Genomic DNA, 52,616 nt, shown 5'->3' on the forward strand with positions numbered 1-52,616 from the left:
AAGCAAATCAAACTAATAATGTGATACGCAATAATGATGCAAGAAAGATATCAAACCTGGAATAGGTTAGTGTAAGAAATGAACAAGGGGGTGAAGCGAATGGAATGAATCACAAGCAATGATGAGGATGATAGTGAAACAATTAATATACGAATAAAAGTGATAATCAACTCAAATCAAACATGGAGTGAAGTCACATAAAAAATGAATGTAATGATGGAAATGACAATGACCTGAAGTCCCTAGGAGAAGGTCACTCATCTCACTCTCAAATAAATATGACAAAGTGAATACAAAGAAAATAGGATCTCGGAAAGCTCACATACGAACTCTCAACAACAAACATACTCAATAAAATGACCATCAGATATCAATATACACGCTCAATGATGGAGAATACTATGCACATACACACATGTGCTTATTTTTCTTTTCTTTTCTTTTCTTTTCAGTTTTTTTTTCATTTTTTTTACATATATACAAATGCACATACCCTGAGCATAAACAAATGAACCCCAAAGATGATATCAATAATGGACAGACACACTCTCAAGTGCTAAGCTAACAAAAACTCTCTCTAATGAGATGACATTCTCAAACTAAGAATCTCTGAATTAGTATTCGTGGGATAGATAGTGAAAATGATGTGACTATCCTCCATGTAATGAACCGAGGAGGATCACCACTCAGGGTGAAGAGAATATGAAGCAAAACAAGTAGTAGATAAAATAAAGAAGAAGAGATGAAGAACACAACCAATGAGATATGATGGAATGCAGTAATGTGGTGGTAGGAAAAATAATGAGAGAAAGATGTGCTCATAGGCCCAAGGCTCGTGAAACTCCTAAATGAAGCATGCATACACTAAAAGGCCCCTATCTCGGTGTAGAAGTGTAATCAAAAGCAAGGCAATAAGAAAGAAAGACTCTGATGCACATGCGAGGCTTAATGGGCTAGTAACGGTCTATATGTCAAGAGGTGATAACAAGGTATATGGCTAACCGAAATGATGGCCACCCATCCTGCGACCATGGTCTCAAACATAATACTTCTTTAGTTGATCTACGTTAGTTGGCTCCGATAATCGGCTTCCATCTAGATCCATCAACCATGTGGCGTCCTCTAGAGTTAACTCCCTAATGAAATAAGGTCCGCTCCAATTGGGTTTGAACTTCCCTCTAGGATCTCTAATAAATCCCCTGATGACCTTCAGAACCAAGTCACCTCGCTGTAGCAGTCTAGGCTTGACCCGCTTGTTGAAAGTGCGGGTCATCTTCATCTGGTATGCATAAACATGGAATGCTGCTCTCAATCTCCTCTCATCTAGAAGATTGAGCTGATCTAATCGAGCCTAGGCTCAATCTGCCTCCAAAATCTGCTGCTCCAATGCTACCCTCAACAAACCCATCTCTATCTCAACTAGTAGCACTACTTCCATACCATACACCAAGGAGTAAGGTGTAACCCCTGTAGAGGTGCGAAAAGAAGTCCGATAAGCCCACAATGCAAATGTAAGCTTCTCTGACCAATCCCGAGAAGTCTCAATCATCCTCCATAAGATTCTATTAATATTCTAATTCGCAGCCTCTACTGCTCTGTTCGTCTATGGCCTGTACGCAGACGACCTATGATGCTGAATACCTTATCTCTGCAATAAGGTGTCAACATCTGCCCTGAAATGTACTTCTCTATCTGAAATCAACTCACGAGGGACTCCATAGCGACAAATAATGTGTGATATGATGAAATTAGCGACCCTAGATGATGTTAATCTCGTATATGAAGCAACCCCCACCCACTTGGTGAAATAATCAATGGCGACCAAGATGAACTCATGACCACTAGAAGACTTCGACGAAATCTTCCCAATAATGTCAATACCCTATACTGAAAATGGTCATGGCAAAGTTAGTGCATGCAACTCTAAAGGTGACACATGAATGAAGTCCCCATGTATCTGACACTCTGAACATCTTTGAACAAACTAGTAACAATATGTCTCCATGGTAAACCAAAAATAGCCAGTCCTCATGATCTTACGAGCTAACATGTCCTCCCATATGTGGTCCATAGACTCCCACATGAACGTCTTTCATCACTTGATCGATAGAAGCGCGGTCCAAGCACAATAATAATATCCCATCAGTTGATCGTCTGTGCAATGTCTCTCCATAAATCACAAATCGGGTGGCCAACTATCTCAATGCTCTCTTATCCTTGGTCGTGGCGACCTTAGGATATGCACCAAATCTTAGAAACTGGTAGATGTCATGGTACCAAGGTAAGCCATCATCAAACTCTGCCTCATCAATCAAGTAACAGTAGTAGGAACAGATCTCGACTCGATCAGTAAAGGGCTAACAATGGCATCAACAGGAATATAAATCATGGAAACTAGAGTAACTAAAACATCAACAAACTGGTTTTATACTCTAGGCAAATGTGTATATCTCAAATCATCAAATCCTCCAACCAATAGCTCCAAGTATGTATGGTAAGGCCTGAGCTTCACATCTCTAGTCTTCCACTCGCCCTGAATCTGTCTCAATACTAGACTGGAGTCATCAAACACCTCCATCGGTCTAATCCTAAGCTCAAGAACTGTCTCTAAGCCCAAGATGAAAGCCTCATACTCAACAATATTGTTTGTGGCAAGATGTCAATCCGAGAATGCCAAACGAATAGATCTAGGAATGTGATCACCACGAGGGACAATAGTAGGTTAAAGGATGTAGGAATCCTTAAAACCTAGAACAAAGTGACAAATGTGGTCGAACCTATCACAAGCTCAATCTTTAAAGTGCCCATGACCTCTCTCCGAGTGCTATCGTATGCTCGGACTGTTTGAGTGGAGGAACCAAAGTCGGAGAGTGCGTAGCCGAGGGCGATGGTAGTAGCCAGATGACAGACGTTCAGGGCTGAGCCATTGTCCAAAAGAACATATGGGACTCGGCGGCCTGAACAACCGATTGAGATATATAGTAGACATGTATGGTCCGAACCCTCTGGTGGCAAGTCATCATCAGAGAATACTATACAAACGGCTCTACCAGTTGTCACTATGTGAATCAACCTCTCCGGAGTTGTGGTAGTCTCGAATTTGATCTGGCTCAAGGCTCGAACCAATGCATCTCTGTGAGTGCTGGAAGATATAAGCAAGCTCCAAATAGAAATACGAGCCTGAGTGCTCTGTAACTGCCTCAGAATCTCGTTATCCTCCCTTTTGACCTTCTCATGGGAGGACATCTCCTTTAAGGGTCTAGCGGCTGTGAGGAGTTGTTGTCGTACCATCCTACCCCCACGAATAACATATTGTATATCAGGAATGTGAACATCATCAACATCTGGAGTCTGAACCTCCTAAACATCCAAAATCAAGACAAATGGCGTCTGAGCACTATAATATGGGAAAGTCAGTGGCACAATAATGGTCGTTTGTACTGACACTGCCTTTGGAACAAGTCTAAATGGTGTGGGCATCTGAGGGTCCAAAGTCACTCGACCTATCTCATAAATCTCGTCTGATGCTATGGGCTCTGGCTCAGAATCATCCCAACTCAGCATGTGGATGTGGTCGTCAAGCTCAGCAAAGTCTAAGAAGTGTATGCCATCGGCCGAAGGGGGAATTGTGTGTGTAGTGTGAGTCGATAATGGGTTTGTGATTACACTCGACTAAACCAAGTGAACCAAACCCTGATCGATCAGATCCTAGATAGCATGTCTTAGAGTAGTACAACGATCTGTCTCATGTCCTAGCCCCTGATGATACGCATAGTGTAAATCCATTCTGAACTGAGACGGGACAGGCTGAGGCAATGATCTAGGTGTGAAAGCCGTCAACAGTCCAGCCTTTGTGAGTTTCTGAAGAGCCTAGATTAATGGCATACCCAGCTGTGAAAATTGTCTCTGCGTTCTCAAATAAAAAAGAGCGGAGGTCTATTGAGCTCTAGGCCTGGGATAAGATGTTGTAGGTTTCGTGGCAAACTGCACCCCATAGCATGGCTGCCCTGTGGCAGAATATGAAACAAGTGGTCTCTTTGTGCCTTACGCGGCATAGTAAAGTAGTGCTAGTGTAGGAGGCATGTAGGTTTTATCATAAGCCTGATGAGGCGCCAGTGGCCTATACTGCTGAGGTGCATAAGAAGGGTGAACCCCAATGAGCTGTGGGACTGGCTCATGACACCTATGAGGCCTCTAACTAGTAGAACTGATAGCACTCACATTAACCGATCTCTACCATCCGGATGGTTTCTTCCCCTTAACATCAGTAGAGGAAAAATCTGCCCATAAACCTCTAGAAATACCATCCTCAACATCATATAGGGCCAAAACCATACCCCGACCATATGTCTAGCAATCCTGGGTTGTAGACTCCTCAGAACCATTTGTATTTGATCCCTCTCTGATGGCCTATCAATAATTTAGGTTATCTTCCCATGCCAACGGGAGATGAATGAAGAAATGGACTCGTCCGATTTCTATCTCAAAGCCTCAAGCTCTCTCCTTGAAACATCTACGACAGTATTAAATGAAAATTGTCGCAAAAACTCCTAAGCCAAGTCATCCCATGTCCTACACCATGAGGACTCCAAAGACACGAACCAACGTTGGGCCACTCCACTAAAAGATAGTGGGAATAAGGTAATCATCTGTTACTCGTCCAATCCGTGGGCCCTCATCATTGTGCTGTAGAGTCGAAGATGGATGCGAGGACAACCAATGCCCATGTACCTCTCAATGTCGGGCATCCTAAACTTGGTCGGTAAACTAGCCACCAGCATACCCTTAAGATCATCCCAAACAACGGAACCATCAGATACTCTCAACTGTCTCATACACTGCTCAATATAGTCCATACGTGCATGAACATCATCAATGACTATGGTCTGAACAACTACAGGTGGGGCAACCTCAGAATGACCATGCAACAAATAAGGTAAGGCCTGAGGCACTGTCGAAATAGGTGGTGGCGATAGAGGTGGTAGTGAGTCATGAGGTGTCTTATCCTAAACTACGAGCAGTCTACTCTGTTGACTGCCTATCTCCTACCTGAGACTGTCCAAGGCCACCTGAATAGAAGTCATGGCGATCGTGAATTGATCAACTGTGACAACCTGCTGATCCATGTCTGATCTCTCTGAAAATCGGACTAATCTCCCCTCTACTTTGACCTAAAATGGTAAATCTAGAATGAGAACAAAGCGTCAATCCTAGAACATGAGAAACAGAATAAGGGTACGGCATACGGAAAACCCATAAGAAATGCTAATATGAACTTAAACAAGCAAGGCATCAAAGTGTAGATGGACTGTCCGATCGTAACTCAAACTCGTATTAATCTTGATGCACTCTCAACTGGAGACTAAAAGAGGAAATATTGAATCCAAACTGTGACCAAAGAGGCTTTAAAGGCCCTCAGATGCTCCCACGTGTAGGGAGGGAGTCCTAATCGAAGGATCTACCACTCAACTTATAAGGTCAAGGTGGCTCTAAAAGGATAAGGGTGGACTTTAAAATATCCCTAGCAAAAGTGATCATACATTCCGACGGTACGCAACCCTTTGCACGCCTCCGAAGAGACAAGGCGCTTCCATGCAAGGTGGTCATCACCTCCACATATGCACTACCTCGACATCCTAGGAGGTTTCCTATGGTGAAACATCTCAAAACTCTCAACACTCAATAGTCAACTAAAGTGCGCAGTAAGCGGTGTGGGTGCATCCGAAAGCCCTATGAACCTAAAACAAGAAGATGAAACATATTGGTCGTACAAATATCCATAAAACCTAGCTCCGAGCTATACAGGTCTTCAATGATCGGACTCCAATCGACATCAATGTGTCGGTCACCTCCAGAATACTCTCAAACATCTATATGACCCGTCACTAGACCCTACTCCTAATCACTAGCTCAGTTAAAGAGCAAACAAAGCAACAAGTCTCATATTAGATACGAGATCAAGGGAAACTAGTTTGACCAAGACTAGGAACTTGGAGATAAGGGGATAGGTGTGTGTCCCACATAGACAATAAACTCATGCAATCAAACAGAATGAGAGAATCATGCAACAAATAATCATGTAAAGCATATGTATATCACTCATATCTACACACAAGTTAGGTAGGAATATGATAATCAAGATGAATATCTAGCAAGGATAGCATGCTCCATGATAATCAAGATAATATACAACCAAGAGAATGAATCATGTTAAAATGAATGAGATAAGAAATAAAAAGAATGTACATGTCAAGGTGAGCAGAATAATCATGGCAATAGCATAATCGATCAATATCATTAGCATGCGAATGTCACAAATGGATATAGCAATCAAGCACAGAAAATCACCACATCAAAATCCTCAATTTACTATGATCACTTAAGCATAAAGAAGCACTAAGGGAAGACATCCATCAATCGACTAATCAAACGCCACATTTGTCTCAACTTGAGTTCAAGTTTGACCCTCTCAACATCCCTAATGGAGTCGCCATTTTGTGGACCTTGCATTTTTGCTCATGCGCTTCCACTCAATGGCGAAACTCGTTTTTTTATGTATTTTGTGAAATTTTGATTTTTTGAAAAAAAGACTTTGCCACTTATTTTTGTTTTATTTTTTAAAGGAAAAACACAACAAGAAAGAAAAACTCTAAATGTGACTCCTGAAGGAAAAACCAGTTTGTGAAAAATCGAGTCAGGTCCGGGGGTCAGGTTACCTATTGGGAAGGTACAGTAAAGACCGAAAGCACCCCCCATAAGTCCCTAAAAACGAGTCTCTACTAAATAAGGTGAGGCAGATGTGACAATTGATTAGGAAATCAATGGATACTAGTGAAATAATCAAATAATAAAGTGAAACATTCATCAAAATAAGCGAAGTGAGAATGAGATTGTACCTTAGCAACAATTAATAATGCGTTATCATGGAAACAAGATTAGCTCAAGTATGAAATCATTACATGCATATCAAAAAGCAAGACAAAGATCAAATAATATTCATTAAGCATAACAACTGACAATCAAAAGAGAAAACTCATATGTAAAGCCCCCACTAAAGCCCAATTTATCTTGTATGAATTAGTCTCAAAAATTCCATTATTTTGGAATTATGAAAAAATTCATTCTTGCTTATTAAAAATAGTGAAAAACGAGAAAATTATTAAAAACCAAAGAAAATCACAAGATGCATGCCTGAAAAAAAAAAAAAAAAAAAAAAAAAAAAAAAAAAAAAAAAGACAACATGTTTATTAAAAATTAGGTTTTGGTGAATCAAGATTTTAATGAAGAAAAGAAAAAGAAAGAAAGAAGAAAACAACAACAACAACAACAACAACAACAACAATAATAATAATAATAATGGAAAATAAATTAAATAAACAAAATAAATAAATAAATTTAAAATATTTAAAACTATGTGAAAGACAAATTTTTGAAAATCAAGTTTTGAAACTAATTTGAAAATTGAAGTTTTAAGAACTAAATTAGAAAATTGCAATTTTAGAAAAATAATTTAAACTGGAAGTCATGATATTGGAACTTGAAAAAATTATTTGGGGATGAGATTTCTTAAATATTAAATCTGAAAATTGGAATTTTGTAAAATTATTTGAAAATGGAAATTTCTAAAAGAATAAATTTGAAATTTTGAATTTTGGAAAATTATTTGAAGATTAAAGTTTGGAAAATTAAATTTGAAAGTTGGAGTTTTGAAAATTAAATTTAAGAATTAGAATGTTGGAAATTAAATTTTTGAAAGAAATTAGAATTTTGAAAATTATTTAAAGATGGAATTTTTAAAATAAAAATAAATAAATAGAACAATAATAATAACGAAAATAATAATGATTAAATAAATAAATTTGAAAATATGAATTTTGGAAATTGGAATTTTGAAGAACTATTTAAAAATGGGAGTTTTTTAAAAAAAAAAATTAAATTTGAATATTAGAATTTCAAAAAATTATTTGAAAATGGAAATTTAAGAAAAGGGAATTTTGAAAAAATAATTGAGAACGAAATTTTTGAAAATTTGATTTGAAAGGAATTGGAGTTTCAAAAATTAAATTCGGAATTGTGGAATTTTGAAAAATTAAATTTAAAATTTTGAATCTTGAAAAATTAAATTTAAAATTAGAATTTTAAAAATTATTTCGAGAATTAAATTTAAAAAATTAGAGTTTTGGAAAATTGAATTTCAAGAATTAAAGTTTTGTAAACTAAATTTAGAATTAAATTTTAGAAGATTATTTCGGAAATGGTATTTTAAAATAAATAAATGAATAGATAAATAAATTTGGAACTTTGGAATTTTAGGGGATTTTAAAGGGTTATTTGAGAATATAAAGAAAGAGAGTAAATAAAATAAATATAGAAATAAAACTTTTGACATTAAGAGTGTGAAGAAAGTGAAAAGGTGGCCATGTGTGGGCCCATCCCAACAACTTTTTCCTTGGAAAACCCCACTTAGAAACCAATTTATAAAATTACATGCTAGATTGCTTGGAAATGAGCCACTGTAGATGGATTTTTATTGCATTGCCATAACCTTAGTTTGCAACATAAAAACCCACAAACCTCCACCATTCCATATCCCACCGAATGTACATTTCATGTGAGTACATGTTGATTCATTAACTTTGAGAGTCCTAGAAGTCGTTTTCTTGCACTTTTCCATGTTTGAGCCACCTGGGGTGAGCTAATGCTTCATAAGTCGCTCCTCCATATATGTGCATGTCCTATGAAAACCATCCAACATGCGCTTGAATTTGGTTTTGTTTACATGAAAAGCTCGAGATCCTTTCCAACATGGACAAGATTCAAGTCGCTGCTGAAGCTGAAAACGTGGACATGACTGTCAGAATTGCCCGCATCGAAGATTACAAAATAAGTCCTTGATTGGGAGTGAGGATAGGAAGGATAGGAGGAGGTACTGGTAGTGCTAAAGAACCGAAGCTGAGTGGTGTCCAGGAAGGAGTCAAAGTGACTAGTTTTTGGTAAGTACAAAGGATGAGCCGGCAGGTAGAACATGAAGGATGTTTGGCATGGGATTTAGGTTTTCGGTGGAGAATGAACTTTATGGGAAGGATTTGGAAGAATGCTAAGGAATCATGCATATGAACTGCATACACGTGAGAGGATAGAAACTGAATGAGTGGGGAATGAATGGAATGAGTGATGGAAGAAATGGGTCTATAGGGATAGGTGTTGAATGGAGCTATGGGTAGTGAGAGAAATGGGTATGATGGGTGGGAGGTGTGAGAAAAACAGGTCTAATGGGTATTTGAAAAAAAAATGAAAATGCATGGGGCTATGGAGGATGGCCATGTATACATGTTTCCTATGCATGTGGGTATGTAAGGATTTAGGACTTTAATGGAGGCTTTGGAGAGAGTTTGAGTGGCCATGCATGGTTTAGGAAATGGGTAGCGAATGAAGCGAGTTTACAATGTATTGAAGGAAATAGGTTTGGCGGTTGAATGGAAGGTGGAGATGTGGGGCGTGGTGACGGATATGATGATGAGGATGATGGAGTGTGAAAGTAAAAGATGGAAATGTGGGTATGAATATCGAAAGATGGAGATGTGGGTATGGTGGGTTTGGGAAGATGTGAAGGGTGATGAGAGATAAATTGTGGACGACAAGTATGAAGAATGGAAAGATGAAGGTGGTTTTAAATGTTGCAAAAATGCAAACCATAACTCTAGATGTCCCATAGTGAATATGATAAAATAAAAAAATAAAAAAAATAAAAAAACCTCACCAGTTTTTCAAACCAAATCAAGAAAACAAATGAAGAACCAGCAACAAAGGTGCATGAATGATGCAGAAATCAACAGAGACACTAAGCAAAATAACACCCAAAATGAGGAAAAACATAGTTCACAGTGAATGTACTTGGAGTGTCTCCTTGATCCAGATTTTCTCCTCATGTCTCTTGCCCTCCAAAAAAATCGACCCAAGAATCTTTGTTCCTCAACTTCAGCTCCCTTTGTTTCTCCCAAGACCAACTCACTTCCTCACAGTTCTCTTTTTTCTTCTTTCCTCAAGCTCTCCAATTTTTCTCCGAACTCCTCTTCAACCTCTCTTGCTCCCTTTTAAGCTTTTCACCCCTCCCCTATTTCTTCCTTCTCTCGCAAGCCACTACCTGATCCACTGCTCCAGTCATCATCCTCTGAAGCTTCAACCACCACCATGGCGAGGTGGTCACGTCTAAGGCTATGCATCTCATGCATGAAGCTTCATGGAAGTCAGTCCCCCACTCGTCCAAGTGCTACCAGCTCCTCCAGGTGGTCAGAAAATATTCCTCTGATGCTATTAATAAAAGCAATAAAAAAAAACTAGCAGCACTTGGTTTGAAAAAAGGGTCTACAAATATATATATATATATATATATATATATATATATATAAATCAAATATAATTAAAATTAGTTAAAATTTGTATTTTAAAATTATTTAATCTTTAAATAATAATAAAAAATAAGTGAAATGATTTTGAACCAGTATTTTAAGATAATTTATTAATTTAAAAAAAAATAATCTTTTTTTCTTTCACTTTTCTTTTTTATTTTCTTTTTTCCTTTTTTATTAACACACATACCCTTAAACTTCGACTTTTAAATGTAAAATCTTAGGAACAAGAATTGATCTTAAAATAACATATCACTTGTCACATCAACTTAAGTAAGGCCCTACTCATTATAACTCAATAAATACAATTTGATTAATACCAAGGTTGCTTTGATAAAGCATCTCACATAAAGACAAAGTAGTCCATCATCTAATAACTCTAAACGAATGACTCTTCCTTATTAATAATATATAGATCATAGACCATCAAGATACTTAAATGATATGTGACCGAAGGTGACCATTATCACCCTCTCTAAGAGGGTGTTTGAAGCAATTTTAGAAATTCTTTGTACTTTTTTTTTTCAAATACTTGAAAGATGAAATGTTTAAAGTATTAAAAAATTAAAAGCATTTCTTAAAATCACTGATAAATGAACTTTAAGTATTAGAAAAATTAGAAACGTTTTTTAGAATCACTACCAAACATACTTTTAATCAACTTTCAAAAACAATTATAAATGTCATCTATTCCCAAAATCCAAAATGATTAAACAAGCTCACACTTTCTCTCTATCTTTTATAATTTCCTTCAAAACCATGACTAACTCAACTCTCAAAGAGAGGTTGATCTAATTGGACTACTCCTTCCCAAACATCATTTGTGCAAATACCTAGATGGAAGAATTTTAGGTTATATTTGGTTTCTGGAAAGTTTAAAGGAAAATGTGAAGGAAAGAAAATGAAGAAGAAAAGTAGAAGGAAAGAAAAAATAAAATAAAATAAAAAATAGATTTAAAATTAATAAATTATTTTTATATATTACTTTAAACTTTTTCACAAATTTAACTCTTCTATATATAGATTAAATCATTTAGAAATCCTTTTTTATATGAAAAGAAAACTCCATTTTGATTGTTTAAGATGTGATGGGGTTACATAAGCCCAATCACGAAAAGAATGGCAAGGTAGAGCATAATCCACTTATCTTTGTTATAAAAAAAAATGGTGTTGAAGCTACTATAGGAATTGGAAAGACTTTAGCATTTTTCATAGTAAAATCAAATATGAGAAAATTATTTTCTTTAATATTTTTTTTATTACTTTCTGGGAACCAAACATAGCCTTAAAGATCATCCAATGTGAAAGGGATCACAACAAAAATCAACAAACCTAGTAATGATCTTGAAAGATGCTTAGGCCTAAATTTATATTATTAGGACTTTTATGAAATGACTATAAATTTTACTAAAAGAATTTTAAATTTGATATAAATTAATTGAATGTTTAACAATCTATGTGTCAAAAGCAATTTGATTGTTAAAAGTAATATATTAAAAGGAATACACATGAGTGTTTATAGTAACTAAAATGGACATATCAAAAATTGAATTTTATTTAATTATAAATTCAAGTAAATGTACTTATAGTAATGTTTTTCTTACACTTTAGAACAAACAATATAAAATGTAAATCTTAAAAAACATTACACGTAGTAAAAAAAAAAGGTTGTTTCAACCAAGCATTCCATGTCATTATATTTATTTGCAGGAAATAAGGTTTTGGATTATCTTTTAAAATGTTTAAAATCTAGATTTCACCAATAAATTTTCTGTCTAAGTTGTGAATTGAACTACGAAAATTTGATAACCATTCTATTTTAGAACACAAATACTTTAACCTTCTTTTGCACAAGAAAGAAAAAATTGGATGAGATTTAAAAGGGAAAACTCTTTTACAAAATTGTGTTATTTTCGGCCTTTTTCGTAGACTATATATATATATATATATATATATATTATAGGGTGGTTTTTGAGTAGTTTCAACTCCCAAAAATTGTTCAACCTATATTTCATTTTGTTGGATTAGGTCAAGTCAATCCACTTGGACACCCAAACCCAACTCAATATTATCATACTCACAATAACATATTTTCTTCAATGACTCATTATATGACATTCATCTTAATGGGTATTTGGTACACTAACTTAATAACTTAAAATGACTTAATAACTTAATTTAAGTTATTAAGCAAATTAAGTATGTTTGGTAAATAACTTAATGATATAACTTAAAGTCAAAACAACTTTAAGTAATAAGTAAAATCAATTAACTTATTCTTAAATTTACATTTTTATTTTATATTTTAACTCTCATTTACTCTAATTACATTCATGTTCTCCTTTGCTACTCCACCATTTCCATTATTACTCAATCTTCTTTTATCCCAATTATGATTTATAAGAATAAATATACCAATTTGATTATTTAAAATATATTTTTAGTTAATTTTATCAAACAACCTTAATACTTAAAGTAAGAATTAAATAATAAATTTTAAGTTAACAATTGAAGTATAATTTAACTTAAAATTAACTTAAATCATTAAGTAATAAGTATTAAATTTTATCAAACACCCCTATATTGTAAAACTAAAATTTTATAAATTACTTAATAATAATTAAAAAAATCTTGACCCTTATAAAATTGCTTTCCTTTTCTTTTCAAAATAAATTGAGAGCAGTTCAAATTATTTGACAATATTTTGATTCATTTATATTTTACTTTTAAAGAGATGAGTTACAAAATATTATAAGAAAAATTGGAAAAAAAAAATCCCAAAACTGGCAAAGCTACAATACAATGCTATTTGACTATTCATGGTTTGACTATTTCAATTCTTCCATATCAATCACCAAAAATCTCAAACTTTGCTGCTATTCAGGAATAATAATAATAATAATAAAGTTGTTGTCTCTGTATATCTTTCATCATATGGGTTGACTTGTGGTTGGCAAGTACAATCCTACCAAAAGTGTTAACTAATCTTCCACGAATTTTCTAGGCTTGTGCTTTGGGATTTTACTTTTATTAGATGTGCTTAATTAATCCTTCCAAAAGTATTACTTAATTCTTTTTGGAAAAGGTGATATGCTTTGGTTGGAGCTCTTTTTCAACTATCCTCAACTCATTCCCAATTCACACATGTTTCTTTGTCATTCTTGTGAGTCACTTAAATTTATTTTATTTTATTTTATTTTATTTTAAAAAAAATAAAATAAAATAAATGATGGTTTCTAATAAAAACATAAATTCGTTTCAAAATAAACTATTCACGCATCAAAAGATTTATCGTTGTATAAAATGTGCATGCACCTTGAAAATATTGTTCCACAACCTAGTCAAAAATATTGAATGTTGATGTGGACTGGTTTAAGAGGAATACAAATAACCTCTGATTTTTTTAGATGTGACAAGCATCTAAAATAATTTTTTTGCTAAAAACTTCTCCGAAATTAGTTTGATTCCAAGATGTAGAATCTATGTTGAATAACTATTTAGTGGGGCTATCAGGATCGGGTCTCTTTTTTGGGTGGGGCATCAAATAAATGTATCTTTACCAATTAACCAATTTCTATAGCATTCAATAGTAGTAGCAAAATAATTTAAATCTTTTATTTTCAAAAAAATACAATATTTTAGTGGAAATTTCAACAAATAAGAATTAATTAAATTTAAATGGATGCATTCTAGGGTAGCTCAATTTTTGGATTGCACCAAATGCTATTTCAAGTTTTACTAATTGAAAAAAATTAAATATTTATTTTTTAAATTTAAATATTAATAAATAAAAAAATGAGCAGAAGAACATAAGATTTCACCCATATACAACGATATAAGATTCAATTTATTAATTAATGTGTAGTAGGTAATGTAAAATAAATAATTAAAAATTGTACTTCTTAATGCAATTTTATTTTATTTTATCTTTCCTTTTCCGAAATGGAATTAAGAAACAATAATATTAAAAAGATGATAAAATAGTCACAAAAATTCTTAACCTAATTATGTAGTACTCATTCACGTAATTTTTTATGACATAGAAAACTAGTATAATTTATGAGATTTATTTTATCCATAAAAAATATGAAAGAGTAACTAAGAGTTCATTTAACCGTGATTTTAGGAAACACTTTTAATTTCAAAAGTGTTTTTGGCAAAAAGTTAAGTGTTTGGCAAATTTTAGAAAATATTTTTAAAAATCTAAAAACTTATTTAGGACCCTTTGATCATATTTTTTAAAAATTATCTTTAAAAATTATTTTTTTATTCTTTAACTTAAATACAATTTTTAAAAATAAGTTTTAAAAACATAATCAAATAGGCTCATATTTTTTTTATGTTTTTTAAAATTAATGAAAACAACTTTTACTTGTTGTCTAAAAATTATTTTCTATTTTACTTTATTTTTAAAAATTATTTCCAAAAAACAATGGTAAACAATGTTAAAAAATTTTAATAAAAGTTTTTTGTTTTTAAAAACAGAAAACCATTTTTAAAAATAAAAAATTGTTTTTAAAACACACAACCAAACAAACTTTTATAGTGTTAAAAAATCACTTGTAATGTTTTTTAGAGAAACACTAATAAGCGATTATCCTAAAAACACTTTCAGATAAAACACCTCAATTTAAAACGCTTCGAATAAAAACACTTACTGTAAATAATTTATTTACCCATTCACTATCCATATTTAATCTACAAGTTGATGTATGAACATTTTAAATTTAAATTTATTTTTAGTTTGATTTTTCTTGATTGTGATGGATTATTAATTATTTGGTTGAATGTGATGGCAGAATTTCTTAATGGATGTTAGTCAGTAAAAAATTTAAATAATTTATATTTTGATTTAGGGTCAAATGTGGAATTCACCATTCAACTATTACAATATTTTATTTGGTAAATTAATTCAATGAATTTGAAATGGTTTGAAAGTTTGGGATGTATGGTAAGCTAATGAATAATAATAATATATGTGCGCCAATTTTGAATTCCCTTTTTAAAATGCCAAGATTGAAAAAGCAGTTGTTTTATAATTCCATTCTTTGTTCCAATGAATAGATTCACACTAAAAAAACCTGTTTAACAGTGATTTTACGAAACATTTCTAATATTTTTAATACTTAAAAAAAATTATTATTCAAAGTGTTAGAATTATTAAAAACAATTTTTATAATCATTGTTAAACACATTCTTAGAGTTTGTTTAATAGTGATTTTAAAAAACGGTTTTAATATTTCTAATATTTAAATTTTTTTATTATCCAAGTGTAAAAATATTAAAAACACTTTATAAAATTACTCTCAAATACATTCTAAAGTCGAGATCCACTCTGTTTCACAACATCAAAATCTTTCACATTTTTTAGAGAACTTTTCTTCTCAAATTCTCATGGTCTTTCTTCTTCTCACAAAGAAAAGTAAATGTGAGAGAAAGAGACCAAAAACTGCTACCCCTAATCTCTTATTTGGTCGGATCATGTTAGATTAGCCCTACTTGAACAACCACAGAAACTCCAACAATATATAAAATAGGTGGGTAAAAAATATCATTTATTTTCTATTCATATTAATATAAAGTTTTAGTCACACTCGTTAACAGCCATTGCATGGATTTATCAACTCGTACAATCAACGTTCTTATCCACCGATTTACGAAAATATTATAAAAAAATTGACTAAAAATAAGAAATTATAACAAAAGAATCAAATAACTAGCAATTAACACAAGTGCCTTCTATCTTAGTTGGCACGTCTCCCTCTCATATTTATATTGGTGTAAATTATAATATTTACTTTGGAAAAAGTGGATTTTAATTTACCATTTTTTATAAAAAAAATAACCTCAATTTTTATAAATTATTTTTATTTTCATTTATTTTAAAATACATGTCCTCTTTCATCAGTCAGATAATTACTTGATAATATTAACTAAAATTATCAAATAATAATAATTTATCATTTTAATTTGATAAAAGTATCTTACAAATAAATATATTATAAATTTTTTATTATGTAATATGATTTACAAATAATTTTGAAAAAAATTCTCCAAGATCCTCAAGTGATAAATAAAATCTTTCTAATTTTCTAATTAATAATCATTTTATGTCCAATATTATATAAATCCACCCACCTATAAAAATTTTGTAAATTGACATCAACAATAAAATAAGAAATTTTAAAATTTTTAAATATAATTAAAAATAAAATAATTAAAAATTAAATACAATTAAAACCAAAAACTTAAAATAAAAATAAAAATATTGACTCTTATTGTATTTCTAATTCTTTCTCAAATCTATATTTTTTATTAGTGTAATTTAGTCAAGTGAAAGTTAATATTTTATTTTTATATTTTTAGCTTTAAAGTTTTTTTAATTATATTTTAAATTTTTAAATTTTTTTATTTTATTGATCTCAAATCAGTTCTCATAGTAAAAAAAATAAATTAAAAAAATTGTCAAATGATGTTATGAACCCCACATGTAAAAGATCATTTTAGAAATAATTATCTTTTTTGTGAAATGCATGTATTTTAAAATATTTTTAAATGAATAAAAATAAAACTAATTTACAAAAGTGGGGGTTACTTTTTCTATAGTTTTTTTAAAAATTAATGAGTCAAAACCCATTGTCCCTATATATTTCAACTTTCTTTGCCCCCATTAACCAAAATCTTTGTGTTCGTCCCTAAGGATGCTTTGCCCCCTTTAACCAAAATCTTTGTCTTTGTCCCTAAGTATGGAATCTGTGTCCAAACCCTTGTAATACCATCAAATTCTCAAAATTAAAGGTTCCTTTCACCATGGTTTTTAAAAATGATTATTTATTCTTTAATTTAAAAACAACTTTGAAGAATAAGTTTCAAAAAATATGGTCAAACGGGTTCATGTTTTCTTGTTTTTAAAAACAGGTGAAAATAATCTCTACTTATTCTCTAAAAATTATTCTTTATTTGACTTTATTTTAAAAAATTATTTTAATAAAATAACAATCAAACGGTATTAAAAAATTTAAAAATAATTTTTTATTTTTAAAAATAAAAAATTATTTTTAAATCACATAGTCAAACTAACTCTAAGTCAAAAGTATCTAATGGGTGTACAAGTTCTATTCTCAAAATTAAGTCTTCCCTCACAATTTTCATTCCCTTATTTTCAAATAAATTACTTCAAGTTTGTTGAGTGTGTAAGGAAACTACTTTATATATTTTTATAATTATTTAAAAAAAATTAATTATTCCTTTTTTTTTTTCCTAGTATTATAAAAAAATCTAAAAAACTCAAACCGACCTTATGAAAGTGGTGGGCGCACTGCTAAAACTTAAAATACGCTTAGTGCACAAGTTAAGCGGCCAACGCTCCCGGACAACAAAGAGGAAAAAAAAGAGTCCCTATAAATACACACAACTGTATCTGGAGGCGGTACGTAGACCGTAAAGGACAGGGACAAAATAGAAAGAAAAAGAAAAAAAGGGAGAAAGTGCACGTGTCTGAAGCAATGCTTTGACTTTCTCTGTCTCAATATCTTTCCCCCTGGTCGACTATTTTCCAAAATTCACCAAATTGTCGATTTGAGCGTTGAGAACCTCCTCACCGGCTGCCCATCCCCCACCCACCTTCTTCCGGTGAACGTTTTTTCTCAACTTTTTCCATCCCATTTCTCCAAATCGTCCCTCCCATTTCCCCTCCTTTACGACGATGCAATCTACTCCAACCCTTTGGACATATCACGCCACTTGATTTTACATTCAATCTCTTTCTTTTCTTTTCTGGGTTGGTTTGGCGTTCCTTTCTGAGATGATGGATGGTTCTGTCTTCTGGGTTCTAACGGTTCTTGTTGTTCTGCAAGTCCAGGTGGTGTGTTCTCAGAACCAGGCTTGCAGTTCCAACGATTTGGCTGTTTTGTTAGAGTTCTTGAAAGGTTTGGAGTCCGGAATTGAAGGGTGGAGCGAGAACTCGTCGTCCGCTTGCTGCGGCTGGACTGGTGTATCTTGCAATTCTTCTGCGTTCCTGGGGTTGAGTGATGAGGAGAACTCCAACAGAGTGGTGGGTTTGGAGCTGGGGGGCATGAGACTGAGTGGGAAAGTGCCGGAAAGTTTGGGGAAGTTGGATCAGCTTCGAACCCTCAATCTCTCCAGCAATTTCTTCAAAGGCTCAATCCCTGCGTCCCTGTTTCATTTCCCTAAGTTGGAGTCTCTCCTCCTGAAGGCCAACTACTTCACCGGCTCCATTGCCGTCTCCATTAATCTTCCTTCCATCAAGTCTCTAGACATCTCTCAGAACTCTCTGTCAGGTTCCCTCCCTGGTGGAATCTGCCAGAATTCGACTCGTATTCAGGAAATCAATTTCGGGCTCAACCATTTCTCAGGTTCAATTCCTGTAGGTTTCGGGAATTGTAGTTGGCTGGAGCATTTGTGCCTGGCTTCCAATCTCCTCACCGGCGCCCTGCCGGAGGATCTGTTCGAGCTGCGAAGACTGGGCCGGTTGGACCTAGAAGATAACAGCCTGTCTGGGGTGCTGGACAGTAGAATTGGTAATCTTTCTAGCCTTGTTGATTTTGATATATCGTTGAATGGATTGGGGGGAGTTGTTCCGGATGTATTTCATAGCTTTGAAAATTTGCAGTCTTTCTCGGCCCATTCCAATAATTTCACGGGCCAGATACCATATTCTTTGGCGAATTCCCCCACCATTAGTTTGCTTAATTTGAGGAACAATTCTTTGAGTGGTAGTATCAATATCAACTGTTCTGTGATGGGTAATTTGAGCTCTCTCTCCTTGGCTTCTAATCAGTTCACCGGCTCCATTCCTAATAATCTTCCCTCTTGTAGGAGGTTGAAAACTGTCAACCTCGCTCGGAACAATTTCAGTGGCCAAATCCCGGAAACTTTCAAGAATTTCCATAGTTTGTCATATCTTTCCTTGTCCAATTCCAGCCTCTATAATCTGTCATCGGCCCTGGGAATTCTGCAGCAATGCAGAAACCTGTCTACTTTGGTTCTCACCTTGAATTTCCATGGCGAGGAGTTGCCTGGTGATTCTTCCCTGCGGTTTGAGATGCTCAAGGTTCTGGTTATTGCAAATTGTCATCTGTCAGGTTCCATTCCCCATTGGCTGAGGAATAGCACCGGGTTGCAGTTGTTGGATTTGTCATGGAACCATTTGAATGGAACAATTCCCGAGTGGTTTGGGGATTTTGTGTTTCTGTTTTACTTGGACTTGTCAAACAACAGTTTTACAGGTGAGATCCCCAAGAACATCACTGGGTTACAGGGCCTCATCTCCAGGGAAATCTCAATGGAAGAGCCTTCATCAGATTTTCCCCTTTTTATAAAGAGAAATGTGAGTGGGAGAGGACTGCAGTATAATCAAGTTGGGAGCCTTCCTCCAACTCTGGACCTGAGTAATAACCATCTCACTGGGACAATCTGGCCGGAGTTTGGGAATCTGAAAAAGCTCAATGTTTTTGAATTGAAATGTAACAATTTGTCAGGAACCATTCCCAGTAGTTTATCAGGGATGACAAGCGTGGAGACTATGGATTTGTCCCATAACAATCTTTCGGGCACAATACCTGACTCACTGGTAGAGCTCAGCTTCCTGTCAAAGTTCAGTGTTGCATACAATCAACTCACTGGGAAAATCCCTTCAGGAGGCCAGTTTCAGACTTTCTCGAATTCAAGCTTTGAGGGAAATGCTGGTCTTTGTGGTGACCATGCTTCCCCTTGTCCATCTGATGATGCTGATGATCAAGTTCCTCTTGGATCCCCCCACGGCTCTAAGAGAAGCAAAGGTGTTATCATTGGAATGTCAGTCGGAATTGGATTTGGGACAACTTTTCTTCTAGCTCTTATGTGCTTGATTGTTTTGCGGACAACTCGCAGAGGAGAGGTTGATCCTGAAAAAGAGGAGGCTGATGCCAATGATAAAGAGTTGGAACAACTTGGATCGAGGTTAGTGGTACTTTTCCAAAACAAGGAGAACAATAAAGAGCTCTGCATTGATGACCTTTTAAAATCTACCAACAATTTTGATCAAGCAAACATCATTGGGTGTGGGGGATTCGGTCTGGTCTACAGAGCCACTCTTCCTGATGGTAGGAAGGTTGCAATCAAAAGGTTATCTGGTGATTGTGGTCAGATGGAGAGAGAATTTCAAGCTGAAGTTGAAGCCCTCTCAAGAGCTCAACATCCGAATCTTGTCCTCCTTCAAGGGTATTGTAAATACAAGAATGACAGGCTTCTAATTTATTCATACATGGAGAACAGCAGCTTGGATTACTGGCTACATGAGAAACTGGATGGACCATCCTCATTAGATTGGGATACAAGGCTTCAAATTGCTCAAGGGGCTGCAATGGGACTTGCATACTTGCATCAGTCATGTGAGCCCCATATCCTTCACCGAGATATTAAGTCCAGTAACATCCTTTTAGATGAGAAGTTTGAAGCCCACTTGGCTGATTTTGGTCTTGCAAGGCTCATTCTCCCCTATGACACCCATGTCACTACTGATCTCGTTGGAACACTAGGCTATATCCCACCTGAGTATGGCCAAGCTTCTGTTGCCACTTATAAGGGAGATGTTTACAGTTTTGGAGTTGTTCTTTTGGAGCTTCTTACTGGAAAGAGGCCAATGGATATGTGCAAACCAAGAGGATGTCGAGATTTGATCTCTTGGGTCATTCAGATGAAGAAGGAGAAGAGGGAAAGTGAGGTTTTCGATCCATTCATATATGACAAGCAGCATGACAAGGAACTGTTGCGGGTTCTTGACATTGCTTGCCTTTGCTTAAGCGAGTGCCCTAAAATCAGACCTTCGACCGAACAGCTAGTTTCTTGGCTCAACAACATTCTTATGTAACTGTGGGGGAAATTTGTTCCATCATAAGAGAATTTTTCTCTCATGCCCATCACTATAGAAAGAAGCTCCATTGCAACTCACCTAAAATGTTGGTTTTTGTGTATCCCATGGGCGGTCCTGATGCGAATATCCACCCACATGCCAGGGTTTCAGAGTTTACTCTTCTCCAGCTAGCATGAAGGACTGAGAAGGATTTAACCAAAGCTACAACACCATTGTAAGTCTTTTACTTTCAAAATTAATTTCTTACTTGTTGAGGGAAAGGATAGCTACCAAACATGTACAAAATAAAGTTTATGAATTTTTCCTAGTTTCATACATGGTACTCCATGGCCGATAAGCGAATAAGGAGCTAGCTTTACTTCTGTTCATATGTTCATATGCTTGTTTTTGTATATTATCTCCATTAAACACTTCATTTGGTCTTCTCAAACTTGGTAGAAGTTGGGTATGACTTTGTATTCACTGATGCCATTTGGGCCGGCCTTTTGGTCTTACCCTTATTAAATTACTCCAGCTAGACCAGTTTTATCCTGCCAACGAACCGGTCTATTCCAAGATGCCATGAAATTCAAACAAAAACCCTAGAAGAATATTGGGTAATGAACACATTTGGTGGGCAGCAGGCCTAGAATTCTCGACTGTTGACAACCTGTTGGTGCAACAGTATGAAACCAAAATAAACTACTATGGACTTTTCTTACCAGTTATAAGGCTTGGCTATCACCTTTGACTAGTAGCCATTTTCCTTGATGGTTCCAAGAAGTTGAAATTTGTACATAGATGGGTGATAGGAGATGTTGAAGGTCCCATTGTGAAATCTGTGACAATGATATCAAGGATTGGATACTTTGATCCACCTTTACACATGCGGGGAGGGAGTCCTTTTAATAGAGTACCATCAATGGAAGCTGACTAGCTCACCACTTGGGGAGCTTTGTTGGATGAACAGTTGGAGAAGGCATGTGAACTCTTTTCTTTTTTTCTACTCACGGGTCATGCCACTTGGTTCGGTTGGGCACTTGAAAGAAAAGGAGACCCAAATTAATGTGGGATAAGAGACAGAAAGAAGGACGTTATCCAGTTTTGCACACAACTTCAAATTCAAGTTTGCTTTTCCGAATGACCTCACTCGTGAGGTTATTCCAAGTGAGTATGCTTGGTAATTGGTATGAGGGTCGGGTCTGACCAACTACTCACTTTTCAGGTCAATCCGAATTTGTACTTGTTTGAATCCTTCTACTAAAATAACTTTGTCAAAATTAGAAGTTCTTTTTCAATGTATATAAGAATCCATTCCGTTAATAAAACGTTTTTGCATAAATAATGAAGTAAAGAGAATTTTAAAAATTATGGTCTAGTCTAATTTCCTCGTCGATTTAAATACAAATATATTTGACTTCTAGTATAATCCAAATTATTTAGTTTCTCTATTAAGCCTTTGGGAGGGAGGACAACCGATGAAAACGACTGCTAATGCCTCGTAAACCGATTAAAAGAGGAATCCGTTTGAGGTGGAACTCTCGTCTAATTAACTAATTGATGAGGTAATAGCTTACCGATTTGAAGTATAAAATATAAATGTTCCTTCATACGATTGGAAAACAAATTCTCATTCTAGGAAGGTTGAATATAGAGGATGCATTCAACGCGGCTTACAGATATCATCCATTGAAATAAATATCATGAACATTTTTATGATTTATTTCCAGAGAAAACACTGTGAGAAAAGAAGAGAAACAAGTGCCCATGCAATTGATGGTCAATGAGGGACTTTGTGGAATATTGACTAACCACACTGCCTTTTATTTTATTTTATTTTTTGGGCATTTAATTTATAAATTTGACCAAGTGGTGGGTCAATTAGGGCATCTCTGTTTAACTATATTGTCGGCAAATTAATGAATAAATAAATCAATGTGACCTTCCATTTTCTTAACATGCATTTTGGTTTTCAAGATGCAGGCCAATTCCTCTCAATTTCTCAAACTCTTCCATCCAAATTATAGACTTCTTCTCACCTTTTCCCTCAAAATCATTGTCCATTCTTCCTCCTTGAAAACGAAGGACCCAAATAAATTAATTAATAAATAAAATAAAATAAATTAAAAACGAGACCGAGAGAAAGAGAAACATTTTCATCATTCGATATGTTGACTATTAAATTGAATTATTCATTTATTTATTTATTTTTGAGAAGTTGAAACAATGTTGCCATCCGTATGTCATGAATATTGTGTTCTTATTGACTTTCAAACTATTAATTTTCAAGATCAATAACTTTTATCATTCTCTATGATTATGAATATCGTGTTCCTATTTGTCAACCTTCACCACCCTCTATGACGTGAATATTATGTTCTTACTCGCTTTCAAATTATTATTTCTCAAGATCGGTGACTTTTACCATCCTCTATGATTATGAAATTGTGCTCCTATTTGTTTTCCATCCATTAATTCTTAAGACTTTAAAACCTATTCACATATTTAAATAAGTCATTAATAAATAAATCCTTACGACTTGTCACCTCTATGTTATTTTAAAGGTTTAAATAATTCCTTGATGAATCCTTATAACTTGATGTGTATATGCTACTTTAGAGGAATAGTCGCCCATGAATATTATAAATTTCTTATTAGTTGGTAAAAATAAAATTAATTTTTATTGAATTTTTTTTTCTTTTTAAAATATAATGAACATGAATTTGAAATTATTAAAGTATTTGTGGTGTGAAAACTTAACAAACACTACTATTTAATTGTTGATGATCATGAAATTGATTAATTTATTGCTATCTATGTGAGTAGTATTAAAGAATTTTCTATTAAAATATAAAAATTTAAATTGAACCTTAGAGCAAGGTTTTAGCCTAATGCATTGAACTCATTATTCTAACCAAATTCTCAAAGGAAAAATAATTTAAAGAAACATCACATCAACTCATCATACTTTTATGAGAAAAACAAAAATATGAAAGGCACCCATTTTTGGAATTTAAAGCCAATATTCTTAAGGTTTTTGTAGAAATTTTTTAATTTATTTGACTTTTTGATTTGAATCAACAACAGCCAACTGCCCATCATATGTGCTTTGGGATGAAAACTAAAATCAAACAAATATTAAACAAGTGAGTAAATTCAATGCATTGTTCCAACTCCCCGATGCTTCTAAATAATTCAAATTTCTATAAAATATATAAAGAAAATATATAAGATTTAGATTGTGTTTGATAATGATTTTAAAAAGCATTTTTAACCTCTTTAATACTTAAAAAATTTTATTTAAAAAAAAATTATAAACGCTTCTTAAAATAACTATCAAACGCACTTTTTTTTATTTAGAATGTGTTTAATATAAATAATTTTAAAAAGAATTGTTTAGTATTTGAAAATAAAGTGAAAAGGTGTTTTTTCAGTAGTTTTAATGATGTAATATATAACAAAAATTAATTCTTTTTTATATTACTTATTAAATGATTATTCAAAAATAACTTCCAACTACATTTAAAATTTTTTAAATGGTTTTAAAAAACCTATCAAACACGTTATTTTTATAAGAAAGTGCTTTCAAATCTCTTTTTAAACTCTCTCAAACACACTCTTACCATTATTTAAGGTATTCCTTTCCCTGATTTTTTATTAGTTGGGTTAAGTTTGGAAGCATTATAGATACTCGTTTGGATACTAGGAAAATGAAGGAAAGTTTGAGGTGGAGAAGGGATCCACCTCCAATATCATTTCCACAAAAGCAATGATGGTGAGAAAGAGGGGAATCCAAAGGAAACAGCGGCTCATCCCAAATAAGGCATGTTACCAGAAGTCCATTTCAGGTGAATCAAAAATCAGCGTCACAAAACACCATCTTTCACCACTACTCAAAACAACCCAATCATATTATATCCAAACACTCCTGCATTTCACATAATGGCCAACATATGTGGGGCTTTTCAAGCCTCATGAAGTCCTCTTCTTCATCATGAAATGCAGAATTAAGCCTTTCATATGTATCCTCATACACAATTCTCTTCCTTTACTTAATTATCTTTGACAGTTGATCCACGATTAAGCGACATTGGAATCAAGTCAAATTGCCGTGTCCGCGTTGAACCCAAAAAGAACAAGTGATATGATGATCAATAAGAAGATATCCAGTAAATTAAGCCCACCATTTATGTACATATTCATCATTAGAATCATTCATCTGAGAAAATGAAGACTAATGGAGTCGTCACGGACCTTATATGAGCTACTTGGTAGATATTTTGATAAACAGAAAGTAATAGATATCCATTCATATAAACTGGCAATCAAAATTATACGAATCCAAGGAACAAACAGCACTGTTAAACAATACCCAGAAAAGAAAAGGAACAAACTAAAAGAAATCTAAAATGATAATGAAAAATCAAGAGTATTTATGTATTATGTCTTGAAACTTTCAGAGGAATAGGTAGTACCTCTTTGTTGTTTTGTGGTGGGTTCATGTACAGTAGCCACTTTTCTTGACAATGTTACATTTGAAACACACCCCTGTGGGAAGATATAAAACATCTTTCTTTAAGAGGAAATATTCACCACTTCAACTCCACCAATAACGTATCTTTTGACTCCAAATTCAGCATCCACCAAAGAAAGAATCTCACAAAACAATCTTACAAACAACCAGCATATGTTCGCATGCCATATTATAACTTGAAGATGTTATCTCAAATGACAGAATGTCACAAGAAAATATTTCCAAACATCAAGTATTGGACTCCACATCGTCTTCCATCTCGCGCACAGACTGAAGGGGGCCACTTCCGGGCATAAAGCCACTGTTTGGGAGGCTATTCAGAGGACCGTTTCCAAATAAACATACTTGAGGTTCTATCTGGTTCAGGCAGTTACACTCGTCATCTGACAGAGACCAACTGAAGATGTCTATGTTTTTCCTGATCCGATCAGCCTTCAGGCTACAAGGTAGAACACTGGTCCCTCTCTGCAGTCCCCACCGTAAAATGACCTACAACATATCAAAGAACACCAATATATCACTTCTAGTTATGAACATTAAATGTTGCTCTGCTTATAGAAAATAGATGTGAATGTAGTTACAAAGTATTTCATGTGTCAGGCTCCCAATTGTCACTCATCCCCACTACACTAGGGGCTGTTTTATTGTTTTGGCTAAAACACATCAGTAATTTTGCCATTTAAGTGACAAAACTGCTCCTTAATGCAATGATAAGGACTTGTGACTGAGAACCTAAGTGTGCCTATGACCAAACACAATTGCAACCTCAGAATGTCCGTAAATGAAATTCCAATAGAATATTTTTGGTCTCCATTCAAGTATTGAATTTGCAAAATGAAAATGCAAAGCTTAATTTGAACAAGGGCCACACATCATTTTAAAACAAGAGGTTCCAACACATGAATTGTTAGGAAAGCTAAAAAAGGAGAAACCACAATACAAAGTCCCATCCGCTTCCATCCATAAAACTTCATACATCATCTATATGTAATTAGATTAAGGTAAACTTCTTGTCTGGAAAAACTGAAGTTTTCCAAAGCAAACCTATAAACCAAACACCCATGACCCTGACTGCAATATTTCTTTCGTGAAATAGCAACCAAAAATTGATAGTCTACATGAATTGACCAACTTTGACATGAATAGGATTTTTCTCTTTCACAAAGTACCATACACAAACTTGACACAACTTTGATTAAAAAAATAGAAGCACTTAGAAGGAAAACTAAAATTCATTAGACCCAAACATTAGCCTCATAAACATTAGTTGAATGTGGTTCAGGGCTATGACATACCTGTATTGGGGAACACTAGTGAGGAACCAGTGTGAAAACATGGACATACAATTAATCATCTAAATAATGACTTTACCTCTTTACAACTAAAAGAAGTAACATTGACAAATTGAAAATCTAGAGGTAATGCCCACTCAAGTGCAGCTTAGAGTTAGTGCCCTTCGGCAATGTACTATAGGTTCAGAATTTGAGCTTCCCTAGTTTTAAATTAAGAAGTGTAGAGTATAGGGGTGGGCCATATCACTCGCGGTTTGCTTCTCCAACAGTTTGGATAAGTGCCTTACTGTTAGGATTATCCAACAGTTGGGATATTATTATGATTATTATTATTGTGATACTAATATCTAAAACCATTTCATTCATAGATATAATCATCCAAAGTAGATAAACAAGCAAACATCCACAACAAATTCTAGGCAGAATGGTATGCAACATATGTAGTAAACATAAAATATCAACAAGCCAGGCTAAATATGTCCAAATCCTTAATACTGCACCCATTCTTCTGAGAAATCTATAGAAATATCCAATATGCCCCTTATCCATTTGCATGCCTATAACCATGGAAGGACGATGTTTGGGAGTCAAACCTACACCCATATCCCTGGCTTCTTATCCATAAGAGTCATAACCATAAATTAATGATCAATGCATCTGTGACTCACACTGCAACACTAACCCGTATGAATAAGAACCATATCCTAACTTGCAGCCATATGACAAAGACAATCCTTGCCTGTAATCACCACCAATACTCAAGGAAGTAAATATCCATCTAGATAATATTATGGAGGCAAATGATAGGAAGGTATCAATGGATACATTGATATTAATTTTAATTTCAAAAAGTTTTTGGAAATTCAGAAATTAGTGGCGGAAAATCTTAATGAAAATTCAGAAACGATAACTGGAGAAACAATATAAAATTTTAGCAGCAAATTGCTGTAAATAAAAGCAACCATAACATGCACAGGGGCCAATGATTGGCACAATTATATAGAAGATATCTGTCATTAGAACATCACTCATGTATCCATTCTAGCTGAATATAATATGATGATAAAATAAAGCATGCATATATAGCTGAAGTCTAATGCACTGCCATACCATACCACATACAGTACTTTTAAGTGTGGGCCACAACTTGGGCAAATTAAATCCATCCCAAACCCATCAAGACTGACATGCAACCTTCAGCTCTTGTTTTAATAGTGGGTTGTCATGAGGAAAACAAAAAAGAAAAAGAAAAGGAAACACACTCAAGGTTGAGTAAGGGCTAGGGTTGATGCCTTTGGCAACCCAGCTTAACCCACTAATATATATTAATATCATTTTACATATATTACTCATGTTGAAGAACATGATATACATTGTGAGTCCAAATCTTAATTGCTTAAGCTTTTAAGAAAATTAGCTACGCAAAATAATATTAGACCGTTGTTTGACAGGTGGTTATATGTTCCAACCTTATTGCATGTTTATTTAGTCCAATTTATTGATCCCACATGAAAGCTGAAAGAAGGGTGTTCGCGGTTTGTGTGTATCTCTCCATGTGCAGCTATGCGGCGGCAGGCCGCACATGGGGGAGGATGTTGGAACACATGACAAACATTGTACCAAATCCCAATAAATTAAGCTTTTAGAAAAAAGGTTGTTAGGACATTTTTATGAATTGGCAATTTTGTTCCTTCATTGCTGATCTTTTGACCAAACTATCATAGGTAAGTCTAAAAAGGTTTGTTAGAGGCAAGTTAGGTTATGAAAGGGAATGGATTGGATCAGTTTCACAAAATTGGTTTAAAATTGTTTTATCTTTATTTTTGGTAAAACAAGACCGCTCAAGCACTGGCCAAAGTGAGCGGTCGTTCTAATTTTGTCATGTTTTGGCAATGTTTCTTTTTGGAAATTCATGATTTATTTTTTAATTAAAAATCCGATTTCGATCCTTTAGGTTTCGAAACCTATATATGCCTTTTCCTTTATGTATATCATATACTACTGAATAAAGAAGTTTATAATCTATTAGAAAGTAGATATTTTTTCTTTTCTTGATATTTTGGACATTAAAGAAAAAAATTTAAAATCAACAATCATTTTATTTTACATCTCAATCTATTAGATAATAAATTCTAATCTATTCTATAAATCTTCAATGTATATTAATATAAAATGAAGTACAAAAATCATGTAACAATTAGGGAAAAATGTAAATTGGTATTCTACTGATATTCTTTCAACTTATGCATATCAACACTCTTAAGCATGGGTTTTGTGTAGGTATGCATTTTGAGGGGGGTGGTGTGGCATGCTCAAGCAGAGAAGATAAGGGCAAAGTGGACATTGACTCTGATGTGCTTGTTAAAGCATCTGAATTTTCTGATATTGGTGCAGGGAATGTAGTAGGTAAACGAGGGAGGGGGGTGCAGGTGGAGGGGAAAGATGTGGGGGGTTTGAGATAAGAAAGGGTATTGAGCCTAAAGGAGTTTGCAATTGGGCCCAAGAGCTAAAGGCCTTTTAAAAGAAAAGGCTAGACATTCTTTTCAGTTGAGGCATGGGTTGGGTCGTGCCTTAATGGAGGAAGGGGCTGGTGGGCCTAGTATAGTTATGGAGGAGGGCTAGCCCAATCGTGTGGTGGAAAAGTTTGTGGGCTCGGCCCAGGGTAGTAATATTGAGGGCTTAAAGAGGCTAGGGCTTGGGAGAGAATCTTTTCCTCTCAGGTTTGGAGGGTTGAAGAGGAGATGATGGGTGGATTGTTGATCGTAGAGGCCAAGGGGGCGCGATTGGTGACCTATAGTGGTTCTCCAACTGATGATTGCCTCTAGGAGGAAGCTTCCAAGTACTCCTCTTTGCCCAATTCTTTTTGCGCCTTGGGGGGGCAAGATTCTTCTTCTTCCTCTAGGTTGGAAAGAGCGATGATTGCGGTAGGTGGATCACGATGTTGTTGTTGAGCTGGACGGGGGAAGGAGAGACGGTCGTAGACCCATTGAGGGTAATATTGGCGGACAATAGTGTTCAGGGTTGTATGACTGTGATGGAGCTAGGTAATGAGCAGGGAGATGATGGGGCATTTTCGACAAAGGAGAGGGGAGAAGGGTTGGTGGAGGAAGAGGGAGGAGCCACAGAGTTTTGGAGGAACAATTGCTAAGCGAATTTTTGCCACTGCTTAGGAATGCCAACTGAGGGCCTTAAAGGGGAGATTTTGAAGCTTCTTAAAAGGATGTAAGAGAGAAAAGAACAAAAAGAGAAGATGAGTGGCAGAAAGAGGAAAGTGCAAAAATCCTTAAGATTTGATCGGGAACTGAAAAAATTGGAGTATTCGATGGGCTATTATGGGTCAAGAAGGGAACATGTGGAAACTAACTAGAGTTAAATGAAGCTTCAAATTCTTTCATGGAATGTAAGAAGGGCAAATGACTGTGAGAAGAGAAAGATGATGAAGGCTCTGATTAAATCTCAAAAAGTGGATATAGCTTGCCTGCAGGAAACTAAAATACAAGAGATGTCCAATGGGATCATGCGAAGTCTAGGAGTGGGGAGATGTTTAGAATGGGGTGTTGTGAACTCAAGGGGAGCGGTAGGTGAGGTTTTGGTGTTTTAGGATAACAGAGCATTACAACTGCTAGAGATGGAAGTGGGGAATTCTTTGATTTCTTGTCATTTTAAGAACTGTGAGGATGATTTTTGTTGGAGCTTTATAGGTGTTTATGGACCCACACTAAGAAGGACGGGGAAGGTTTTTGGGACGAGTTAGAGGCCATTAAAGGTTTTGGAGTGATCCTCGGTGTGTGGCAGACAATTTTAATACGATCAGATTCCTCTTGGAGCTTAGTAGAGGTGGCAAATTGTCCTCTACCATGAGGAGATTTTCAAAGGTGATTAAGGAATTAAAATTAAGGGACTTGCCTCTACAAGGAGACTCTTTCACTTGGAGCAATGGCCTAAAGAACAAGTCTTAAGTCCAGAATTGATCGATTCCTGATCTTAAAGAATTAGGAAGGTCATTTTTCTAGGGTTGATCAATGTATTCTTCCTAGACCGGTGTCCAACCATTTTCCTATTCTCCTTGACAGGGAAGAGATGAGGAGAAGTTCTACACCTTTTAGATTTGAAAATATGTGGTTGAAGGAGAAGGGCTTCAAGATTGTTTAGAAAAAGTGGTGGGAGGGTCTCAATTTTAGTGGGTCTGCTAGTTTCATTCTGGCTGAAAAGCTGAAAGCACTAAAACCTATTATGAGAAATTGAAATAGGGAAGTTTTTGGTAAGATAGAAGTACAGATGGCTTTGGCATTGACTTTGGTGGATTTTTTGGATAAAAAGGAGAGTTCTCGCTCACTTTCTCTGGAAAAGATGTCTTGGAGAGAAATGGGCTCTTTTAGGAGAAATGTCTTGGAGACAGAAATCAAGGGAAGTGTGGCTAAAGGAAGGGGATAGAAATACAAGATTTTTCCACAGAATGACTAATGCTCATAGAAGAAGGAACCAGATGGCTAGAGTCAAAATAAATGGAATGTGGTTCACTGAGAAGAGCAATATTAAAGAGGAAGTGGGTAGAGCTTTCCAAAATTTGCTTTCTACCACAAGTGACTAGAGGCCCAGCATAAGTGGACTGTCTTTTGAGAGATTGGAAGATCAAGAGGTAGCAGGGCTGAAAAAACCTTTTTCTGAGGAGGAGGTTTTTAATGGTCTTTCAGGTTTATTGAGGACAAAGAACCAACTCTGAATTGGCTTTCCATGACATTCTAGCAGTTTTTTTAAGAGTTTGTGAAAGATGGGGTGATAAGCTTTTTTAGGGAGTTTCATGAACATGATCATTTTGTGAGGAGTTTGAATGCAACTTTCTTAGTGTTGATTATGAAGAAAGGGAGAGCGAAAAACTTAAGGGACTTTAGGCCAATTAGTTTGGTGGGAGGACTATACATATGGTTGGCCAAGTTGTTGGCCAATAGGTTAAAAATGGTGATAGCTACAGTGATTTCCAAGACGCAACATGCGTTTGTGGAGGGTAAACAAATTTTGGATGTAGTGCTTGTTGTCAATGAAGCCATTGATTCGATTTTGAAAAGTAATGGGGGTGTGGTTCCATGCAAACTTGATATAAAGAAGGCTTATGATCATGTGGAGTGGTCTTTCTTGTTTTTGGTCTTTGAAAAGATGGGTTTTGGGGAGAAATAGATAAGGTGGATCAAGTGGTGTATATCCACTACCAGTTTTTCAGTCTTGGTCAATGGGACCCCTTTTGGCTTTTTCCAAAGCTCCAATGGAGACCCCATTTCTCCTTATTTGTTTGTGATTGTGATGGAACCTCTAAGTTGCCTCTTAAAGAGAGTTATAGGTGAAGGTTATTTGTCATCTTGCCATGTGAGGGGTAGAGAGGGTGAAAGGATTAAGGTTTCTGACTTACTATTTGCAGATTATACTTTGGTCTTTTGTGAGGCATCCCAAGACCAAATGACTTTTTTATGTGGGCTGCTTATGTGGTTTGAGGATATTTCAGGGTTGAGAGTTAACTTGGATAAAAAGTGAGTTGACTCTAGTGGGGAGAGTGGAGAATGTGGAGGATTTGCCTTTAGAGCTTGGTTGTAAGGTGGAAAGCTTATCGTCCACTTACTTGGGGATGCTGCTGGGTGCTCCATTCAAGTTTGTGGCAGCTTAGGATAGAGTTGAGGAGAGGTTCCGGAAGAGATTGGCTATGTGGAAGTGACAATTCATCTCTAAGGGTGGGAGAATCACCTTGATACGAAACACTTTGTCAAGACTGCCTATTTACTTCATGTTTATCCTCCACTTGCCAAGGTTGATTAGATTGAGGCTAAAGTAGATTCAGAGGGATTTTTTATTGGGGGGTGGGGCTCTAGAGTAAAAACCTCATTTGGTAAGGTGGGAAACCGTTTGTTCAGATAAAAGAAAAGAAGGATTGGGGGTTAAAAGTCTTTCTACCCTCAATAAGGCTCTCCTTTACAAGTGGAGTTGGTGCTTTGCGAACATGAGAGAGGCCATTTGGAATTGAGTAATAAGGGGAAAGTATGAGGAGGAACGAGGTGGGTGGTGTTCTCGTGAAGTAAGAGAGAGGTATGGTGTAGGGTTGTGGAAAGTAATCAGGAAGTTTTGACACCTCGTTAGCAGTAGACTTTCCTTTGTGGTGGGTAATAGGCAAAAGGTGAGTTTTTTTAGGGATAAGTGGTGTGGGGATACACCTTTGTGTGATTCTTTCCCCTTTTTATTTGCCTTAACTGCTTCCAAAGAGGCTTGGGCAAAGGATGTTTGGATTGTCTCAGAAGATGGGGGGAGCTGAAGTCCTCGCTTCATTAGACCTTTCAATGATTAGGAAGTGGATGAGATGGAGAGCCTTTTGTTATGTCTGTGTGGGAAAAGAGTGTATGGATAAGGATATGGTGCGGTGGGTGGAAACAAAGAGTGACAAATTCTCTGTAAAGTCTCTCTACAAAGCCTTAGAGCCAGACTCTTTAGTTTATTTCCCAATGAAAATCATTTTCAATTCCTGTGTGTAGCCAAAAGTAAGTTTCTTTACTTGGGAGGCTTCATGGGAAAAAGCTTTAACTTTGGACCCAATCTAGAAAAGGGGATGGGATTTAGCAAATAGGTGTTATCTTTATCAAACGAATGAGGAATTCATTGATCACTTACTTATCCATTGTGTAAAGACAAGGGCTTTGTGGGAGATGTTTTTTACTCTTTTTGGAGTTTCGTGGGTGTTTCCTTTTTTATTGGGGAAACCTTTTTGAGTTGGAATGAGATTTTTGTGGGTAAAAAGAGTAAAAAAGTTTAGACAACGGGCCTCTTATGCATTTTTTGGACAGTATGGAAGGCAATGAACAAAATTGGCTTCGAAGACGACGTGTTGTCCATCCAAAGGTTAAAAGGTTCTTTTGTGTACAACGGTCGGAGACTAAGATGTTTATAAAATATGGTCCTTCAATTTTAATTGATTTCCTTGATTGTGTGAGCTCCCATTGAGGGAGGGATTGTCTCTTGTATATCCTTTTGGACAGTTTTTTGTTTCAACTATAAGAGGCTAAGTGTATCTTTTTTGTATATCAAAAACTGCTATTTTAGCGTCTCTTTTTTAATATAAATACTCTTTTTTACTTATCAAAATAAATAAAAAACATCATCAAAATTTTTGAAAATTTTAATTCCATCTTTGAGAAAATGATACCATAGCTACTGAAGTAGAAGGAAACATGAACAATCAAGGAAAAGATGTTTCAAATTATAATGATGTTCTTTCTGTTATCTATTAACATTCATAGTATCTTGAAAGCATCCTCAAAATTTTACAAAACCGATACCTATAGATATTGATCTATCAATGGCCTAAGATATTGGAGATATCATAGTACTAGAAAATATTTAGCCTATTCATACATGGACCAGATAAACAAATCAGTCCAAACGTTGAAACATCCATGCCCTGTGAAGTGCAATGCCCCTAAAAATTCCATGGTTTAGGGAACAGTGCCCATGCTGATGAATACTGGATTCTAAGGTCCTTAAGGGTAAGGGTAAATCCATACTCTTAAGTGAAGAAAATCCATGTGAATCTATTGAAGTGGCAAAGATCTATGTAGCATTGTTTTACTATGCTACTTAGAATAAGGACCATTATGCTCCCAAAAACCACCTTGTACTTGATTCATGCAGATAATGCCAACACTCCAACTTACATGGGAGGGTAGTGGACCTTGCTTTCTATTTGTCATCAATACTTCATGTAGCGGTTGATTAGGTCCTCTGGCTTGGGATTGTTGTGGAGATTATAGACAGAGATCATTACCTTCACCATAATGCTATATGTAGATAAAAGCTTTCAATTCAGTTAATTATGCAAATGGATGTCATTCACAAAAATATCATTGTGAATCCTCAACTAGTTATGGGTTTGGAGGCAAAGGATATGAATTTGGGTATGATTCTTGACCCTTTTTATCTCATGGCTATGAGTTTGGGAATGCATAGAATGCAGACACAGCATCTCATTGGTTATCATGTTGATTAGACAGATATAATAATTAGAGCTCGCATAGCATTTGCAATAGTCATCACATGGACATGTTTACATGTTTTTAGAGATGGGATAACATTGTCAATAGAAATATCACGAGGTAAACAAGATTACATGCTTCTCTTACAATCTACACCAAACCGAATGTGATAATGTGACTCCAGTATATGGGACTTCATGAAGTAGCCTAGATTGGTAATTTAGTATTTTTTTTATCAATCCCTCTCAGTTCCTCACCCCCACCCCACTTTCTTCCCCTCCCTCTTTCTCTCATACTCAGCCTCACCCTCAACCTAACCATCTGAGCATGATATTAGAGTATTGCTGCTTCTCTTTCTCTCTCTCACCCTAAAAATCAGAGCAGACTATAAGAGTTCTGTCTTCTTCTTCTTCTTCTTCTTCATCTCTTTCTTACACCCTAACAATCTGCACATGGCATGAGAATCCTGCTGATGACTCTCTCACACCCTAATAACCTGTATGTTAATAAGACTATTTCCATCAATTAATAACTCTCCCCTTCTTTTCTTCTTCAGTATTTTTGTAGGCAAACAAGAAGAATATAATGAAAAAGGCACCTAGAAAACTGCTACTCTGGCACACAAAAAAGTACACAGAACAAAAGCTCCCATCCTCCAAAGAAACCTTCGATTACCAAACAAAGATAAGCCCTTCCCTTTCTACTTTTACTTGTCTTAAGGTTAAATACGACCAGCTAAAATCCTAAACTGCTCTTCATGATTGCTGCATTACACTTGTTAGCATCACCTACTGACAAAGCATCATATAGATGGGCCATTTTGAAATGGTTCCATTACAATCAGTAATCTCTCATGTAATTGGGAAAGATCCTTTAAATTCTCAAAGTTTGAGCAGCTCAGTAGAAAGGCTTTTATAGTTGGAAAAGGAAGCCTACTCGGGTTTATCTCTTGAAAAATTTGCAGCTTTCAGTAAATTTTTGGGGATGCTAATTAAAGGGTTTGAGGAGGAGATTTTGGCTTTGCTAAGAAAAATGGAACCTAGAAAAATAAAAATGAAGGCTTCAGTCTGTAAAAGATCACAAGGCTATAATGTCATCATGCAGAGAAAGGGAGTTGAGAAAATGTTTTGGAATGTTAGAGGAGTTAACAATGAGGAGAAGAGGAAGGTTATTAAATCTATGATTCATTCTCAGAATGTGGACTCGGTGTGCCTATGGTTAAACAAAGGTGGAAGCTATCTTGATGGCCTTGGTCAGAAGCTTAGGGGTGGACAAGTTCTTAGAGTGGAGTGCCCTTGAGGCAACAGGAGCAGCTGGAGGGGTGGTGGTCTTCTAGGACAACAGAGTGTTGGAGATCCTTGACATGGAGATTAGGTTCTTATTCAGTCTCTTGTTCATTCAGATGCTGAGCCTAGTGTCTGATTATTCCTCCATCTTAATACAGGGAGGAGGGATAAGAAAGGGAAGGACCCCTTTTAGATTTGAAAACATGTGGCTTAAGTTAGAGGGATTTAAAGATATGGTGAAGGGTGGTGGGAAAGGTATAAGTTTAGTGGATCCTAGAGCTTCATTTTGGCTTCAAAGTTGAAAGTGTTAAAGGACCTTAAAACTTGGAATAAAGGAGTCTTTTGGAATATAGCAACTCGAAAGGTTTGTGCCTTGGGTCAAATTAGCTACTAGGATAGAAAGGAGAGGGAAGGACTGCTCTCTTTGAGAGTTAAGGAAGCTAGAAGGGTGGCATTAGAAGGGTTTAATCATTAGGCCATTTTAAAGAAAACCTCTTGGAGACAAAAATCAAAGGAGGTGTGGTTGAAGGAATGTGACAAAAATACGAAGTTTTTTCACAAAATTGCCAATGCTTGACACATAAGAAATTTCATAAGGAGAATTAGGGTAAATAGAGAGTAGGTGGCAAAGGATGTTGAGATTTCAAAAAAGGTGGTGAATTATTTTTAACTCCTTTTTTCGGATTCAGGAGGAGAGTCAAGACTGGATATAGATAGCATGTCTTTCAAATCGTCAAGCAAAGGAGGATTCCAATTGGCTGGAACTGGAAGAGATATTCAATGAGAGGGAGATTCACGATGCTCTTATAGGGCTAAATGGGGACAAAGCCCTTGGACTTGATGGCTTTTCTCTAGCATTTTGGCTGCATTATTAGGATTGTGTTAAGGAGGAGGTCTTGCTATTTAGGGATTTTATTTTTTCTTTTGCAATATGTACCTTTGAGAAAAGTCTAAATACTACTGTTTTGTTTTGATCCCAAAAAAAGGTGGAGTCGAAGATTTAAAGGAGTTTAGATCATTAGCATTGTAGGTAGTCTACGCAAAATTTTAACTAAACTTTTGACAAAATAGACTTAAAAAAAAAAGGAGATTCGGAAAATGGTGTCAAACTCTAATGTGTTTGTAGAAGGGAGGCAAATCCTAAATGCAGTTTTAATCACCAAAAAAACTATATATTCAAGATTGAGGAGTCATAGAGAGTTGTATGTAAGTTAGACATTGAAGAAGCCTATGATCGTGTAAATTGGAACTTCCTATTAGGGTGATGCAAAAAATGGGCTTTAGGTAGAAATGGATTGATTGGATTCAATTCTCCTTTTTTTTTTTTTCTATAATCGAGAAACCTTCCATGGCCAAGCCCTTAGGACTCTCCATGGAGACCCAAACCTCGAGGTAATGACCGCCCCGCAACAACTAGCACCAAATAAATTCAGGGTATCATCAGTGGCAAGATTCAAACCCAGAACCATGTGCCACTTACCAGTGTTCGCCTTAACCAACTGGGCTACTCTGACGAGTTGGATTCAGTTTTCCATTTGAATGCCAATATTCTTAGTTTTGGTAAATGGAGTTCCTTTTAGCTTTTTCCAAAGCACAAGGGCTTTGAGAGAAGGTCACCCTCTATCCCTATATCTATTTGTGTTAGTGATGGAGGCTCTTAGCATTCTCTTGAGAAGGGCTTGAGAGGGTGGCTTCATTTCGAATCTCAAGGTAGGAGGGGGAGAAGGTGAAGGAGTGGAGATTTCTCACCTCTTATTTAATGATGATACCCTATGTTTTTGTGAACTTTCTTTAGGTCCATTGATCCATATAGCTTGGGTTTAGCTTTGGTTTGAGACTTCCTCAAGGATAAAATTTAACTTAAACAAAAGCAAACTAGTTATAATAGGGGAGGCCTCTAATGTGGAGGAGCTTGTGTTGGTGTTAGGTTGCAAAGTAGGAAAGTTGCTTGTCAGTTACTTAGGCTTGTCAATTAGAATTAAGCCTCCTTCCTTGTATTGTCACAAGTAACCTCTCCACCTCCTCCACCTCCCAATCATTGAAGGGCCTAGAGAACCTAGGACTCCAACCCCCTTCCTTGCCCATTGAGTCCCACAACTCCACTAACCAAGCCTCTTTAGAAGCCACTAAGGCATACAAAGAGGGGAAATAATTACAAACTTGGAGCCAATAACGAGGTGAAGTTTAAGGCTCTATTGACGTTTTTGTATAAGAGACTGAGACCTATTTTTCTAGATGCACGATTTAGTGTAAGAATCGAAATTTTTGGAAATTTTAAGAAAATTACCCTTTGAACTTTCAAAGTTCTCATGATACATAACATACAAAGAAAAAGGAGAATATTTGAAAATGTACTAAAACTCAAAAGATCCATAAAATTCACTGTTGACAAATGAGAACAGTTTTCTGACACTAGAATGCAATTTGAATTCTGTTTAAGAGAGAGGTAATCATCGATTACTCAATTATCAGGTAAGAACAAAACAAGAGTGAATATAGACACAGTTCAACAACACAGAAAGTGAAAATCTATGTGGCTTTGACAGAACCTAAGTCTAATTTGTACAAACTCCTATGACAATAGTTCTTTCATTTCTCTCCCCAATCAGAATTAAAGTAGCCTCCAAGACCAGATCCCAGGCATAGCCTAATATTTTTGAGTTATATGGTTCAAAACCAAGCACATGAGGACATTTTTTTTTTTTTTTTTTTTTTATAAGTAAACAAGATATGCATTAAAAAGAGGCTAAGAGCCACAAAGCATACAGGGAGTATACAAGGCGACTAAGGCCTCAAAAAAGAGCAACAAGACCAGAAAAGATTCACCTCCCCTTAAGTGGATGCTACCCACTCCAAAAAGCCTATAAGGGAGAGAGACTCCTCGCCTAAATACAATTTGGCCCAGCTCCATAAGTTACAAACAAAAAATTCTTTAATTTCTAAATATTCAACACACTCCCCCTAAAAGCTAGTCTATTCCTCTCCTTCCAAACCGTCCAAAAAATACACAACGGTATGGATTTCCAAACCTTTTTCCTTTTCTTCCCCACAAAGGGGCCCCTCCACGTAGTTAAGACCTCCTTTACAGTTTCTGGAAAGACCCATTTAACATTATCCCCATAACATCTAATGTCTATGCTCATAATAAACAGAAAAAGTGAGACAATCAGCTGATTTTCTTCTTCAACTAAACATTTTCCTACCTTTAAGAAGACACATAGATAATAGAACTAGATTGGGTCTTAATGTTTTATGAGTTCATCAAGAGCATTTCCTTTTTGAAGTGCTTACCATATCACACTGCAAAAGTGCCCATAAAAAAAACCATATTCCATTGCAAGTTGGCAGATAAATTTAACCATGGAGCTTTCTTTGATCACCAATCCAACTGATAACACACAATTTATGTCATTTGTTGAACCACTAATTTACTGATGATCAAAGTAGATTTTCAGAAGGAAGCAGCATCAAAATTTCCTCACATAAAAACAAACAACTTCAAACAGAGGGTTGGTCTACAGTGAGCCTAGAAACTGGTAGATAGTGTCTCGATTTTCAAAACTCCTTTGTTATATTGATACTAAGGAGAATAGGGCTAAAGAAGGAATATTATGGTATTTTTTTGGGGTAGTATTCTGCTTAGCCTTACATATGTTAAATGTGGAAATATTTTATCTCATGAAAGTCAAAGTAACTTGAGAGGCCATGAGATAGTCGCTTTTGTGAAGAGAATTTCTTAAATAACAGTTCACTTCTTGATTTAAGTTCTGGCTCTTATTCATGATGGAGATGGATGAGAGCTATTCAACATCCACATATTTACTGGTAGAAAGTAACAACAGAGTCAAATTTTCTAGACAGCATGTAGACTTAATACATAAGAATCTTAACAACATTGATACTGTGGATACACAAAATAAACTATTTTCCCAAACTAGGGATTTAATTAGACAGTATTAACATTCAGAAAAGTGCCAAAATGATTAGCACCCATATGGTTACTGAGAAATGAAGGGTGAGATATGCAAATCTGAAACCCTACACCTGACTTTGGTATACATGATTATGTTTAGAAACCAAACCTATATCTATTTTCATCCAATTTATAAGGCAATCAAATGAAGCATCAATATCCCTCTTCATTTGAATATAAGAAAACTGTCAAGATAGCTGATTTTGGCAAAGAAAAGTATATCCAATGGGCTATCAGGAATAGGGTGCAAAGACGGGAACAAAGAAGCAAGATCCTATAACTAAAAGCATTTATGGAAATATATAAAGAGTGTTTAAAGAAAATCAAGGACACTCTATGAAAAATACCTGCTCGGGTGTCTTTTTATGTCTATCTGCGATTTCTGCAACAACCGACAATTTCAACATTGGCCCATGAACTGATCTTGACCTCCTGAATGATATCCGGGGAGTTCCAGGTTCATCTTCTCCACCTGATCCACTATCGGATGGTCCAGGACCAGAAGCTGGTACTCCTAAAGGTGTGTGAGCAGATACATGGATGCCCTTTGATTGACAAAACTTCACGAGCTCATCTTGCCTCCAGAAAGGATGCAATTCTGCCTAATGAAAGCCAATAATAGATCAATCAAGAACCTTAAATTAAAGGCCAGAACATCAACAGGAAGATAAAAAGGATGAGAGGGCTTACATGTTTGATATGCCAGAAAAATACATAAAAAATAAAAGGTCAGAGGCAAGGATTAAGTAACCTAAACATTGAAGTTTCACATTCCCAAAATTTTGTCTCAATAGAAGAACAATTAAAAAATGATAAATTTTGCTGAAAATATTTGAAGCTATAACAGAGTTATAACTAATATATAAAAATAAAAATAACAAATAAACATCCTGTCGGGGGAAAATGGCATGGAAATGCAAAACAACATAATGCAAATAAGGTTACCATTTTGGTCCTTTACAAATTATATAAAAAAGTATCATTCAATCATTGATTCACATATTAGTTTTCAATGCCAAAAAACAGTTGGAAAGAAGTTGAGAAATAGTAAATTCCTTGCAGATAACCCCAAATCCTGATAAAAGAATTGCTGATACACAGCCTCAAGTTTTAGATACCCTAAAACATTAAATATCATAGAGATTAAGTCCAAACAAATTTCAAGGAGCAAAAAAAATTATTTCCAGTTCTTTGTCATGTAAGAAAGATGAAATTTCAAATTTCAAATATAAGGAAAGCCTCTAGTGATGATGAATATCTTTGGCTGATGCCATAGCTGGTTTTCTTTAGTGCCAGGAGACCTCTGCCATCACACCTTCCATAAGAAGAACCGACAAGCACAGACAGATTATGCAGTCCTACTAATCCCACCATGGATTTCTCTATAAAGCATTGCCTATAATTATATATGATAACCACTCAAGTGGGCAACATTTTGTAATCAAAAGGACCAGTGAAACTCATTTCCTAGTCTCTGATCAATTTTGCACTGTCTCTGAGGAGGAAATTATGTTCAGTTCCTTGGATGACTTCCACATTTAGTGAGTGAAATTTTCTGAAATTGCAGCCAATCAATAAAAGGTCTGAACCAAAGGGTGGGTACCCACCACCCAGCTACATTGCAAGTAAAGACAACAAGCTAATTAGAAATGTTTGTATGATGTTGTCCACAGATGTGGTTATGCCTACTACTGTATTGAACACCTCCAGGAAGAGTTACCAACAGTAATTTGCCAAGTCCATCATGACATCAAGGTAAAAACTCCAAAAGGTGATGCATTCTCCATGAGGGGATGAATTGTCAGAGGTTTGGGATCTGATATAAGCACCTAATTTGAAATATATTCATGACTATGAAAGCTGGTTCAGATGCGAGCATATTGTTATAGTTTTATCACTGTTTAGGCCAATATTTGTTGGCAAGAAAATGAACATAGGGAGATAAAATTTCACCACATCTTTGAACCATAGCTACCAATAGACAGGATAAGGATTCTGCTTGTTCTCAAAACCCGGCATCTTTAGAAGGATGGGGTTGGTAATAAATCAATAAATTGAAAGTTCTTATGCCAAAATATGCTAAAATAGATAATTAAAAGAGAGCAAGGATGAGTAAAGTCATATGGACTCACCTGATTTACCGCGGGTACAATCTTTGCGAATTTAAGCAGTTCCTTGATCTGCTGAACCCCAAAATTGCTAACTCCAATAGCTCGAACCAGATCCAACTCAATCAGACCCTCCATAGCTTTCCATGCTTTCTTCAATCGATTCAAAAACTGCCTATGGTCATTTCCAGAATTGGAAGGAGGATCCGTAGCATCACCAAACGCTGTAATGTCTGGCCAATGCATCAAATAGAGATCTAAGTATGTAACTCCTAAGTTCTTAAGAGAAACTCTAACAGAATTCTCAATTTTATTGAGCGAATTCATCGTGCAGTACAGCTTAGAAGTCAAAAAAACATCCTCCCTCTTCAGTGAACCATTGAAAGCCTCAGCCAGTGCTTCCCCAACTTCAACCTCATTCCCATAAAGATGGGCACAGTCTATGTGACGATAACCCTCTGACAACGCCCTTTTTACAGCTTCAACACAAAGGTCCCCTCCACTCTGCCATGTCCCCAGACCTATAGCAGGAATTTTTGCTTTGGTATTCAACAGGAAGTAGGTTCCTGGTGCCCCGCCCTTTCCTTTCATCCCCTCAAGATTTTTGGGATGAACAAATACGCAAACAATATATAGATACTGATCAATCAAAGAAATCACAGTAATGCAAGAGCCAGAGAATCACAATTCCAACAACGCCCGAACAAAACTGTGTTCACAAACAAAATCCAAGGAAGATACAGTAACCCAAAATCTCAGAAATGGGATTGAGAAACGTAAATTCAAAAAAACAAAAACAAAAGCAAAAACATTAATCAAATAGCACCAAAAAGTAATCCAGCAGTGTGAACGAAAGAAGACAATTCAGCGTTCCCAGTTGAAAACATTACTAGTTCTACAGATAAAAAGCACACCTTCTGTTCGGTGATTTATCTCAATGAGACCTCACCAATCAAGCACAAACCCAAAGTATAATTCATTGACTGTACACCAAATTGGAACCCCAAAAACAGAAAGATCAAAGTAAACAAACAAAAGCACACACGACCCTCTATTTATTTCCAGGAAACTACCAAACCCAGAAGACTTGTCGCAAATAAATTGTATTCAAAGGGAAGGGCGTGGTCAACAACGGCAGCAGAGAGCAGAGAGCAGAGAGAGAAAAACAAACACGAAACAAAACCACCAGACCCCCTCTGTCTTGGAGAATCGGTATCAATAATTAAGAGTATTTTAAACAAATATGAAGAAAATAAAGAAAGAAAACCAAAGATGAAGTCAGAGAAAGAGACAATAATTTTCAAGGCAGCGCACCTAACAGAGAAGACTCCAGATCCAACAACCACCTACCCAACTTATAACTACATTCATTGACCAGAGGGAGGATACTCCAATGCGCAGAGTTTCAACGTTTTGAGTGAAAAATAAGAAGAATATTCTCTGTTTTTCTAGGGAAAGCGAAGGGCTTTCTCGTTTCAACGGTTGGGAAAATGGTTTTGGGTTTTGGGTTTTTGAGCTGAGGCTTTTCGATTGAATTTTTTTTTTTTTTTGTGTGTGTTGTCATGCAACATACCATGTCAAGTTACTCTCACGTATATGTTAGAAATTTCTACATGATTTATTTATTTATTTATTACGAAAATGATGTTTTCATTCAAAGAATATTGGAGACGTTTTTTCCTTTTTTTTTCTTTTTGTTTTGGTTTTTATCACTTTCAATGTTTTGGTTTTGGCCACCAAACATGTTTTAATGTTTTAAAAAACAATAGGATTATGCATTTTCCTAATTTCATAAATTATTTGTCTGTTATTAATGGGTTGGATTCACCGACATCTAAATTTTGAACTATTTTTTAAGAATAAATTTTATATTTGATTAAAATTGATATTTTTATTTAGAATATTTCATGTAGAAAAAATAATTATCTAATTATTATTATTAGTAAGAAAGAATATCGAAGATTTACCTATTAACTCAAAAGAATTTGACTTTGTTGGGTTGGTAGATTCCCATAATTAAAAATATCCCATATAAAAAATTAATAGTCTAGTATTAAATATTCATATTCCTATAAAAAAAAATTCCATAATAAGATATTTCTTTTATTATTGTGAAAGTCCTTCTAAAGAATATAAAGCATGAAAAAATAATTAGGTAAATTCATTGATCATATTTTGTATATGTAAATTTTGAATTTGGAATGTTATTAATGTGTTTTTTATGTTTTTAAATATTTTTTAAAAAATAATTTTTATTTATAACAATTTATTTTTAATTATTCATAATTGTTCAATTAGTTTTCAAAATAGCTTTTGAAAAATAAGTGAAAATAATTATAAATAATTGAAATATATTCTCATAAAAAATTCTATTTTCATAATAAGTTTTCTAAAGATCTGTAAGTGTGTTTGGAGTTTGAAAAATAGTTTTTTATTTTAAAAATAGAAAACCATTTTTAAAAAACGTTTCCAAACAAATTTTTATTTATTTATTAAATTTAAAATCTAAAGATAGATTGAGGCACCTAAAGTGAGAAGAATAAAAAGAAAATAAGGGTGACAAGGCAAGAGAACGGAAATAAGAAAAGAAGAAATGAAGATAGGGTTAAATTTTTTAAGAAACGTGGATTTGAGGAAAAAGAAATATTTTTATAGGGATTTCACACGTAATGACGGAGCTAGTTAACGCCTAGGAGGGGCATAGGGTTTTGAACTTTGACTTTAAATTTAAAAGGAAAGTATTTTTTTCATTACACTATATACCATTATTTCTTCCTCTTTTGTCCCCCTAAAATAATTATTCTATTTGTCCCTCTCTTAGAGCACATTTCTACCTCCCGCTTCACACATCAATTTAAATTTTTTAAGAAAAATGGAATTATATATGAACCCATATTGTTTATTTCCAACATCCTTATCTCTTTCCCCAATTTTTTTTTTCATCTACTTACCCAAATCAATTATACCCAAAAAGGAGTTTCAAGTCCAAAAATCTCATTTTTTTTTTTTCAAAAAAAAAGAAAGAAAAAATCCCTCATACTTGATTAAAATCTCATATTCATAGTTGAAGTTTTCATTAAAGGTTTGGAAGAATATCCCTATTTATTTTCATTTTCAAATTCTTGATTAAAATTTTGATTTTTTTTCATTATTGAATTATTATCTTTTATGAATTTTTACAATAATTTGAATTTGGAATGATAAATGGGTGGATATGTAGTTGTTACTTAGTGCTTGTATCTTAGACATATGTCTACCATCTTAGCATTGGTATGTTGGATAGTTTGGCTTTGTCTTATGCTTATATGCTTAGTGTCAACCCCTTAGCCTCTTGACCCGATGTTAAAAGAATGGGTCTCATTAGACCTAGCACCCATGGGAGCCTAGACGGAGAGCAAGGATGGCTTGGAGGTTTGGTGGTTCAAACCCCAGGAGTTAAAATAAGGAGGTCATATGCGAGCCAGACATGCACCGCAAGCGAGCCAGACACGCACCGTGTGTGCATCGTGCACGCACCACGGGGGAGCCAAACAAGCACCACGCGTGCACCATAGGCGAGCCAAGCAGGCATCGTGCACGCACCGTAGGCGTGCCAAGCAGGCACCACATGAGCACTACAGGCAAGCCAGGAAGGCACCACGCGTGCGCACCAGGTATATGTTGACTATGGAGCTAGTGCAAATGGAAGGTGAGGTTCATTTTAAAATATAATTTATAATTATTTAAATATTCTATTATGTCTCCTCAAACATGTATGATGTCTCTTCTAGACATATTGCTCTTTAAGAGGGGGGGGGGGGGGGGGGGGGGGGGGGTAGGTGACTCAAGGGGGCACCAAGGGAAGGTCTTGATCGCATCAAGGGGGCACCATGGCACAGCCTTGGGCGTGCTTAGGACACAAGGATGGAACTCAAGCACGCACACATGGGCTCCATGACATGTGTGGCGTGCACCCCATGGTTGCAACGGCACGGGGCCTAATGCGGCCTATCTCATCCCCACACGGGCACGAGGGCGTCTAAGCCTTGTACAGCGAGCCAATTGGGGAAGCCATAGGCGCAATGCCATGGTCTGATGGGGCACTAGATAGGCAGTTGACTTGCACCCATGATGCCCATGCACGACAAAAGGGCGCATTGCCCTATGCACCAAGAGAGAACAGCCTTGGGCACAATGTCATGGCTTGTTGTTGTGGAGCTTGACTTGATAGTGGGAACTAGACACATGCCCAGGCCATAGGCACCTCGACATGGCATGGGATGACACATTAGTGTGGGAAAGGCACACTAATGCATTAGGCACCTGGTCAGTTGGTTGGTGCATGCTGCTAGTTCAGTTGGTAGCTAGCTAGTGGCAGCAAGAATGTGATCAGGACAACAGTCAGTTACAAGGGACTAGTAGATGGTTGTGGACTGATGGTTGGTGTGAAGAGACAACTTGGACTGAAAGAATGTCTCCAGCTAGGTGGTTACACAAGTTGTTCACTAGCTGGGTGGTTATGCAAGCAGTTTTGGGCGGTTTTGGCAGTTGCATAACCACCAGACTGGCTCCTTGGTTTTGAATTTTGAAATTTGAAATTGTAACTTGCAAGCTTGTCATTTAAAAAGGGGTCTCCTGCATCTCTGAGATAGAGCCAGAGAGCATGGGATGTGTCTTTGAATGCTTAAGGGTTCTAAGCATTGTTTTATGACTCAGGCCAAGTGTTGGGACACTTTGGAAAACGATTTTGTATCTTGTAGTGAGTGAAATAATACAAGTTGGGAAGGGTTCTTATAATTATTGTGTCCTATTACTTTGCTTTTCAAAGGGCTGGGAAGGAAGGTTGGCTAAAGAAGGGTCTTTAGCACCGCACACTTGGAAAAAAAATTAAGGCAATTATCAGGGGTGTGACACTTAGCATGTAGCTACCATTCAACCTTGTGGTGTTTGGACATCTTAGAGTCATCCAACTCCTTAATGTTGGATATTTTTTCTTAAAAATTATTATTATTATTTTAAAATTAAGAAAATTTTAAAATTCATTTTTGAAAGAACTTCTCTTGATCTATGAAATTAGCCAAAGGGGATGAATAAATTGATGAAGTGATATATCAATTATGAGTAAAAATATATCAATCCTAAGCAAAATAAAAAATCAATCATATAATTGACATATGATGTAAGGTGGAAAAATCACTTAGGTTTCCCTAGGTGTAAACAACTATGATAGGATTATTGATAACAAATAATTCACTAAATATAAAATTAAAAAAAAAAAATGAGTACACAGATTTTTAGAGTCTTATTGTTAGGATTGAGCATTTAAAAGCATGACATGATATAATAGAATAAGTTTTTATCAATAAATTTATTTATCAAGATGTATGGTCTCCTTTTTTACCCTTTATTGCATTACTTGCTATTTGAGTATTCACGTTTGTATCTCTTGTATTATACTCTTGTATCTATTGTATTATAAATTACTTGGATGCATTAAGAGTTGTATGGAAGATCCAAATTATGGTTTCTTACAAGATGATAAATTGTTCATAGTTGGTTCATGGAATTAGGCAATCCATCAAATATTGTACTACACTACCTTCTAATTTAAGGGTTGACTTGCTTGGTCATTGTAATGATTTTTCCATGGTGAGTACACTAGTGTGTATGGTTACACATTGGACATAACCTATAGTGAATTATAACATTGACTATCAAGTAGTCATGATTCACTAGGCTATTATATTGTATAAGCTCTCAACTTGTAAGAATATTGAGATAGTGCTAAGGTCTATAGTGGCTTTGACCTATATGTGAGACCCTAAGGTAGTCATATATTCTCTATGGATTGAACTATTGATTAAGGCAAGTGACAAAAAATATTCTTAAAATAGACAACATAATATCTCATGAATTAAGAAAGTGTATGCCCTTGGGTGATCCAAAGGTTTTGTGATCACGAAAATTTGTAGTCATAGTAATTCCTTTAATAGAATTTGACATGTGTTATTTGTGAGTTAGAGCATATCAATGGATCATTTGATAGAAATATTTGAGACTCAGGATTGGAGAGATAATTTTAAGAGTTTAATAACATCTACCTCATTATATTATGGGATACTAATTCATATGAGTCTACATGCAATAGATGGTAGTTCACAGACTCAAACTTCTTATCTCAATGTAATTTCATAGGATATTGGAGTGTAATTGACTTATTTTAGTAATGTCTTGAGTCAACTTTAGAATTGGACTATGAGGGAGTTAGAATTTTCCTATAAGTCATAATGGTCCCTACTCAGTTCATATGCTTTGTTGGCACAAAGTCTTAAGGCTTTATAAAAAAAAATTAATCATTTATGTGTACAAGAGTGTTTTGGTAAATATACAAACTTGCATAAAATTTTAAGATTAATTAATTTTAGTTTTTTTATTCAATTAATTTATTAATTAAATCCTAATAGAGTTAATCAATTAATTAGGACCTAGTGAATTAGATTAAGTAACCTAAGCCCAAGATGAGCTCAAGTCACTTAAGCCCACAATGAGGACTATTAAGGGGTATTTGGGTTCCTTATTCATATATGTGCATACGATCATTTTCGTAAAACATAAGATTGCACAAGAACTTATGAATTATCTTTTTAAATTGGGTTAATTAATTTATTAGGACCAATAAAGCTAATTAATTAACTATGACCTAAGTGGGATAACTTAAATAACCCAAGCCTAAGATGGGCTCAAGTCACTTAAGCCCACAAGATAGCCTATATAGACCCCCTTAGGACTTTAGAGATGTTTTCGTCATCTGAACTTTAGAGAGGAACCCTAACCTCCACCCCCTCTAAAGAGAATTTCATCTCCTCCTATGCCAAGATCCAGGAAAAAGAGTTATCGAGTGGAAGACATTTTAGTTTTTGAGATCTACTATACCGTTTCTTTATATTGGATTTGATCTAGTAATATCTAGATCACAAGTATGGCTTTCTTGTAGGGAAACCAAGATTGCTCTATTCCTTAACCTTGGGTCTTTTAGGTTGTATGTAATCTATTCCTATGACTCTCTAGATCTAAGCACAATAAATCATATTATAATAAAAACCATAAATAATATAGTCTAGATAGAAGAACATGATACATATGATCTGGATGTTCCCAAATCTAATCTTATCGATGAAGTAAATTGTACATATCATAGATCTCATATGCCCAAACATCTTATACCCGATCAATCATTTCACAGATCCTAACATAAGAAAAGTGTGGTCTTATCTCTAAAGGGGGGGTTAGGGTTTTTTCTCTTTGAGGTATAAAATATATAACCAAAAGTGAAGCCTTAAACCCCAAAGAGGATTTATGTAAGTTTCCTCGTGGGCTTAAGTGACTTGAGCCCAACTTAGATTTGGGTCACTTCATCTAACCCATTTAGGTACTAACTAATTAATTAATCCAATCCAGAAAGACCATTCATAAGATCCAGCATAAACTTACATTTTTACCAAAACGTTGTTAGGCACACTTATGAATTACAAACACAAAATTCTCTCAAACAAACATGCATCCATGAATCAAGAACTCGAAAGAGGACTACTGGGACCCATAGGAAAATATTGGCACCCTTAAAATCTAATTATGATGTTGATTTAACATCTCACTACAAAGAATCAAATGCACTCCAATATCATATGCATTACAACATGACAAAACTCAGGTTCATGACCTACTATCCACTACATGTAGACTCCTCATGAAATAATGTTCATACTCTGATAAAGTGTGCCATATCATCATATCAAGATTACCTTTTCAATCCTTAAGTTATAAATCATTTTATTATGTGATCAATTGACACACTCTAGTACACAAAAACCATACATCAAATTCCACTTAAGAAATTACTACAATTATAGTTTCCTTGATCACATGTTCTTAAGATCACCCAATAGGACACATTGTCTCAATTACATGAGATATTATGGTGTCTCTATTGAGAATACCTGTTTTCACCAACTTACATCAATAGTGACCCAATCCCTAGGGAATATATGATTATCTTAAGGTCTCACCCATATATTAAAGTCACTAATGACCTCGACACATGTTCAATATCCCATCAAGGTTAAGAGTCCATACAATATAATAAATTGGTTAATAATGACTACCTAATAGCTAATGTTATGATTTATCATAAATCTTGTCCAATGTGTAACCAAACATACTAGTGTATTCACTATGGGAAAACCATCCTGATGACCAAGACAAGTCATCCTTCAAATTAAGAGGTAGTGCATTATAGTCTCTAATTGCCCAAATCCATAAATTTACTATGAACTACTTATCATTTTGCAAGGAACCACTCTAATTTCTTAAGTAATTACAACGAGACAAAGCTTAGGTTTGTGACCTACTATCCACTATATGCAAACCTCCTTTGAATTGGTATTCATAATCTAACAAGGTAGTACTATCAACACCTATTAAGATTACCTCTTCAATCCTTAAGTTACAAATTCTTTTATTATGTGATCAACTAACATACTCTAACTCACAAAGAGTATATGTAAAATTTCACTAAATGAATTGTTGTTGTCATAGTCTTCTTAATCACATGTATTTTGTATTACCCATGGAGACACACTGTCTCAATTCGATGAGATATCATGGTGTCTTTATCAAGAATACCTATTCTCACTTATCTTCATCAATAATGACCTAAACCATAGACATATAAGGCCACTTTAGGGTCTCACCCATAGGTCAAAGCCTCTTGTTGGCTTTAGTACAGGCTCAACTTCCTCTCAAGATTGAAAGTACATGTAATATAATAGCTTGGTGAATCATGAAAACCAATAGTTGATTAACACTCGAAATTAGTGTTTTTTCACATATAAATATGGGTTTTTAAATGTTTTTTTTAGTACAAATCAGTATCTTTTAACTTAAATATATGTTAAACCCAAAATTGAGGAGTAATGTTTACATCTAGTGAAGAATGCAAAGAAAAAAAGGAACTTTGATACATAAAAGTGGATCTCGATACAACTTTGATATAAATGAGTAGAGTCAACCCAAGTTCAATGAGTTCAAGGTGTGATCAAAATGAATTTCAATATCGAGCCAAATAAAATTCAATACTAAGACACAATTTTGATGTAAGAAATATGTTTTGATACCACAATGAAGATATCGAAATCACCAACTTTAGCCTTCCAAAGATCCAATGAGTACCAAAGATCCAATGAATTTTGATACCCATTTTGATACAATGAAGGTAGTCAAATTTTCATACAAAAGTATTCCAAAGATCCAATGAATTTTGATACCCATTTTGATACAATGAAGGTAGTCAAATTTTCATACAAAAGTATTCCAAAGATACAAAAAATTTGAAGGTTTATAGAAATGAATTTCAATACATTGAGATATGACTTTGATACAAGTTGCAACATTTTGATACATCAATATACCAAAAGATACTTTCTGACACAATTTCGATACAAGGTGCAAAATTTTGATACATCACGATACATAAAGATATATTGTGATCCATGTCAAAATCAATTCAATACCATATTAGAAGCATGCTAGAGGTCTAGAAGGTTTAAGCACTTGTCAAATTCATTTTGACACCACTATGAAGATGTTGAAATTTCTAATACAAGCTATGAATTCTAGAAATTCACTCATTCACTTTCTCCATTCAACCCTTTTGCTTGTGTTTGGACATTTTAAGACTTTTATTTATGTTTTTAAGGTTAGTTTTCTATAAATATTATAGACTTCTTTAGGAACAAAGATGGGAGAGAAAAGAAAAAGGAACTTTTGAGTTTGAATATAATTTTTGTAATCATTTGGTTTTCAATAAAATCTCTCATGATTCAATTTAAATCAATGCATGGTGTTAAACAGAGCATGAGGACTAAATCCTCTCCTTGGAGATGTAGCAATGAAGGTGGATGATACAAAAGAAAGAGATGATAAGAAAAAGTAATGTCTTTCCATGGTAGTGAATTTCTCATCTTTAAATTTTATATGCAAGTTTAATTCTTTGCTAATTTGTCTATGTTAGAGATACATAGGATGCATGCTAGGAGTTCTTTCATGCATAAGGGATTTTGATAAATGGCTGACTTGGTGTAATGCTACGTGTTTGATAACTAAAGAGAATCTACCAAAT

At 35.2% G+C, this 52,616-nt stretch overlaps 2 protein-coding genes across 4 annotated transcripts; one reads left to right on the forward strand and one right to left on the reverse strand.

The window, feature by feature from the left end:
• The first annotated feature begins 17,918 nt into the window (after window positions 1-17,918).
• On the forward strand, window positions 17,919-21,774 carry LOC117919421 (phytosulfokine receptor 1). Its single transcript, XM_034836622.1, has one exon. The coding sequence runs from the start codon at window positions 18,214-18,216 to the stop codon at window positions 21,277-21,279; it is 3,066 nt and encodes a 1,021-aa protein (XP_034692513.1). The 5' UTR covers window positions 17,919-18,213; the 3' UTR covers window positions 21,280-21,774.
• A 3,801-nt stretch (window positions 21,775-25,575) lies between these two features.
• LOC117916974 (aldo-keto reductase family 4 member C10-like) lies at window positions 25,576-43,947 on the reverse strand. 3 transcript variants are annotated; one of them, XM_034833222.1, is made up of 4 exons: window positions 43,811-43,947; window positions 42,485-43,169; window positions 40,700-40,954; window positions 25,576-26,284 (listed from the first exon to the last, which is right to left on the reverse strand). In XM_034833222.1, exons 2-4 carry the CDS (start codon window positions 43,049-43,051, stop codon window positions 26,024-26,026), a joined length of 1,083 nt encoding a protein of 360 aa, XP_034689113.1. In that variant the 5' UTR covers window positions 43,052-43,169; window positions 43,811-43,947; the 3' UTR covers window positions 25,576-26,023. The 3 variants fall into 3 exon arrangements, with proteins under 3 accessions (XP_034689113.1, XP_034689105.1, XP_034689111.1); XM_034833214.1 differs by having other exon boundaries at window positions 43,775-43,947; XM_034833220.1 differs by lacking the exon at window positions 43,811-43,947 and adding an exon at window positions 43,375-43,767.
• Window positions 43,948-52,616: the final 8,669 nt, after the last annotated feature.

The sequence above is a fragment of the Vitis riparia genome, chromosome 1 (assembly GCF_004353265.1).
Source record: "Vitis riparia cultivar Riparia Gloire de Montpellier isolate 1030 chromosome 1, EGFV_Vit.rip_1.0, whole genome shotgun sequence".
Classification (NCBI taxonomy): Eukaryota; Viridiplantae; Streptophyta; class Magnoliopsida; order Vitales; family Vitaceae; genus Vitis; species Vitis riparia.

Bases quoted from the DNA above. Each gene is read 5' to 3' on its own strand.
- LOC117916974 (XM_034833222.1), bottom strand. From the start codon at position 43,051: ATGAAAGGAAAGGGCGGGGCACCAGGAACCTACTTCCTGTTGAATACC. The intron at 40,955-42,484 runs GTGAGTCCATAT...GGCTTTCATTAG, and splicing joins TTGTACCCGCGGTAAATCAG to GCAGAATTGCATCCTTTCTG. The intron at 26,285-40,699 runs GTATTTTTCATA...GATATGTTGTAG, and splicing joins ATAAAAAGACACCCGAGCAG to GTCATTTTACGGTGGGGACT.
- LOC117919421 (XM_034836622.1), top strand. From the start codon at position 18,214: ATGATGGATGGTTCTGTCTTCTGGGTTCTAACGGTTCTTGTTGTTCTG.